Source organism: Strongylocentrotus purpuratus, unplaced genomic scaffold (assembly GCF_000002235.5).
Source record: "Strongylocentrotus purpuratus isolate Spur 01 unplaced genomic scaffold, Spur_5.0 spur5_scaffold_4, whole genome shotgun sequence".
NCBI lineage: Eukaryota > Metazoa > Echinodermata > Echinoidea > Camarodonta > Strongylocentrotidae > Strongylocentrotus > Strongylocentrotus purpuratus.
This window is the reverse complement of record NW_022145610.1, coordinates 25,343,426-25,404,373: the sequence shown is the minus strand read 5'-3', so window position 1 is coordinate 25,404,373 and position 60,948 is coordinate 25,343,426. Positions and strand designations below refer to the sequence as shown.

General features: G+C 36.7%; 2 protein-coding genes across 2 annotated transcripts; one reads left to right on the top strand and one right to left on the bottom strand.

Annotated features, from left to right (window-relative positions):
• Positions 1-6,251: 6,251 nt before the first annotated feature.
• LOC582575 (dopamine D2-like receptor) lies at positions 6,252-8,528 on the bottom strand. Its single transcript, XM_030997259.1, has one exon. The coding sequence runs from the start codon at positions 8,526-8,528 to the stop codon at positions 7,353-7,355; it is 1,176 nt and encodes a 391-aa protein (XP_030853119.1). The 3' UTR covers positions 6,252-7,352.
• A 16,386-nt stretch (positions 8,529-24,914) lies between these two features.
• LOC582546 (suppressor of SWI4 1 homolog) lies at positions 24,915-33,444 on the top strand. Its single transcript, XM_030998074.1, has 13 exons — positions 24,915-25,016; positions 25,634-25,801; positions 26,246-26,347; positions 26,761-26,811; positions 27,134-27,304; positions 27,609-27,685; positions 28,384-28,491; positions 28,994-29,117; positions 29,896-29,974; positions 30,706-30,760; positions 31,476-31,550; positions 32,225-32,370; positions 32,835-33,444. Exons 1-13 carry the CDS (start codon positions 25,002-25,004, stop codon positions 33,257-33,259), a joined length of 1,596 nt encoding a protein of 531 aa, XP_030853934.1. The 5' UTR covers positions 24,915-25,001; the 3' UTR covers positions 33,260-33,444.
• The last annotated feature ends 27,504 nt before the right edge of the window (positions 33,445-60,948 follow it).

Genomic DNA, 60,948 nt, shown 5'->3' with positions numbered 1-60,948 from the left:
TTTTCACTCATGTATTAGACTCTACAGTTTCATTGTGTAAATTATTTCTACAATTTTTACCATTTCGACCAGTTTATCTCTCAGTGTATTTTTTTTTTGTATTCGAAGGAAGGGGGCAAATGAAGAAGAAGAAGAAGAAGAAAGAAGACTGAAGGAGAACAAGAAGAAGAAGAAGAAGTAAAAGAAGAAGAAGAATAGAAGAAGAACAAGAAAAAGAAGGAAAAGGAGGAAAAAAGGCAAAGAAGAAGAAGACGACAAAAAAAAAAGAAGAAGAAGAAGAAACAAAGTGAGGGAGAGAGAGAGAGAGAGAGAGAAAGAGATATAGACAGAACGTGCGTGTCTGTGCGTGTGTTTTGCGCATGCGTGAGGATGTGTGCGTGTGTGTAGGTGGATGAGTGAGGTAAATAGAGAGTAAGTTTCAACGACAGAGCGAGAAAGAGAAGGGGAGAGAGGGGGAGAAAGAGAATAGGAGGAGAAGAACAAGAACAACAACAAAAACAACAACGAAAACAACAAGAACAAGAAGAAGAGGAGGAGGAGGAGGGCGTTTCGTAGATTTTAAATATTGCCTCATATCACTTTCCTTTTCTCAGTGTACATTTTGACAAATCTCTTGAGAAACCCTTCAGCGTTCCGAGCTACCGATGATACCGTATGAATTATTGCTTCCGTCCACAAATCCATACTCCGTGGAGATTTACAGGAGAAGAAAACAATACAACTTTTTTTCGTGAGAACAAAGCAGGTCAGGTACCCACATAAATGGTTTAATAATATATATGTTTATGCAACAAGGTCTCTGCACCCGCCTTGTGGAAAGATTTATGATAATATATCAAATTATCATCACCATCATCATCATCATTGTCATCATCATCATCATCATCATCATCATCATCATCATCATTATTATCTTCATCATCATCTTCATCATCATCATCATCCTCATCTGCATCACCATCATCGAAATTTTTATTTTCAATTACCCATCCGTTTCTGCTTAATAAATGTGTTGATATATTTCATGAGTTTTGTCTGGGGCTGTCGTATTATCAAGCGATCTGCTTACAATGACAGTCCTTCTTCCGCAAATAATTTTATAATGTTTTATAATGTTTTGAGGAAATTTAGTATTTATGACAGTTTAACATTTCGTTTTTGAAAAAAAATATTTATAGATATGTATTTGCTTATTTATGATTCATTGTCAGAAAAATACTTATTGTATTTTATATTATTATTGTTATCGAAAAAATGTATGTTTACATGAATGCAGAAGAAAATCAAATCAAATCAAATCTAATCAAACACACTGATTTGGTTATGCTGAGAAAAGCACAGAACTTCGCCCTTATTTCATAATTGTTAACGCTTTGATTAGTAAAATACGTCACTTTAAGCTAACCCTCGTCATATGCTTTTGTAAATACCTTATGTTTATTCAGAGATCCTAATTTATATACACAGTCATTAATTGGGACCTACATACTAAAAGCTTTGCGTTTTAGTAGATCCCCCACTTTATTTCGCTTTTTCAATGTATTTATCATATCTTTGATTGTATCTTTTGTCATAAATATTACCATGTACATTATGTTCTTCTATTGTATGTTTAGTTATCATTCATTATTACCATGTACATTATGTTCAATTACGTTATGTCGATGAAGTGGAAACAAATAAACTTAAACTTAAACTTAAACACTGAGAAATGTAGGTTAGGATTCTCACCCCGAACGATAATAGAGCAGCACCCCCATAATAAGTGCAAATTAGAATTTTATTAGATTAGATTGCACGCTTTGCTTGGATGGAGTCTGAAAAACAAGGGAGCAAAATGTCCATGAGCATGGTGAGTTGAACCCTAAAAACTTCAATTATGCAATTTTAGGGTCAGGGGTGCATGTTGCTGCATCATTTTCGAGGACGTTGCGAATTTGAACCTCAACTTTTAGGTGGTGACTATATAGATGTCCACCACCTCATACACATAAGCAGCACTCGTCGTGCAATCTTTGTTAAGATATTATAGTTCCGAAACTCTGCGTTGTTGTGCGAAATCCTACGATTTGCTTGCGCACATTATCTTTAAAAAAAAATATGGGAGAAGTTTTTAACCGAGGGAGGGAGGCGTTGATTTTGGCGTCATCTGACCCTCCCTATAGGGGATGGAAGCATGCATGACAGGTGTTTGATGAAAGGTGTGTCTTTGAACAACAGGAAGCTTTTGATCATTATAGTTTTTATTTTACCCTCGATGATTAAAAAGGTCATTATAATCACAGGCGCATGGGGGTGATTTCGCTAGTGTGCTTACGCCTAATTTTGCACGAATATCAATCAATTTTCAGGAGTATCAACTAATGCGAGAGAAACGAGGAAAATATTTATTTCTTCATCAAAGTTTACTTAAAAAAGATATGTATATTACAAATAATCCACCTCACAGTCCTAATATGAAGTGGCAAGTACCCAATTTCCGACGCAAAGTGTCATCAAGCTTCGCCTCGTATGCCTATGAGTGTGGTGTTAATCGATAAAATGAAATGGAAGTTATTCATTGTGGTTTAATTGATTCATTATTCTCGTATAAGGCCAGTGTATTATTTATATTTCTTCAAAATAACGATTTTCTTCCCCTGAAAAAAAGAAAAAATACTTTCTATATCTGTGGCTTTGCTAACTTTTTATTTTTTATTTCATTTTTCGGGGAGGGGGGGGGGGGTAGTCAACCCACCTTTAAACACATGAAGTCATTTACCACAACAAATTCAATATACATCAACGATATTCAGGATTATGACGCGGGGGCTGCATCCCACCCCAATAATTGTTCATATTATCTAGATTCTGTTTATGTTATTTGGTAAATTCAAATGACATTTCGAGGCCAATTATTCCTAGGGGGCTGATGTCTCTCAAAGATTTTCCAATTTTAAAATTTTGAGCGAGCAAAGCGATGGAGCAAAATTAAGGCATTTATCGCTGCGGAAATTAAACTTCTTCATTGAAATAAACTAAATATTAAAAAAAATGCACATATACATAATTATTGAAATGGTATGAAAGGCCTAATTCTGTAACAGTTGTTAGCTTGTGTAACTTGTCGTAACTTAAATAACTTGGCATATTTCTCAAACTGTCTATTTTTTTTGTTCCAAAAAGACATATGCACAAGGGCCCCGTTGCACAAAACTTACCATTGATGGTCACTTTGCCATAAATAGTAACTACCATGCAAGGGTGTATCCAGGATTTTTTTAAGGGGAGGTGTTTTTTTGCCCAATTCGTAAGAAAATATTTAGCGGCGAATCAGCCAGCCGGTGACCAGGCGGGGGGGGGGGGGGGGGGGGGGAGGGGGGGGGGTGTAAGGAGCACTTTTTTGGTAAAGGGGGGGGGGCATACTTAAAAGGTATCTTTAAAATGCTTAATGCAAATGGGGGTGTTTGAACACCTAAAACACCCCTCGATACGCCAATGCTACCAAGGAAACCTTGATTTGTATTTGCTGTTGAGCCCTGTTACCATGGTAGTTGCCTCATTCGAGTGACACTGGATCATTCTATAATAATGAAATTCCTTCCCAAATTTCTTATTATAGAAAGCCAATGTGGTCGAGATCAACACCATCACAGTCATCAATTACTTGACATCAAACATTATTATTATCTAATTGTGTTGAGAGTGGCGATAACATGACAAGTTTAACGTATTCACCATATTAGTGTTCATTGAAGTATTCGTTTTATCATTTGTATTTTTCTCCACCTACCAATTTTTTTGGGGGGAGGCCATTTTGATCATTGTTTACACCTTGTTTTCCATGAGCCTTCTTGTCGATGTATATGATTCCATTTGACGAATTTGTTTTAGTATAAAAAGATCCCTGTGGAATGGGAAAATTTTGAAGAAAAAAAAATGATCGAGTACTGTCGTCATCATTGAACACTATACATGTATACAGAAAAATTATCGCGACAAGCTAAGAATAGATGTACACAATACAGGAGGAAATTGCGCTCAAGCGAGTGTTATCCTTGGAGAGTCTTGGGCAATATACATTAGCTTTTTATAAAAATGCTAATTCTGTGGCATGCTTTTTGTCAGTATACTCCCATTATAGAATCCCCCTTTCACCATATAGCAACCAGGCATGCAGTCAGGTGGTATAGATTTCTTTGCCTATTATAAATATGTGATGCAAATGTTTTGTACTCATGCACTTTTGTGTCTGGCAATATACATTAGCTTTTTATAAAAATGCTAATTCTGTGGCATGCTTTTTGTCAGTATACTCCCATTATAGAATCCCCCTTTCACCATATAGCAACCAGGCATGCAGTCAGGTGGTATAGATTTCTTTGCCTATTATAAATATGTGATGCAAATGTTTTGTACTCATGCACTTTTGTGTCTGGCAATATACATTAGCTTTTTATAAAAATGCTAATTCTGTGGCATGCTTTTTGTCAGTATACTCCCATTATAGAATCCCCCTTTCACCATATAGCAACCAGGCATGCAGTCAGGTGGTATAGATTTCTTTGCCTATTATAAATATGTGATGCAAATGTTTTGTACTCATGCACTTTTGTGTCTGGCAATATACATTAGCTTTTTATAAAAATGCTAATTCTGTGGCATGCTTTTTGTCAGTATACTCCCATTATAGAATCCCCCTTTCACCATATAGCAACCAGGCATGCAGTCAGGTGGTATAGATTTCTTTGCCTATTATAAATATGTGATGCAAATGTTTTGTACTCATGCACTTATGTGTCTGGCTCGACACACCAGAAGAACGGATAAAAGGGCACGAGGCATATAGACTAGGGCATGTAGAGATGAGATGTATCCGAAGGGAGTGGGAAGATTCCCAATAGTCATTTAGACCAGCTGTTCTATTTTTGTTTGATATTTTGCCTCAACTTTAATAAAGCAGAAGGACTTTGAACCGTATACACTTGTTCCTGCGTTCTTATTTCCTGGTTTCACTACAAAACGTCTACAGGTCTAAGATGTAAAATGTAATTACCCAACGGACAAAATTTAATATCAAATCAAACACGTGATGTGAGCCTTGCAGAGGAAAACTCGATAAGTAAAAGCTCAAATCCTTTAACACAGGAGACGGGACTCAAAATTTCACGAATCAAAAATTCACAAAATTTAATTTAATTACTCATTCACACCAGCTACAAGATAATAGCTACCATTGATATGAACAAACAAGTAAACAACAACAAAGAGCATGACTTTTTTTAGATTTTCAATCCTTGCAAGTAGATATAGACATTGTTAATTATGTAAAACATTCAGAATAGAAACGCTCATTTCATGCTATGTTGCCTCCCACATAACTCTTATAAGATTTTATTTTACCATCATAACATATTATTGATTATTTTTAAAAGAGAGTTGCGTAGCGTGGGTTTATCCTTTTAGGAAACATTTGTATCATGGAAGAGGGCATCAAAGTTATATAGGTGGGTAGATTGCAAGAGAACAAAGCTTTCAAAGAAGAGGAAAGTGTGGAAAGACGTCATATCACATTCTTTTCACGTTGTTTCCCCCTCCCTTTTCTATTTCCCCCTTTTTATTTTTATTTTTAGGAGTACGTGCCGCCATCTTGTTTTTCACGTTGCGCCCCTTCCCTTTCCAATTTTTGTTTTGTTTCACAATTTTATTGGGGATACGTGCATCCAAGCGCCCCTCCACATAGTCACGCCACTGTTCACTAAAGTGTATTATGCTTGCCATTTTGTGTGAAGAGATTGGTATTAGACGGAATACGAGAAAATATCGCAAAATTTAACGAGCGATACAAAATGATACATGATTACACAAATATAATCTTTATGAAGGGGTCAGTCTTTCATTTTTATTCTTCTACTTCTTTCCGTTGTTGCCACTACTCCCCCATGAGTATAGCCTACTGTTTAAAGAAATAAGATAATCAACTGAAAATGTACCCGTTAGCTTAAAGATAAAGTTGAGTTCTGGTCATGCGATTGCATTGTGGAAGAAAAGGTGTGGAATGGATCAGAACAATTTGATCATGTAGCATGTAAAGTAACAAGCACTGTACACAGAAAGATATATATAGGACAACACAAATGGTGTCGGGCCAACTATAATTGATTTCCTTATCTTTCTAGCTCATTCCTCAGCCAGTATACATTTTCTACCAAAATTGTTTGGCAAATGACATTTATTTGTAATCTTGAACATTCAGTGTAAGTTTCGTTTGATTCTGTGAGCATTCATTTTCTTTTTTTTACCAGAATTCAAGTTTATCTTTAGCGATCTTATTAATATCTGCAAATCTTCGATCATGCTACATCTGTATTCACTGCTATTTTTCAACTGAAAATGTATTTTCTTGAAATATGTTGTCAAACGTTTTCAGAAGAACCGTGAAACTGGTGTAACTGTGCAAACGTGTATCATACAGTGATGAACAATCGCATTTGATTTCAAACTTCAAGCAAAAAAATAATTTAAGCGTTGTCGTTCACAGCAATGAAATGGAATTTTACCTCCGGTCTTTCAATCTGTTTGCTTTCGAAACGGATAGATTTCTGGCCATAAGTTTACAAAGATTGCGGGTCTTTATACGCAGACAGATTGATTGATACTCCTGCCCTACACAGATTTCCTTTTGCGAGAACATTTCCCAACCATGCAGACTTAGATTTTCTTGAAGATCGTATGAATGATACCTCAGTCATACCGATTCCGAACCATATTCAAAACGACTAATTTTTTGCCATTCCAGACAATATCATGTTTTGTTCTGTTTGTTTTGGTCTGTTATCGGCCTCATCGGTTTTAATGGGGTATATTCAAAAGATATGGCAATAGTTGAACGTCTCATTGTCACACACTTCCTTAATACTTACTGGTGAAGACAAGGCATACACTGACAAATATATCATATTTTGATACAGCAATAATTACAAACAATAACTACACCACAATGAGACTGGACCCCAACCGAAAACAGACCGAACAAATCATTATATTACCCCCAAGTGGCTAAGAATCGGTTGGTTAAGAGTTGGGTTGGCAGTGTGACTGAAGTATTAGCCTATGTCGGTCAGTCATGTCGGTGTTACTACTGAAATATCAGTCTGGCTCAGTCTGCTAATTCATTTTGAATATAATCATCGTTTCGTACAAATTGCCAGTTTCATACAGCGTCTGCTCAGAGGAAAAATGGACGTTTAATCTACTTTCAATCGGGGAGATAAGAGTCTCACTCCCAATTCCTCGGCTAAATATTTATTATTCTTTGGTTAATGTCCTTTAAGTTCGAAAATTTAAAGCAATTGTGTTTTAGACAAGAAAGATTAATTTCCCCGTCGCCAAAAAGAAAATTGAAGCGATTGTTTGAACGATTTGCGGAAGTCCTTGTAGCGAAAGGCATAAATGACAGGGTTAGCTACAGAACTAATGAAGGGAAGGAGATTGGACATAGCTTGCAGGAGACCAATCGTTGGGTTATGGAGCGGTTCTGGCCGGTTACTGTTGATGAATGTGAACGATATATGGATGCAGTATGCGGGCAACCAACATACAAGGAACGTACCTAGCACTATGGCTGATGTCTTTGTGGCCTTCAACTCGGCCGTTGTTGGCCCGCGACGGATCCTGACGGCAGGGGCTTGCGATTCACAAGAATGGCTGTTGCTCTCGACGTCGGCAGAAATAATGGATAACTGCCCATTCGCCTCGCTTCTATTGAAGGCGAATTCCTGTTGCGCGTCGACTCGACGCGCTTGATGACGCGCAGCTCCAATTATCCGTGCGTAGATACCAATCATGATGCAGAGAGGGGCTACGACTGTGAGACCAAACTGAAAACATGCAAATGATGGTGTCCAGAACTGGTCCGTGAAGCAATACTGCATGACGAAGTTTGGATCGGAATTTGTCTTCCTCCACCCCACAAACGGGAAAGAGTGGAGTACAAGTGCAAATGCCCATATTACAGCTATGGTGATGAAAATTCTCCGTTTTGTGACCAGGCGTATATACTCCAAGGAATAGAAAACGGCGATGTACCGATCGGCAGCGATGATGAGAACATGCAGTATTGATATGGTGCTTGGTATCATCACGATGCTTATCATAGTCATGCAGCCGTAAAGACTCTCCTTCACTGTTTGAACAAAGATAGCTGCGTAATATAAGGGTATGATGGAAAAGCCGACAAGTAAATCGGTGACTGCCATGCTTCCTACGACGTAATAGAAAACTCGCTCCCGAAGGTAGAAGCTATTGTACACAGCGATGATCACTAGAATATTCCCGACGAGAACGCATATCGACAGCGGCAGTAGTACGACAAATATCAAAACAACATAAATCGTGAGATCGGGGTTTTCTTGAGAAGCGGACGATTCGATCGATGAGTTGATAAGAGACACGGATGTAAACAGTATTTCAGTGCTAAGCTCGAGGCTTTCATTCAGCATCCAAACCGACAACGGAGGCGTTGATGACGCCTGCGATGTAAACTGCATAATAACATCGGATGCTGTTTACTGCATTGAATCCAGACGCTCGATAATTTAATCAATTTCCTGTCCTTTCTCCTAACAAAGTTAGTATGATATCAGTGAAAGATAGCCTTGATTAATTGTGCTTGATTGAACCATTGAAATACATTATTTTAATTACAATGTCGAACTGTTTGTTTGCTTTCAAGAGCTAAGATGGCAACGCAATAAGGAAGTATTCATAAAAGCAAGCACAAATGCTGACAATAATCTAAACCTTTCAAGTTTCAGTTTCACATCTATAGGCGATGCAAAAGTTGGTGGCTTATGTCTGATTTGAGCAGCTATCCAGTATATTTCTAGTACAGCGTGGTATAAGTTTCTTCACTTCATACAATCTTGTCAAACAATTGTTTCCCGAGCTCGAAGAATACTGACGGAGTGAAGACATGCGCATACATTCTTTCTATCTGTCTCTTTTATCTGTCGCTTCCACAAGGGGAAGATATGCAGCAAAATCAATATATTCCCAAAACAGCCGGGTGACATTATGAGACTGAAATAACGATTTTGCAGAAGAAAGCGGATACGGTTGTAATTCATACGTTAGAATAGGTGAATGTGAAGGATAGTCCTATATTTTAGCTGGTAGAAAGATTCGAGATCCTCATTAGGGAATACGTTAAAATACTCTTCTTCGGTCAAATAACCTTCCGGTGTATCCACAATGGGTTCATTTTTATTTCTCGAGTTTTTTTTTTAATGCTTGACACAATCGAAGAAAAAGAACGATTTTTTTTTATGAGTATCGCAACTGGTTTGTGATTGGACGATTGTCCCATTGACTGACGTAACCGATGCATACGAGAAGTCCGGATTCCTATATGAATATTTCAAGTTAATACGTAAGCGAGAACAAACGACCGCCTGCTGGAGGGGGGGGGGGGGATTCTGTGAAATAAGTTAACACCTTTCCTCTGAAACGGTGCACAGTTATGGTATATTTTGTGCTAGGCCCATTGCAAATTGCAACTTGAAAGGCCAATTCACATTAGCGCGAATTCTATAACCATCCACGAATACATCAAATTATTTATTTGTATAAATTCAATAAGAAAACTACTGATACATCACAGTATTCACGCCAGACGTGCCTAATTGTCAAGATATAATTATCATTTCACAATGTGCTAATGCCCTTCTGCGACGAGTGTAGAACTATCAATTATGAGGAAACATCTTTCTCTTCGTGCCGCAACAATTCAGACTCGCCGGTGGAACACTTTATAGTACAATATTATTACTCACGACAATTCAAGCAAATATAATTTTAGAAAATCTATTCGCGTAAAATTGCCAATCGTATAGAATCTTTGATTGTCCACCCTGGGAACACATTATCTTATTGAGTATATACTTGACAAATAGAATCAACTGTAGATCTATAAATAATTTGGTTTAAAAATGCCACCATGTCAAGCAATAGAAAATACGCTCAAACATTTACACACGTCAAAATCAATACACGTTTAATTGAATTTCGTGCGTTGTGAGAACATTGTTACCCTCTGTTTCACTTGAATGTGTCAAATATAAGCTATGATTTCAAAATATTCGAATTAGATGAACAATTAGAAGTATAAAATGATATGATTCATTAAAAAATCTACATTTATAAAGTGTACATTATTTTCATGACTACATCTAAGACACATTAAAAAAGGAAATATGGGTTTCGTTAATATAATAATACTACAAAAAATTTGGATATGGGTTTTGTGTAATCGAAAGTAATTATCATTCATAGTTGGATAATATTTTGTCGTTGGAAAGTATTAAGTAGTAGGATAGTGATGGTTATTTTACCTGACAGCTAAGAAAGCAATAAATGCTTGTTAGTAAGGCAACCAGAAGACCGACGGCTTAAGGTCCTCTCTGAGGGACCTGGTAATAGGGTAATGAGGATTAATGCCTTACCAAAGGGTACTAGCGCATCGACTTGCTTTCGAACCCATGTCACCGGATAACGAGACCAATGCTCTACCGACTGAGCCATCGCGCCTCCATAATAGTCTTCGGTCGTCGGATTGTACCATGTCGTTGAATGGTTACATAATTTATTATGGCTGGATATAATTTAATTATTGGATAGTATTCTGTCTTTGGAAAGTACCTTGTCGTTCGATATTGCCCTGTCGCTGGACAGTAATAAACCGTTGGATAGTATTATGTCGTTAGATAGTACCCTGTCGTCGAATAGTCGCCTATCGCTGGATAGTAAGCAAATAACTACCGTTGGTGAAGGTGATGGGACAAACTATCACTTCCGAGGCGATCAGGATGTAGCTATCTTTCCGAAGCGAAGCTGAGGAAAGATAGCGTATACATTCTGATCGACGAGGAAGTGATAGTTTGCCATCGCCTGAAACCAAAAGGTGACTTATTTGCTTTATATTCCACATCTAAAAACAATATAACTACAACAAGAAAAGGACGTGTAGGCATCTACATGAAAGACACCAGGCCCAAATTCACACCAAAAAGGTTAAAAGTTTAACCCAACCCCTTGAGGTTACGGTGCGCGCATGTGTTTGCTTTAATTGCGCTCATTGGTAATGCGCGCTTAATTACGCCTATTTTAGTGCGCTTTTGGATAATCTTCAGTGAAAGTGCGTTGCCCTTTGTAGATAGTACCTCTATCTTTAGTAAAAGTGCGTTGCCCTTTGTAGATAGTAGTACTATCTACAAAGGGCAACGAACTTTTTGCTTCTTCCACCAATGATGGGCGAACTATCTTTGATCACGTGATTTACTTATGACCAATCGTAGTACAAGATTCTTAGTATGTGGAATATAATATATATTAAATCATTGGATAGTACGCTGCAGTTGGATTTCGTAGTACCGAGACGTTGGATAGTAGCCTGTCGTTGGGTAGTACCCAGTCGTTAGATAGTACCATGTCGTTGGATAGTCCCCTTTCGGTTAGTATAACCCAGTCATTGGATAGTACCCTGTCGTTGAATAGTAATCTGTCGTTGAATAGTACCCTGTCGTTAGATAGTTCCCCGTCGTTTAGTAGTATCCTGTCGATGGATAGTACGCTGCGGTTGGATAAACACGTAGTACCCAGTCGTAGGACAGTAGCCTGTCGTTGGATAGTACCCAGTCGTTAGATAGTACTATGTCGTTGGATAGTCCCCTTTCGATTAATATAACCTAGTCATTGGATAGTACCCTATCGTTGGATAGTAATCTGTCGTTGAATACTACCCTGCAGTTGGATAATTCCCTGTCGTTTGGTAGTATCCTGCCGTTGGATAGTACACTGCGGTTGGATATACATTTAGTACCCAGTCGTAGGATAGTAGCCTGTCGTTGGATAGTACCCAATCGCTAAATAGCATTCTGTCGTTGGATAGTTCCCTGTCGTTTGGTAGTATCCTGTCGTTGCAGTAGTACATTGTGGTTGGATATAGTACCCAGTCGTTGGATAGTAGCCTGTCGTTGGATAGTACCTATTCGTTAGATAGTACTATGTCGTTGGATAGTCCCCTTTCAATGGATATAACCCAGTCATTGGATAGTGCCCTGTCGCTAAATAGCATTCTGTCGTTGGATAGTTCCCTGACGTTTGGTAGTATCCTGTCGTTGCAGTAGTACATTGTGGTTGGATATAGTACAGTCGTTGGATAGTAGCCTGCAGATAGTACCCAATCGTTAGATAGTACTTTGTCGTTGGATAGTCCCATTTCGATGGATAGAACCCAGTCATCGGATGTAGTACCCAGTCATTGGGTAGTATAATGTTGTTGGATAATATCATGCAGTTAGATAGTATCCTCTCGATGGATATCTTTGATAATACCATGTTGGCAATCGTTGTCTCCTTTTCTTATGAAAAAGCTTCATCAAGCCAAATGAATCTTCCCTGTACGAAGCTATTTTATACAAAGGGTGAATAGAACCAAACGTAACAGCGGTGAGCACGGGACTGCGATTGGGTATGTTTAATGACTGAACCGTATTTATCCTGTTGCACCTGAGTTTTTCCCAACATACTGAATTATATCGTTCGACAAATAAAATGGAGGTTTGTTGTTTCAGCACATATTGACAATAATATTTCTGTGTATACTTCAACATCCTTTGAGGAACAGCAGTGGTCTCTTGAGTTTTCAAACGAGTGAAAACAGCTTGAAGACGCGCAGCACTTATAATGCGCGAGTTAAAAGAAAGTTAAATTTGAAGAAGGAAAAAATAAGTGATTTTCGTAGTCCAGATTATTCTCGTTGTCAAAATGAAATCTTGAGGGATTTTTTGAAAGATCTGCGAAATTCCTGATAGCGAAAGGCATAAATGACTGGGTTAGCAGCTGAACTTATGAATGGTAGCATATTGGACGCAGCTTGCAGAATGGCGATTGTGGGGCTATGAAGCGGTTCAGTCCGACTGCTGTTGATGAATGTAAATGTTATGTGCACGCTGTACGCAGGTAGCCAAAAGACAAGGAACGTACCCAGCACTATGGCAGATGTTTTTGTGGCCTTCAACTCGGCTATGGTTGGCCCGCGACGAATCCTGGCAACAGGCGCTCGTAGTTCCTGAGGTCGGTTGATGCCGTCGTGCATCGAACCGACGGATAATTGTCCAGCCGCGTTGGCATCGCCACCACTTGCGATGAATTCTTGCGGCATCGCGTCGACTCGACTTGCTTGAAGACGCGCAGCACTTATGATGCGCGTGTAGATACCAATCATGATGCATAGAGGGGCTATGACGCACAGACCAAACTGAAAACAAAGCAATGATGGTGTCCAGACCTGGTCGGTAAAGCAGTAAGGTAAAGGAATATTAGGATGTTTTCTCCTCCATCCAATGTAAGGGAGGGTATTGAATGAAAGAACGAACACCCATATTACGGCAATAGTGGCAAATATCCTGCGTTGAGTTACGATCTGAGGATACTGTAAAGAATAGAAAACGGCGATGTACTGGTCCGTGGCGATGACAAGAACATGGAGTATTGACGTCATTGAAGGTACCAACAGGATAGTAATCATGGACAAACAGTAATAGAGGCTTTCCTTCAGAGAATCAACAAAAATAGCCGTGTAATAGACGGGTGTCATAGAAAACCCCACAAGCATATCCGTAGCTGCCATGCTACCTACCACGTAGTAGAAGACTCGTTCTCGGAGCTGAAAACTTGTGTAGACAGCGACGATCACCAAGGTGTTTCCGATGATCACGAATAACGACAACGGAAGAAGTACGACGAATATTAGAATGAAGAATAACGTAAGGTCAGGTGTTTCTTGAGAAAAAGCCGTTTCGGCTGTTGAGTTGATAGCGTCCAAGAGGACGTTCTTCGTTTCTTCATCCCGCAACGAAACCGTCGACGGATACGGCGTTGAAAGCGACTGCGACATAAACGCCATGATCACTAGATGCTCTGACGCTTCAGTGAATTCTTAAACCGAGCTAAAAAAAATGTATATGGCTCGCTTTTTTTAATGTACAGAATGTCACATACAAGGAATAGTAAGACACTGTGATCTTGATGAATGAATCCTTAGTCCTTACTCAGATCAACTGGTAGGAATGACAAATCTATCATTGCAAATCTTGCGACCCGTTTTTATTGAAAGCTACATTCTCCAAAAGAACCTAGTTTATGATGACTGTTACAGTCTTATTGTATTTCACATCCAAACGTAGTTAAAACTGAAAACTCATTACCATTAGAGCAGTCGCAATCCAATCTGTTTTCCAAGGCTTGAAGAATCTAAAAGAATTCGGAATACAGCAAAGGAGAATCTCGTTATAATCACTGTTGTAATTAGTGACCTCGCCGCAGAAAAGTTAATGGAAAAGCCAACATTCCTATTGTGATACCATGTTTTTGGAAGAAAAGAGGAATTACTTCGCTCGGATGCAAAATATAATGATCAACCTTGTGTGTAGCCGCAAACCTATTAGTATAAAGAAGTTTATTTTGGTCGTTTAATTTACAAGCTATGAAAGAAAACAAAATATCAGAATTCAATTTTAAGTTATTACACAACTTATTACCAAATAGGTATAATTTATTTAAATGGAAATTGTGTAACAATCCCTTATGTTTATATGATGATCAGTTACACGACAATCTCCATTTATTTGTAAAGTGCAAGCACACAAGATTGTTTTGGTTAAAATTTGGAGACATAATTCGAAAACTTTACAATGTCAATTTTTCTTTTGACAAGTTCGTTTTAATTGAAGGTTATAAATTGAAAAACAAAATATTTAATAGTTTAAATTTTCTTATCATATATGCAAAATACGCAGTTTATTTAACATTTATGCAAGCAGAAAATCGCAAACTCATGTTTCATGAAGTCTCTATTCTTTGTATTTTCAAAAGACTAATCCACAATCGATTAAAGATCGAAAGGAACTGTAAAACAAAAAAGATATGCATTTTTGAAAACACTGTTATTCAAGAAAACGAATCATGTTTTATTTGAACTATGCTAAGATGCTACGATGTTATTTCAATTGATTGTGTATGATTGTTTGTTTTGTTCAAATGCATATATTTATCAATAAATTCATTTTACAAAAAAAAAAAGAAAAAAAGAAGTTTATTTTTCTTCTATTTTTGATAAAAAAAGATGCGAGATTCTTTCGAGAACAAAAAAAATACTTGATTTTCTGTTTTTAATTGTGAACGCCAAATGATGATGAATTATGATGAATATGATGATGATGAAAATGATGATAATAATGATGATTATAATAATGAATAACTAATAATGATAATAATGAATAAATAATAATGATATGACTGATTATAATAATATGACTGATAATAATGATATGACTGATAATAATGATACTCCTACTACTACTTCAACTACTTCTACAACTACTACTACTAATTACTACTCCTACTCAGGCGCGTACGCAGGGGGGTGTTTGGGGGGTTAAATCCCCCCTTCGGTATTGTTATGTGTGTAAACCCCCCTAAAAAAAATCCTAAAACCCCCCCCCCCCCCCCCCCTTTGATTTTTAAATTTTTTTTTTTTTTAATTATTTAAAAAAAAAAAAAAAAAAAAAAAAAAAAATCACCCCCATGGCTGACCTAAGAAAGGTGACCTTACCCCCCCCCCAACAGAGCAAAATGTCAATTTTTCAAATTTTTAGACAAAAAAAGTGTCCTCTTACCCCCCCCCCCCTCCCCCCCCCCCCCCGCTTATTCAGCGGTCGGTTGAGTCGTTGCGAATTTTTTGAGACCAAAAAAAAAAAAAGTGTCCGTTAACCCCCCCCCCCCCCCCCCACTGAGCGACTTTTCGGCTGGCTGAGTCGTTGCGATTTTTTTTGGGCTCCCCCCAAAAAAGAAAAAAAAGTGTCCGCTTACCCCCCCCCCCCCCCCCACCCCCCCCCCCCCCCCCCCCCCCCCACTGAGCGACTTTTTGGCCGGCGCGATTTTCAAATTTTCCTGAGTCGTTGCGAAATTTTGGACCCGATTTTAAAACCCCCCCTTGAAAAAATCCTGCGTACGCCACTGCTCCTACTACTACTACTACTTCTACTACTACTACTGCTGCTGCTGCTGTTGCTGCTACTCCTATACTACTTCTACTGCTACTACTACTACTACTACTTCTACTACTACTACTACTGCTGCTGCTGCTGCTGCTGTTGCTGCTACTCCTATACTACTTCTACTGCTACTACTACTACTACTTCTCCTACTACTTCTACTTCTATTTCTGCTACTTCTACTAAGCCTACTTCTTCTGCTTCTATTACTTCTACTACTTCTAATACTACTACTTCATAGCGCGCAGGATTGTGTGATAAAGGGAGCTGAAACCAGGCGCGACCTAACCGTCCCATTTTTTCCCCCATTTTTTTTCTTCATTCCCCCCCCCCCCCATTTTTTTTGGGGGGGGGGGGGGCGGGGGGGAACACTCTAGGGGCCATCTAAAAAGATTTTCGACAACTTAGGCTTTGAAAAGTAGCTACGCTTCCTACCTTCATATGCCCCCCCCCCCGAAGCATACACTATTTCTCCTTTAATTCATGCAATTCAATTCAAATGTTATTGATTAAAATCCAAACAAATAGGATCATTCTCAACATTTAGTTTATAAAATTGGATAACAGATTTCAAAATTATAGTGTAACATAGATAATTGAGTGTCGACGTAAAGATGACAATAACCAGGAATGAAAACAAATTAAATTACTACTGAATCCCTCTTGTGGAATATAATACAGGGATAAAACTACGTGATATTTCTTGACATGTCAATATCACAGAAAGAGGAATGCAAATTTTCATTTTTAGAAATATTCGAAACAGTCTTCTTTGGAAATATCAAGAATTTAGCTTTGTTTTAGCATATTTTAAGTACAGAAGCAAATTTAAGCATAAGCCTATTTAGAGTTATTATTTTACATAGACATAACGTAGGCCTTACCAATATAATAGAGTTTATATAATATTAGGGATCATTATCAATCGAAAGCAAGTTTAATTATCCGAGGGAGCGTAGCGACCGAGCGAAAAAAATTACCTATGTGAAATTGAAATATGTGATCAAATATAGTGTGACACACAACGAACAATCACAGTCTAAATATTTTTCGTTATTATTGACTCTAACTCTAAGTATCTAGGCAGGCTAAATAATACCGCGCTGGTTAACGGATGTTATACCATTTTCTTTGATGACACGACTTATTATGTCTGGAAGGGCATTGCGCTAGCTACTCACAATTTTGTTTTTAAATCTTTGGTCTCTAAGGAGCATTCCTCTTTCTATTTATTTTCTTTCTTTTGTTACTACTGACTGATATGGCCTTATTAACCCAGAGTAGCAACATCGTAATACTGTTCTCCCTGAGGACCCTGCATTCGTGTTATTTTCCCTGCTTTCGCACGGCTACCGTGAAAAGACGCTCAGCATTCAAGGAATAATCTCATTATCTTATTACTTCACATACGTGGAACGTGGCATAATTATGTAGATTGATGTCTTGCTAAAGGGATTCGAACCCCGGATCGTGTGCTACAAAGTCCGATTGACTGATCAGTTATAGTCCACAACACCTCTTCACATATCTCTTTCATCACTAACAAAAAACAACAGCAACAACGACAACGAAAGTAACAATATTTCGTCACGTTTTCGAATTCGGGCTGAATTTTCAATCTGAAATACTATCAATAACGAATAGAACAAGGTTGAAGCCACAATGATGGAGGTGTGTTAATTTTTCGGATTAAGGACGTCTTCCCTGGAAGATATCATTTTGTATGAATCCTGAATGTGTGATTTGATGACTTAGGTTCCTCCCATCTCCCTGGTATTTTATTTGTTGATCTTGCTTGTGCACCACTAAAGGGAATTCTTTAAAGAGATACGTAATCATCTTCTTCTTAAAGACATATCGCATTGCAATGACCTTCGCTCCTTTCCATCCCACCCTTTCACTGTTCTCTCTCTCTCTCTCTCTCTCCCTCTCTCTCTCTCTTTCTCTCTTTTTTTCTCTTCTATATTATTATTAGTATCTCCTTTGTCCATGTCATCACATCTCCCCCTCTTCCTTTGCACTGTACACTCCCTTTCGTATTATTAAAGGTAAAGACCAGTATTGGAAACGCCCCAATTTCAAAAAATGAAATGGAAGCTCTCATTACCAATCATGTGAAAGAATATATTTTGACTAATACATGATGATAAAAAACTTGCCGGGAAACCGCCTACTAATTCATATATTTGGTAAATTTGTTTCTCTCATGGTCTGCGAGAGATATAGGGTAGTCCCATATACATCTTTCTGTGTATAGTGCTTGTAACTTTACGAAGAATGGGCCAAATTTCTTAGCATTTTGATGATTCCAGAACCTTGCAGATGCTAGATGCTAGATGATCAACCTTTTCTGATCGATTCCACAACGTTTCTTTCACAATGCAATCGCGTGACCATAACTGGTCTTTACCTTTAATGAGCACAATCTTTCTTCATAATATTGTTCTACTGCAAATTCCTTTTTAATATCATGTTTCTGTATATTAAAATGTTCTCTTCTCAGATTTGTTATACATTTCCGTTTTTATCCTCTCCATTGCTGTTGACTTTTTCATCTCGCATCCATGACTAGCATGTGACCGGTCTTACATTATACTACTATTCTCCTTCGCGTTACCTCTCCCTTTATCTCTCCTACCCCTCCCCCCTCTCTCTCTCTCTTTCTCTCTCTTTCTCGGCTCTCCATCTACCCACCTATCCATCTATCTGTCTATCTGTCTAGCCTTAGTCGTAACATTTTAGTATTTTGTTTAATATCACTTTTGTCTCAGTCTAGTGTACGTGAATTCTGTGGTTGATTTTTCTCCTTCTGTATGATTAAGTTAGTATATGTAGTTTGATTCAGTGAGCCTACATACATAAAGTCTAGCTGTAATTAAAGTAGGTTCACTTTTCGTTTCCGTATTTAGTTATTTACAGAACATCCCTTCATATCAGTAATGATTCAGGATTATTACTTCCATATTACTTAAAGAAATGTTAGCGTTTAGTAAAATGAATTATGCTTTGTTAATTTTGAATGGAATATGAATAAAACAACCAACCAACCAATCAATCAATCAATCAATCAATCGATTTATCAGCGTTTATGGCACTGGGTATTGATGCTAATGCGTTTGTATACACATTTCCTTATTCCATTGTGTTTTAAATTCCACCCTCTAAATTACGTCTTTTCTATAATTATGTACTGCTACGGTTTTTAGTTTTTTATATCTACAAAGTCTATTTAACCAGGGATATATACAAGCACTGCTTTTCAATAGGATCCCCATATTCTGCTAAATCTATCATATGAAATGAGTGTCATAGAAACTTACTCATACTATGTATATACATGTTTATATATATATATAATTTCTATTTGATATGTTTGTCTATATTTTTGTAAAATTTGGAACAAATAAACTTGAAACTTGAAACTTGAAGGATATTGTACCACTACCCGTGTCCGCTACGATTCTGCCCTATTGTTATTGATTTTTAGGTGCTTCTCATTGAACTTACAGATTTGTCTTCCTTCTCAAGCCCTCTAATCAATATAATCAACTGCTCAAAAGTAACGCGTCATCGGTCAATTCTGTTGCCCTGCACTTGTGGGAAATTCACTCATATTTTGCTTCTCCAGATTGAATCCGATAAAAAGCACTTATTATCACTGGACAAGGGTAAGTCCAGATATCTAGAGACATTGGCATGAGGGTGGGGGTATCCGGCTTACTGAGACTATGTAATGCAAATCAAAGAAATCCCTAATTTAGCGGGGGAGGGGGTCTGTCATCTCTTTTTGGTTCCCTTCGCCCCTCTCCCTGTCTCTTCTCCTTCTCCTTTTCTGTTTCTGCCCTTTTATCATTCTTTTAGGGGTCGGCAGGTGCCCCCTTTGCCCTTATATCTACGCCTCTACTTACTATCCAAAGCTACGGGCTAATGCCTGTCCACCATATTCATTTGCCTCTTTATCATTTCTTGACAGACTAATATAATTATAGGAAATAAATTGAAAGACGTGTTTTGTGCATGCTTTTGAATTAGCCTTTGCACGAACTCCGGGCTACTTTAAGTTGAGTGAATATCAACATAATGAGAAACAAATCGCGACAGAATTGTTGATCTATCAAAGGTGTTTATTGCGATGAATAATGTAATTATTGACATTAAAATCAAGTTTCTGGACGCTCGCACAAGAAGGGATCGGTGGAATTTTGACATCACCGATTGGGATAAGACTCTATAGTGAGTAGTTATATGGCGCATAAGAAGTGAAAATGCCCTTAACAAGGTCATGTTGGTATATTATTCAATTAAAAAAAAATACCATTTCGCACTTTCAAATTCTCATGTTCAATTTCTATATCCTATATCTGAAATAGCTGGTGAAGAAGACGCTTTTAATTGTTTGAAAAGTGGCTATCTACAGTTATATCCCATATGGATGAGACTTTTTCTTTTTGTTACCCCCCCCCCTCTACCAGATTTGTTTTTTTTTTCCTTTTTTATAATCCTCCCAAGTTTGTAAGTTTCTGTGAAATGTTTATAGGAGTAGGCTTTATTGAAAAACTTTTTCAGCACAAGGAAGTCTGCCATAAGGTCCAATACCAAAATTGAAAAAAATACATTATCAGATACAAAAATGAAACTTAATGAAAATAAAAATTTAATGAAAACATCCGGTCAATGTACATTTTGACGGTCACAGTATAATAACCTAAATATCAAGACGAGGAAAAACATATAGTTGTCAGTTTCACTGTGCATCTTTCTTACAAATAATTTCAGAAGGAATTAATAAGTATAGTAATTATACTTTTGCTTCATTACTTTACTTCTTTAGATCTTTTTTTTTCTTTCTTCTTAATCCCCGAAGTTGGATGGAAGTATAGCCCGGAGCCCGAACCTTCATATTTCCATTTCGTGATAATGGGATCATAAATAATTATGTGAAGCCGTCTGGCGATGCGAAGGGACTTTAAGGTCAGTAAAGGCCGAAAGAAGATGCAAGAAGTGCAAAATGGAGGCCATCCTCTTCTCTGGCCATACTTACTGCCTAAAGGTTTTTATTCTAATTATGGTCCCCAGCGAAATAGAGATGGATATAATTGAAATGGAAATGAGACAATTTTGTAGAGCATGCGCTACGAGCGATCACCTGAGGCGGGTGCCGGTGCTATTATACAATGAGCAAGCAACTTCGTCTGGGGCCGCGTACATGGCGAAACTCCAATCAATAATCGGTAATTATTTAAATAATCTCGCCATTATGGAAGTTAATTGGATCAATAATAATCTCGCAATTATGGAAGTTAATTGGATCAATAATAATCCCCCATGTATGTCAGCGTTAAAGTCGTTTCGCCCGCTTCAAAATCATTAAAATATAAATGAAATTAAAAAAAAATGCAAATAAATAAGTATCAATCTATCAATTGAATCTCTTTATTGGCAAATAAAAATGATAATGATGCTTGTCGACCGTTAAACTATATTATAGGGACATAATGATAACCAAATAACTGCTGAATAACTCTGAACCAATTTTTTCTCTCCACATCTAAGGAGTACTGTAGGTTTTTTTAATATATATTTTCTGTTTGCGTTTCGTACTATTTAACGAAAGTCCCGAAGTCGCCTTCAATATTGGAAACTTATTTTTGCTGTTTGCCGTAATATCGTTTTTTTTATATATGGATATAAATTAGCACTTTCTATTATAAGTTCAGTCTTTAATTACATTGTGTACGTGCATGTACTTACTCTAGGTCAACCGGACCATTGTGGAAAGCAGTTTTGTAACTGGCAATGCTACCCGGTACAAATAAAACTACTAATAAATATATGATATTATGGAATAGATTTGTGTTAGATTACATATTCCATTACAACTGACAATGTACACCTTTTTGTTACAGCGAGTTGGCCTCTGATATCCATTCATTATGCAAAGACGGGTAATGCGGGAGGGGGAGGGAGATCATAAAAAGAAAGCTTCTGAAGAATAACAAATTGAGATGAGTAATCTTGTTTACTGGACAAAGAAGTATTTTTCATGAAAAGTATATCTTCGTTGTATCCCTCAGCGAGGGGGTGCTACTACTAAATCAGTTTATGATTTATGATTATGGAAATAGGATCAGTGTTCAACGAGAGAAAGAGAAAGGGGAATCAAAATCTTCGAAAGCAATAATAGATAGAACTAGGTACCATCATGACCCGTTCATTATGCATGGATAATTTAAAGGGGGAGAGAAAGAGAGGAAGAAAGAGACTATCAAGATGAGGTAACCAGGAACAACAAAACAGAGGTGATTTATTGCCTAAAACGAATTATTCGAGAAATAATAGTTTTGTTACTTAATGGCCAATTTTTTTCCCTCTAATCCATGCAGCATTATAACGTGATTTTGTGTAGATTGAGAAAGGGAGAAAGAGAGAGAGAAAGAGAGAGGGGAAAAAGGGGGCGGGGGGGGGGGGGGTAATAGAGAGAGGAGTGGTGATACATAATAAGAAAGAGAGAGAAAGGGAGAGAGTAATAGAGAGAGAGAGAGAGAGAGAGAGAGAGAGAGAGGGGGGGGGGCAAAATAGTAACCTACTCTTTCGTGTTTTTGTTTGTTTGTTGTTTGATTGTTTGTTTTCCACTCTCCACTCAGGTGTAAATGGGTACCCGATATGACATAGCGCTACATAATTATGGTTAACAACGTTAGAGCCTTAGGAATTACGTTACAGCATGACGGAGATGTGCGCTATACAAGAAGAGTCTTTTAAGTTTTCTCGATAATTTTCAGCTAAAGTCCAAAACTCTTAATATGAGAGTGTTTAATACAGGGTTTACGGCATAAAAAAAACTTTCAAATGCTTGAATTAATTGAGGTGGGAATTACATTGAGGAAACGCCCTAATTTTGCCTCCCAGCAGATAATATTCCACAAGAAGTCAAATTTTTTGTGTTTCTCATATTGGTAAATTACAACAAGAAGCAGTAAAAACTGACCCAATTCAAACAAACACGCACACACGCTCCGAACGGCACACGCACTCACGCAGATTATATATTAAAAGTGTGACATTATGAACGATTCAACATCTTTACCAGATAGGGTAAATCACTATTTCTATAGCGTTCTGTCTTGATTTCACCTGGGGGATTCACAAACTTATTATTGTGTCTCAGGCTTCTTCGAGAAGACTGTCTTTCAGGAAACCACTCACGAAAGTTACATTTGCGATTAAAGTTGCGACAGAGCTATACTCCTTTGTATAGAGAGGCAGTGGCGGATCCAGGGGGACCGGGGGGCCCGCCCCCCGGGAAAAAACGTGTAAAAACACGTGAATTCTATCTTTTGGGGGAGATGCCCCCCCCTGGCGCAATTTTCACATTATCGAGGGCCCCCAAAATGAGCTCACTACCCCCCCCCCCCACCCCACTGAGCGAATTTCCGGCTGGCGCGATTTTCAAATTTTCGGGAGAAAAAAATAAAAATAAAATAGTGCTCACTACCCCCCCCCCCCCATAGAGCGCATTTTCGGCCGGCGCGATTTTCGGAGGCAAAAAAGAAAAAGCCCCTACCCCTAAGAAATCCTGGATCCGCGCCTGTAGAGAGGACACGTACGTTACACAATGTATGTGCCTGGATTTAGTTATCAGGTATAAGCGTTCGTAACACTTTTGTAGAATATAGATTAATACTAGTGAGCCAGAGTTTGACCCCACCCCCTAAAAAAGAGAGGGGGAGGGGGGGGGGGGGCTTTTAAAAATGTTCAGTCAACAAACTCACATTCAGCAGGCGATTCTATACTGAATTTACTCTCTTTAAAAAGATTCGAGTGATCGATCATGAAATGTATGGCAAATGTGAGTGAAAGCCTAATGAAAATAGAGGGAAAATTCTTCCTTTTCTTTTTTTGATAGCTACAATAACTCGATATGCACTCTTAACCACAAGTGATTCCTGACGTGATCCCCGAGTGAAAATTCAATTTTTTTTTAGAGAGTACATCTGCAAACTAGTTGTCTTTGTTCTTTTAACGATTGGAGTAATGCGTTTTAAAACATAATTTTTAAATAAATCAATGCTTTTCGAGTTAATAAATTCTCATTTAAATAATTGTCACTGTAATGTGCGTTAATGTGCGCTTTCCCTGTTTATAAGCGCAGGCTGTGGTACAGTGGAAAACACTCCGTCCCTCGGATAGGACACTAAATGGAGGCCCCGTGTAGAGTGTGAGGGGAGGGGGGCAGTTCCCCCACCACTTTTTAAATTATCCAAATATCCTCTTTCTTTTTTTTTTTTTTAACATGAGCCCCATTTCTTCCCTCATAAGTCCCTCTTTTTACTTCTTGATAAGAACCCCTTCCCCTCCTCATAATATATACCCCTATTAAAATCTGATAAGTGCCCCTTTTCTTTCGACAAGTGACACATTTCTGTGTAATGTGTGCCCCTAGCCCTTATTACCTGGTTAGACAAGTTACCATCTGAAAACGATTTCTTTTAATATAAAGATAAAATGTATGTAACACCCTATAAGATACAGTCAAATCTTTCTATTATGGCCACCCAAGGGAAACAGCGAAAGTGGCCATTGTGAACAGAGATGGCCTTTCTATTATAGGCAGGTTCTACAACAAATATTTGTCTCTCGAAGGAGACAATAATATATTGGCACTATAGACAGGTGGAATTTATAGGGAGGTGAACACTATTCTAACTTTCTAAGACAAGTTTGACTACCTATATATTTAGCATTTTTGTCTTGATTGTTCAGATAAAATGAAAAATTACACAAAATTTGGCTCGGGCCCTCTATCGGCAATTCTGAGAGATTTCGATTAAAAAACATGTGTGACTTGTCGTGTGAACACCGAGTCCTCGTTTAGAACTTTAAAAATCACCAATTGAGAAGGCTATTATGGCTCGTAAAAAGGTATGAGAGATTTGAAATTGAATAAATATAAGTTTATGAAATATGCTGATCATTCTCATTGTTTTCATATCAAAATCTGTGGATGAATTATTGTGAAAGTGTGTGTTGCTTACTGTAACCCAGTCCCATGTGTAGTAAATTGTGTATGTAGCTAGTTTGAGAGGGAGGTGCTCAGGTCTCCTGCGCGCGCGATCGCGACTTAAATAAAGCCAAGATAGGTCTGAAAAAATGCTGATGGCGCTCAAGATTGAACAAAAAAAAGTTAAGTTGAATATATTTGAATATGAGCTTGTGTGCAATGTCATTGTTTGACAGAAGAAAAAGGAGGAAAAAGCTGAAGGCGAAAGGCAAAGCCTTCTCTCTCTCTTGCGTTTGCTTCGCCTTTGCCTTCAGCTTGCCTTTGCCTTCAGCTTGCCTTTGCCATTGGCATTGCGATTGCTGTTACGTTACTTAGTATTCTAAGTCTTTTTGCTTTAAACATAATGTGATGTATGGGTGCAATGATTTATTGCCTCATACTGCATGGTTTCGAAAAATGGATTATTTGAATATTCCTGATTTGAAATCAATGAAGAACTTTGATAATTCTTTGATGATGTTTCTTTCCTGACCCACAGAGCAAGTCTAAAAAGGCAGCCCAGAGGAAACAAAACCTTGCAGAGAATGACTATGGGAAAGCTCCACATACGTTTGTCTTCAATAGGGGCAGGGTCGGAAAGAACGGCCTGCAGCTTATGCTTGATACCAGGCAAATGATGGAGCCTTACACCGCATCAAGTCTTCGAGTAAGTATTAATCCAGGCCCTTGTCTACTGGGGCCATTTCATTCCACATCACAACATATAACTCTTGGTTGTTGTTAATTAAAGCTTTAAAAAGAGCTCTGGAAAAGCTGAAAAATTGGACACTGTTAACTATGAATAAGGATATGAGGAAATACTTGTTCATTGTATCACTTACCCCTGTAAATATTTTTGCTTACTCTTTCAGAATAATCGGTAAACTGCCTTGCAAGTACAAACCCAAACAACTTCTATTTCCCTTTCATGTTTTAAAAGGGGAAAATTGTTATTTTTATAGCATCTTACTTAAATTACTTGTGTATAAAGAATAAGTCTACATCGAAGTCTGATATTACATAAAATTAGTTTTGCTGACATCTTAGGTCATAGGTAAATTCTTATTTTTTGATTTTCCTATTCTGCCATCTTGTGTTTTCTTTTGTATAGGCCCGTAAGAAGAACACTCTGAAGGACTTTGTTGGAGTAGCCGGTCCTCTTGGTGTTTCTCACTTTCTTTCCTACACAAAGACAGACTCTGCCATACATATGGTGAGTATTATATTGTCATACATGTACAGGTATCTCTCATCATCATCATCAGCTTGCCATCCAGATTTATTTTCACAACTGATATTACTTATGTCTCATGCTGTGTAATGAAAAAAAAATTTAACCCACACTTTTGCAATTGGTTCATGCAGCAAAGTGATGACATTACAACACTAAAACTATGCAATTTAGGAAAGATTCTTATCTCAAAAATTGTAGCCATTAGCTTTATGCAAACGTTTCTAGATCCAGTAATTGAATAAACTTGATTTACCGTAGTGCCACCATATAAAAATAATAAATTTCATTTGCTCTTTTTTTTTCAAAGGGTAAAGCAGTATTTTGTGCAATGGTAGTAATTATTAATGTTATATTTTTTTTTTCACCTTTAATTTGTTTGGTTTGTATTACAGAGAATAATGAGGCTACCCAGAGGCCCAACCTTGACCTTCAAAGTTCACAAGGTGAGTAAGAATTATTGGAAATAGCAAAGCTGAAAGAAGGATGAACACCCCCCCCCCCCCAAAAAAAAAAAAAAAAAAAAAAAGCATTTCAGGTCACCCAAAATTTTATAATGCATATTATATTTTTGGACAAATAAAGCTTGTCTTTCTGTTTGAAAGTCAACCTAATATTAGGAGTTACTAAGTAAGATATACATGTTTTTAATAGTGATGATGAACAGAGAATAGAAGGATCATGATTGAAAACTTGGTGTCACCATATAGGAGATAAATAAATCGGTTAACAAAACCAGTGCCCTGACTTTTTTCTTAACACCTGCAGTACACTTTAGCTAAGGATGTTGTATCGTCGCTACGGAAACCCAGCATGTATGCATCTCAGTTCCTTCATCATCCTCTTCTCATCCTCAACAACTTCAACGGGAATGAACTCCGCTTCAAGCTCATGACCACCATGTTCCAGAATATGTTTCCATCTATCAATGTCAACAAGGTGTGTCATTTGTCTTGGAAGGCTCTTAAGTATTTTAAATTTTGTATTTGTTGTTTCATTTTGACAGGGTAGCCATTTTAGTTATATAAAACTGCTCGACCAAGGGGCCCTGTAGTATGCATGACATTGTAGCTAGGCTCTAGTCAAATGTCTGGATTAGTTCTCAATAACAAGTGTCACCATCCGTTTCGAACCTGCTTCCTCGGCTGAATCAGTTTGTAACTTCAAATGGTAGCTGGATTACAGGTGCACGCCACAACAGGAGTGTAATGCTTGTCTGTTCTGGTTTTAATCCTTTTGTTAGATTCATCTGAATGACATCAGAAGGTGTGTTCTGCTCAACTACAATGCCGAGACCGAGCGGATAGAGTTCAGACACTAGTAAGTTAAATCTCATATCGTAGAATAAATAATTTTTTGAGACTTCATCCAGTGAAGGAGTAGATCTTTCAATGAATATGAAATAAAGTATTTTCTTGTTGCATATTTTGCGTAAAGGAAAATCCGACCTTTATAAACGATCAATCTTAGAGAATGCACAAAAATCAGAGAAGTAGACTGGTAAAAGTTTTAATACTAAGTAGAATCGGACAAAAGTAAAGTTCTAATCACTGTACATGCGGGAACTTCAAATTGGCTGAATCGATAATGTCACTGTAGTGACGTAGTGTCTGACAACTTTCCCATTTGTTTCAAATAAAAAAAAGACTAAAATTTCGATTTTGTCAAAATGTACGACTCAGGAGGGGCTTTTAGAGGACATATAATATGCTATTCATATAATTTTTTGAGAAGTGCCCCAGGGGAGAAAGCATGTAGGGGTAAAACAGAAATTAATGATATTTGTTTGTACATAAAAAATTACCAATTCAAGATTTGAATAATGGAGCAGTGTTATTGCACAGTGACCTGCATCCTAGGTCCAAACGAAGTACAAGGGTACTAGGCAGAACAGTATCTTTTACATGCATTATCAGCTATGTGCTGCCAGAAAAAATAAACCCTTTGCTACATGACATGTCACAAACCCTATGTGACATGTATAATTTATTGTGATTATGTTTTTTTCTTCTTCACAGTTCCATCAAGGCTGTTCCAATGGGGATGAGCCGAAGCACCAAGAAACTTCTCCAGAGTAAAGTTCCCAATCTAGGACGTTACCAGGACGTCAGTGACTTCTTCCTCAAGTGAGTATACTCAGCCCCTCTTTTCCGTTCTTTCCTCAGCTTCCCCTCATTCCTATATATATTCCTATATATAAGAGGGCCTGCGGTCCTGAAAAGCGCTATATAAGAAGTAGCTACAGTCAAACCTGTCTACAGCGACTGCCCAAAGGAAACGCTAAAAGTGGTCTTTGTAGATATATATATATCTATATTTGTAAAGCGCTTTAAGAGGGCCTGCGGTCCTGAAAAGCGCTATATAAGAAGTAGCTACAGTCAAACCTGTCTACAGCGACTGCCCAAAGGAAACGCTAAAAGTGGTCTTTGTAGACAGGATCCTTTAGTACATGTTTCAATGAAAAACCATTTTCAAGGGAAACAAAAAAAAGTGGTCTTTGTAGACAGGTGGTCACTAAAGCAGGTTTTACTGTATATCTAATGTAGTAGCCATCACTCCATGTCCAGAAAATTTTCTATGAGTGATATAATGATCATCATTCATCCCCATCTTTCTTTCTTTCCCAAGCACTGGTCAGTTGTCCGAGAGCGAGGCAGAGCTGGACGGAGAACACAATGAAGTGACCCTGCCTCAGAGGTTAGCTAGCCGAGGCAACCTGGACAACCAGAAGAGCGCCATCAGGTTAATAGAGGTGAGACAATGACATCGAAGAACATCTCATTACCTCAGTCACACCGGCAGACTGACAGAGTTTTGGTCATAATAATAATAATGATAAAAACTGTGCTTATAAAGCGCTCACCACCGAAATCTCTAAGCGTCATTGGGGTAGTGTAATTGTTTAATCGGTCCGTTTTCAGTCTGGTGTCGGGCTTCTTGGTGTGACTCGGGTATATATCAGTGCTCAAAAACAATAATACAAAAAATTGGACTGTCAAGTGATTCTGTTATGACATAAGAATTTATTATGATTGCGTACTTTGTAAGGAGGTCACACTAGTAGATTACCTGACTATAGTTTAGTCTTTACTTTACCTCTCATACTAGCATTGTAGAGGTGTTGTGGTCTAGTGGATATTTCACTGGACTATGGATGTCCTTTGGCAAGCCATCAATCTACATTTTCCACTCTCCACCCAAGTGTTAATTGGGTATCCGGTAGGATTCCAACATTATTGTGGTTGGATTGGCATGTGTGCATTTGTAAATGGAATACTCCACAAGATCGGGGCATGTAAAGTGCTTGGAATTTTTTAAAGCACCCAACTACTGTAAGTCAATTTTCAAATATAAAGCAGCACATTATCCTCGAAATTCGCAGTAAAAAAACCCCAAAACATATTAATTTTGATAATAATTATGTAATGTAGTACTCTGTGCACTTTGCAGATAGAATATAGCATAAAGTTTAATGCAAGTATTTCTCTACTCGTATCCAACTTGCAATGATTATGTCTTGCTCTACTCAGATTGGACCACGGCTACAGCTTGGCCTCATAAAGATAGAGGAAGGTCTAGGTGAAGGGGAGGTACTCTATCATGAATCTAGTGAGTAAATCATTGTTTTAAGGTTTTTATGGTACCATTGTGCAGGCTCAGTTTTTTTGTTTTTTTTTGTTGTTGGTTTATTTCAATAACACATCAAACAAGCAGCTCACAGGCTGAAAACGTTTAATTTACAAACAAATTTAGAATATAGAGAGATATAAACATATACAAAACTAAATTACATAGTGTAAATCAACTTTTGCAGAAATTATTTAGCATTGGTAAGATGAAATCGACATTGCAAAATAAAGTTATTTGTTTAATGTAGTTATACACTTTTATGTTAAAGTCTTAGAAGGTGAAAAGGAGAGAATGGAGAAAAAAAATGGACATTGTCTGAGCGAAAGAGTTCAGAAAGTATTTAACAACTGCTATAAAAACATTTCTATTATAAAAATTGAAATCAAGCATAAACATATGTATTGGAAGACAAGAAATTAAGCCGTAAAATAAAAATGACAGTCTCTATTCCGTTTTTCCCTCATAAATGTAATGACAGCATTCATCTAAATCAAGAAAGTAAATTTTCAAGTTGTAATGCCCTGTTTATTTCTAGGGTAGGAGTATGATGTTTCCTGTGATATGAATATTATTGTGAATAATGTAATGTAATGCACACAAAGCCATCAAATGAATCTGCTAATGTTTTATTGTTGTCAACACACCTCCTTTTATTTCTCGTCACGTGAATGATGATATTAATAAATCTTCTCTTATACTTCATTTTATAGTAACAAAAACAAAGGAGGAAATTTCTGCAGCTAGAGAGGTGAAATTCAGGAAGAAGTAAGTCATTTTTTTTCTCTTTAAAGAAGAAGACATAGTGAAAGAGAATTTTAAATTACAGTTCAATATATTGCATTTGTTTGTTGCTAGTCATGAAGAAAGTAATGAACTTTTTTCCTCCACAGCTGTTCTTCTAATACAGCAGGAGAGAACATTAGCACATCCATGAACAAGTGGGGATTATGTAATTGAATCGATGTGCGTAATTGTGAAAGATATGGCATAAATAAATCATGGGACAATATACTAGAAAGGCACAATGTCCAAGTGGGGATTATGTAATGGAGTTGATGTGCGTAATTCGAAAGATATGGCATAAATAAATCCATGACAATATACTAAAGAGACATCATTTTTTGCATGCATGAACTTTGCATGAATTATACAGGTGATTCATATTTGCGAAGATTTTTCCTCTTGAAATATTTTTGTGAAAGACTCTTCCTGATACTCATTTTTGTTCTCCCGTTCTTGTTTTCCCTCTCTTTCTATCCTTTATTTACCTCCTTTGTCACCTCTCTTTTTATCTCTCTCTCTCTCGCTCTCCCTATCTCTCTTTTTTTCTCCCTATCTCTCTGTCTCTCACTCTCCCTATCTCTCTTTTTCTCTCCCCATCTATCTCTCTCACTCTCCCTATCTCTCTCACTCTCTCTCTCCCTATATCTCTCTCTTTCTCCCTATCTCTCTCTCTCTCTCAATACATTCCCGAATTTAGGATTGCAAAGATCAAGAGGAAAAAGCAGCAAGAGGCAAACGTAGCAAAGAAACAGCAGGAGAATGAAGAAAACAAGTGAGTATGAAAACAAAATCCACATTCTATTTGAAATGTTTACAAAAGTTTTGATGCCAAAAGGGCTATACCTATAGATGGACTATGCTAAAAATACCTCTTTGTTTGGTGTTTATGTCTTATTGTTGCAGTGTGTTAAGCCTCAGCCACACGTAACAGGCACTTCAGAACACCTTTTTACTGCAATTGTCATTGAACACTCCACCCCAAGAAAAAACAATTCCACCTTTAAGTCTATTTTGAAACCGACCTGCAGCATTTCTTGCTTTTTATAACTCTTTAAAAAAAAAATTGAATTATTCATCAACACCTCACCAATGTATAATTGAAAGTAACGTTTATTTTTCACTTGTTGCATTTTGAGGTCATTGAACTTTCTCCTGCACTTCTTGATTTTTATAACTTATTTTTTAATATTGAATTATTCGTCACCACGTCACCCCAAGGTTCAATTGAAATATACCTTTATTTTCCCCTTGAAATCAACTTGTTGCATTGTGAGGTCAATGAAATTTATCCTGCTTTATTTGCTTTTTATAACTCTTTTTAAAAATTGAATTATTCATCAACACCTCACCTCAAGATTCATTTGAAATATACCTTAAATTTTATTTTCACTTGTAATCAACTTGTTGCATTGTGAGGTCATTGAACTTTCTCCTTCATGCCACCAGGACACGTTCCATTCAAGGGATGAAGAGGAAGTATGGGAAGGAGGGCGGCGATGGAAAGAACGAAGGAGAAGAGGAGGAGAAGAAGGTGGAGGAGGATGACGATATGCAGTATTACAGAGACGCAGTGGGAGAGGAACCTGATGCAGGTGAGAGAATAATTCTACGCCAGAATGAAACCAGACATACAATTTTATTTACCTGTCACTAACTACGGAATTCTGTCACTCTAGGTTTAAGTGTAAATAGAAGGTTTGGGTTCTGGTCAAGATGAAAAGTAATGTGTGCACTTTCTTGTTCTTTTTATCCCACTTTGGAAGAATATCATGGTAGACATGGCATGTTTCTTATGATTTTGATGATTCTAAAACTTCATAGTGTACACAAATACTATTTATATTTATCAATATTTTCTTTGAAAGCAGTTGTCCTGTGCAGATCCACTAGGGGCTTTCCCTAAAAAGAGAATCCATACTAATTTTATTAATCCACTGCCTACAGAAACCAGGTAGATCTTGTATTAAACCCTGGGGGACTGAAATAACTCAGTAGTCTATGGGTCGATTGATTGAAACATCTTGGAAGATTATTTTATTTGTATTTTATTCCTCAGGTCTGTTTCCGAAAAAGAGATCAAAATCTTCTGAGGGCACCAGAGGCAGAGGCAGGGGCACCAGAGGCAGGGGCGACAGAGGCAGGGGCGAGAGCAGAGGCAGGGGCGACAACAAGCGGCAGAAATTTGGATCTCAAGATCGTAGCAGAGGAGGATCAGGGGAACGAGGAGGGGGAGGAGGAAGAGGAAGAGGAGGAGGAGGAGGAAGAATGGAAGATAGAAGAGGAGGTGGAAGAGGAAGGGGCGGAGGAAGAGGCGGAGGAAGAGGAAGGGGAAGAGGAGGAGGAAGAGGAGGTCGTCATGAAGATGGATCCAGTAGTGGAAGCCAATCCTTCAAGCCCAAATTTAGTTCTAGAACTCAAGCCGGCAGATCCAGAGGTGGAAGAGGAGGAAGAGGGCAGAAAAGGCCATTCTCCAAGCACTAAATTTGGACCAACGCAGATCAAGAAAATGAAGCCTAGGAACTCTTTAGACTGGACCTGGTCTAGGCTTTGGGCCTAAGTACTAATGTCTTCCTCCAAGAGAGACATGTATGTTGTGTGGGCTCATAGAGAAAGATGGGTTCTGGTAAAGGCAAAAAATAATTTGCAAGCTTTTTTCATTCTGTTAATTATACCAGGGATGCCAGTTTTAAGGCAATAGCCTGCATTCAGGCCCTGGTAAGTTACAATGGAAATGAGCTATTTTGTACACAGTAGCCCATTTCCAGGTGATTTTCAGGCCCTCCGATAAATTTTAATTGGCATCCCTGTTATAATGCTAACAAAGAATAATGGAAAACAATCTTAATTTGTTAACTCTGACTAAGAACATTGAATACATGTATGTGACACATTGTATAGCAATGGTCATGAGCACCCAATAGAGGCGGACTCCGGAGCTATACAAGAAGCCATCATATGTTTTTTCCAGCTTTGAAAAAAGTCCCCTGAAAAGAGGATTGCCCTTCAAATGCCCTCATTTTCAAAGTATGACAAGAATTAACTTTTAAGCCATATATAGTTTGAAACCATTTTTACTCATTTCTGTTCTCAGGGCATGTACCGAGTTGGTTTCTCATTAATTTCATGATTCTGAAATTTCTCGGTATTCACCAGCCCCTGTGTACTACATAAAGCATCTTTACAAATCTTAATCTATGACATCTTTAACATGTTGAATACTTCACATATGTGCAGGACAACTCGGGATTGGGCCTATGGAAAATACATGTGCGTGATTTAAAATATCTAGATGGTTAAATAATAATCGAGTTACATTGACTGATTAAGGCTACATCAAGAAGTCAGGCAGTACATGTATTCCATTTCTTCATGCATTGTAAGAGTGCATTTAGATGACATAAAGGTAAAGACCAGTTATGGTCATGCGATTGCATTGTGAAAGAAACGTTGTGGAATCGATCAGAAAAGGTTGATCATCTAGCATCTAGCATCTGCAAGGTTCTGGAATCATCAAAATGATAAGAAATTTGGCCCATTCTTCGTAAAGTTACAAGCACTATACACAGAAAGATGTATATGGGACTACCCTATATCTCTCACAGACCATGAGAGAAACAAATTTACCAAATATATGAATTAGTAGGCGGTTTCCCGGCAAATTTTTTATCATTATGTATTAGTCAAAACATATTCTTTCACATGATTGGTAATGAGAGCTTCCATTTCATTTTTTGAAATTGGGCGTTTCCAATACTGGTCTTTACCTTTAATGAGTTGAATTCTCTTTTCCTTTATTATTTTGTCTGACACACATTGGTGTTGTGCCTTCGTTAAAACCTCATTTGTATATTCCCGTTCTAATTAATGGATCACATAATGAATATTTGTAAACTTCATTGTAAATTGTATTGTTATGTATCATTCTGTTGTGAAATGTCCCTCCTTATTCTTTAACTAGCGTAAGAATAAGTTTTGTAAAAATGATTAATGAGATCATGAGTCCACAAATTCAATTTAATTCAAACGACCTGATTCCACAGCAAATTTGCCAAGATTCTAAACCACTTTAGGTCTCAACTAGTCAACTGCAGAGATTTCAGTAGCTTCTAACAGTTATTGTAACTTAGTATTAAGAACAAGTTTCATGAATCGATGCCCAGATCTGAGAGAGAGGTACATTTACAACTGTTTCAGAGTCTAAACTGCTAGTATTGTCATCGTCTCTGCCTGCACCATCGGGCCGCTATCCGTCAGAGCCATTTAAAGACAGAGTTTGGCCAAAATTTTTTATTTTATGACCTTTCTTTTAGTCGGTGCCAATGATGAGGAGTTTGGAAGAAAAAACGCTAGGTTGAGTCGGGCATAATATTATGAATACCGTTCTTTTGGGCAAGCACATAACAAAAGAATATATGCCATGTTGTGCCCTACTCGAAACGGATTGGCCAAACTCTCCTTATAATGGTACTGCTTTCAGTATGAGTATAGCGCCCTCTTTAGACCACTTTGAGTTGTATAGCCTGTACGTCTATATCCATGTAACCAACCATGTAGAGTTATGTCTACTAGTATTTGGTGTCATCTGTGCCTGGGAGGCGAAGCACGAACTGAATCACTGTAACCCTCGGGTCTCTCCTCCCGGTATAACTGATTGGGGGTGTGCAGGTGGACCACTACACTGGCGTTTCCCCCTACTCTTATACGAATAGTGCAGTTTGTTCTTAACATGCAAAGGTGCTGATTTCCCCCTACACGTTGCCTCCATCCTACATTGGTTATTGATTGTATTTATGATTTACGTTTGGCCTTAAAATGATTTGTCATATTCAATTTTTTTTCTTCTATATTTTTTGTGCACCTTCCTCTTAAAATTTGCAAAATTTCAGAATTCAGTGTCTCATATTTGCTCAAGTCGAGACTATTGTTGAAGTATCATATTTTAATAAAGATTATTAAAGAAAACAAGTAAGATGTGTTCTTTAATTCATTTTGTTAAATACCTAAATTGAAGGAAAAAAGAAAAATCAGAATTGCTACCAAATTTATTCAATAGTATATCATGGGCAGTGGAATGGGAATGAGGAGGGGGTTAGGCTGTTGAGAGAGAGAGAGAGAGAGATATGACTCCAATTCATATTAGTCATTCATTGAACTATTGAGATATATTACTGACGAATTATTTTTCTCTGAATAAAATATTGTGCTGAAACTGCTTCCATGTAAACAAAATGGGGGGAAAATGAAAAATTAACATGTGCATCTGTATGATATTCTTGTTCAACGATGAAGACGAAGAATGGGGAACAATAAGGATTGAGCTCTGGTTGTCAACTGTTGTCTCAACAGTAAAATATATATCACATCAATGAAAAAATGAATACTCTACCAACATCAATAGAACATTTTCGTAATGTAATCAAATTTAATGCACAAATCTTTGTTACAGGTAATATGTCCCATTTGCAGGCCAAACAAGATGAAAAGGTTAAATTCCAACGGCATTTGAAAAATAATACTAATTTAAAACTACCCTCACAACAAAAGGGTTTAACATTTTTTTTTTTTTTTTTTGGGGGGGGGGGGGGGGGATAACGACCGTTATTTGTCGAATCGAATTTAGCGATCACGATCGTTTATTAAAATAGATTTTCAGACCATACCGAATGGTCGTATTCTTCATGTTCAGTTTAATTTTGGCCATTACAAGAAGTGAGTTATCGATGTAGACAAATGCTCGTGTGCCCGTTACAGCTCATTTTTTTGTATGTTATTACTGAAGAAAAAAGAAGCCAGTCAGTCACTCAATAGTGTCTGACGGTGCAATCCAGAAAGTAAACGGGTTTCCTTGTATAATTTGAATACTACGATACTGTAAAAGTTTATAGGACATACGTGACATATTCATAATTCCTGCAAAGTTCTACAGACTTTGATGTTGGCTGCAAAAGGGATACACCACCTTTATTCACCTGTTATGAATAATTGTATTTCAATAGTCAGCATGCGAATTGCATACATAAATTGTTGCTAGGTAGGACAAACATAATGGCTGGTTCTATCCAGGGACGTGATAGAGAAGGACTGGAATCAAGCCGCTCTCCTTTGACCCCATGCTCCAAGCCGCCGAAAAGTTATGCGCTAATCTGCAACTGCTGACCAGGTGGTGAGATAAAAGAGCGCATGAATGTCAGGATTTAGAATTCCTACATCAGAAAATGGTATCACAGCAACTGTTCGCTGTCCCTTTCAATGATTTCTCATCCATTGTTGAATGTGTAAAGAGTAGAACAAGCGAACACAAACTTGTGTAATTTCATCCTTTATTTAACTTTAAAAATACAAAAAACACGCAAAAACAGGCATTAGCAAACTTAATGTTATTGAAGATTGTAAAACATGGATCAAATAACGGGACATTATAACATGCACAAATTAGCGCATTATCCTAAACTATTGAGTTTTTGTAAGGATGTAATTTTTCTTTTACCAACTCTGGCACACATATTATAGAAAGGACGGAGTTCTAAATTTGGAAATGTGTTTGATGCACTATTCCCAATACAATCCCCATATAAAGTTTTTGATTTACACAGAAATTTTGCCGGTAATTTAATATTTTGTAATAAATGTAAAACTGGTGCCTGGCTTCCGAAAGTCCCCGCAGTGGAAGCGCGGTTCGGAGCATGGAACTTCAAAGCCAAGTGGAATGTTACACATCCCATTGTTACGCTTTAGAACTCACGAATGCGTTGAATAAATTACAAGAGTTTCGCCGGCTTGATTCCAGTCCTTCTCTATCAAGTCCCTGTTCTATCCCACAATACGGAATTCCGTATATGCAATTCGCACAGTACGGACTATTTAATTTAATTTTATTTTATTTCTGCATTTTTTTCCAAATATGATAACTGAATAACAAAGAACATATCAACGTGTCGTACATATATCAATAACGAAACTTAATATTTCTATAACGTATTATAAATGTAAAGTATCATCCGAACTATTTGTGGAAAAAGTGCAGGAGACCGCAACAACAAGCGATGATTTACTAGGATGGCAGCCTCAAAAGAAAAATCTTAAGGTGAAACTTAAAATTAAAATGTGCTTAAACAATCTTTGTGTATAAGTTTGTCAGAGTGTTGTGTGAATCAGTGGCGGATCCAGGGGGGCGGGGCCCAGCCCTCCCCCCCCCTGGCAAAAAAGAAGGGGGAAAAAAGGGGGAAAATGGGGAAAAAGAGGGGAAAGATATCAAAGGTATGAAATATGCCCATCTGACCGTTATTTATTGCCCAAAACCCCTGAGCTTCCGGGGTTCCGCCCCGCTGGACCCCACGCCAATTCGTGACCTGCCAGTGTCACAATCCTCACAATCATATAAGGTGGCGGATCCTGGGGGGGGGGGGGACCCCTGGCGAAAAACGTGTAAAAACACGTTAATTTTACCTTTTGGGGGAGATGCCCCCCCTTGCGCTCAAGGGAGGGGGGGGGGGTGCGAACAATTAGTGCTCACTAGCCCCCCCCCCCTCCCACCCCCGCCCCACTGAGCGAATTATTGGCCGACACGATTTTCAAATTTCAGCACACTAAATTTCAAATCGATTTCAAATTTGGGCCCCCACCCCTTAGAAATCTTGGATCCGCGCCTGGTGTGAATGTAGGCTATATTGTGTGTGCGTAATTTTGTGTGTGTGTGCGCGCGAGTGTAAAATATTAGTATACAGATATTCACAGCACGTGAATGAAATAATTTGTAACGAGGCACTTAAAAAGATTTGTGCATCAACTTTGACTACATTACGAAAATGGCCTGTTAACTGACGCTACGATGGGCACATTCATTTAATCGATAGGTCTGATTAAGAAAATTGCAAAAATAGAGCAAGAAGCAATTCACATGTAAATTAACATGTGCATCTGTAAGATATTCTTGTTCAACAATGAAAACAAAGAATAAGAAACAATTTAGTTTCAGGACTGAATGATGTTTGATGCATGGTCAAGATACCTTTGACGAATGCAGTTATAAAATAAACTTAAGAAGGATTTGTGCGTTACAAAACTTCAGATATTTACGTTTTGTGAGTAACCTGTAGTTTAAGCCCGCGTAAATAGTTGAGGCTAAACTTATATTTTCAATTCCTTTGGGTTCTTGCTAACATAGAAAGAAAAGCATAAGTATGGGTTTAAGCTGCTGATCAGCATTTTCTCCGAAAACAGATCATATCGGCATTTATAAATACGAAAAGGAAAGGTAAACATGAGTTGTATTTTTGATTGATTATCTCCTGTATTTATTTGCCATTTTGAGCAATTGCCTCCTCTCGAAAAAAAGAACTTTGAAAGTGCGTTAAATGGAACAACAGATACTTTTTGTTTTAATGGACAAGTTGTGTTTCTTTTTCTCCCAGAGGTTTCGATGCAGAGCTTTTCCATTCTTTCCAATAAGCAACTACGGAGATAGCACTTGTACAAATGACCCCCAATTACCCCAAGATCTTTCACACATGGAGACGTCCCACTTTGTGCATTTAAGAATAATAATCACTGCCAAAGTGATGGACGTGCTTCATGAATAAATTTTGTTTTTCCCGTCTTGAAAAGAATTTTGTTACCTATGTATGGTAGAATGTATACCGCCCGTGCAATAATGATTACATGATTTTCGTGAACACGTATCCAGCAATCGTCTCGACGGGTTTTTAGAGTTTTGTACAAAATGTTATCTCTGAAGATAATGTCATAATCATGGTGTCCTGGAAAATCGTAAATAGACTGGTTTACTATTAATAAACCTTTCAAACAAAAGCTTGCCCAAGTCTTGCCCGACATGGCAACAAGTATGCAGAATGGATCCCAAGTATAGTAGTTTTTTTCATTAATAACCGGTTAATGAAATAACTCGTCACTAGGTTCCACAGAAAGAAACACCCATATATTTGAATATTGTATTTATGTATTAAACCGGTCTACCACGTGCAAACATGTACATGCATGTCGTGTCTGAGAGAGAAATCAATTGCATGTGGAATTCCATGTTGTATTTTCTACCACCTAAAAAGAAAGACCCTCACCGGCATAACAATCAATTATCTGATGAACACCTAAATGCAGTTCAATTCTATTAGGTTCATGGTCTGATATGGATCGGGTAGGTGGGCATATGTTGTTACTTTAACGACATTACACGAATCCACATCATGGTTTATTGATCCCCGGCACAAAAATAAAATGGAAACAAAAGAAAAGACAAACAAACAGGTGTTGTAACAGGTGTTGTTTTCTACTAATATCATAAATGTGAACATGAGTACACTATTCTAAATATAGGCCGATGCTTTTATATTATCGTTTAGAGTGCAATTTACAATACATACAGTAATATATATTTACATGCCTGTATACTGCAAAGAGAGGTCTTTGTAATTCAATTCATCATAAGCAAATTGCTATGATGCCAATACACCCCTATCCTCCAGGGCCTTGTAAGGGTTTAATGGGGATATACTTTTTTTTCTTTCAAGATAGTAATTATTCCTTTCGCAATATCGTATATGGGATTGATGTTATTACCCTTTTTATGTTGATGTCAGGAGAATCTGGATGCGAATCATTTTGAATTTCCTCTTTATCTTTCATCTATGAAAGATGACAGATGCTTTACATCATCCAGCCATTTTGTTCTCATTATCTGGGCGTCAGTGACATTTTGAATAGTTTTCAAGCTGGGGAATCATTTGTGAGAATAGACCGTTTTATAAAACATTAAACACTGAAACATACCAGATGACTTGCAGATTGTATTCTAATTATCTTTCCAGAAAGGCATGTTGCCCCTTCCTTTCCTTCCCACTAAAATAACAATCATAATCCTTCTCTCTCAAACGCGATCAAGTTTTTGTCACTTTAATTATCCCTCTTCCCAGAAACATCGTTTCTGAATCCAACCATGTTTCAAAGTTCTCCTTAAATCAAATCCTTTTCATACGATGATGATGGATTGTGTCAAAAGTCAAGTGCTGGCGGCTTTGTCTCAATCCACCGGATCAAAGAAAGAATAACGAACTAAACCATGTGCGATAAAATGTGTAAGTATGGTATTGCTATTTCCGCCATTTGTGGCCACTTGATCTTTTGCACATTTTATGTAGTGTGATATGAAACGTGAATAGCGAACTCTTTCGACAGTTGAATGACAATAGATCAAGCGCCCCAACAAAATTATTATAATAATAATAATAATAATAATAGCTCACATTTATAATGCGCCTAATACTACGTTTCTAGGCGCGGAACATATTATTACCCCGGTCATCGGATTCAGGCTTACCCGCACACAAGGTATGCACATTCTCCACTCCCTGGTAATAATTGAAAATCGATTGGTTTTTGTTCTGGGTTCATACAACCTTTATAAAACACCGACGATGTCTCAAAGCGCTTTACAAATGTATTATTACCCCGGCCATCGGATTCAGGCTTACCCCCGTCCGCAATGTAGTATCTCCATTCTCCACTCCCTAAGGAGCATTCTTCCCTCCCATCCAGGCGCCATTTTACAGGCGCTCACAACGCTGAGCAAACTAAAAATGACTTTCGCATCCCATACCCATTTAGCACCTGCATTGGTGGAGTGTTAATGCCGGGCTGGGATTCGAACCCTCAAACCTTGGATTGAGAGTCAAGTGAATGAACCACCAAACCACGACACCTTCAGTCAGCAGCAGTAGTTCAGCACCGACCATAAGCAAGGATAATGGTTGAATCACTCATTTCTTTCACAGAGAAATAGTAATACAAATTGTTGCACATACTTGATGATGAGAATCGTAATTTGGTCCATGACCATGTTCGTTTTGTTTTTGTTTTTGATTTGTTTTTGCTTTTGTGATAAAACTTTCTGAAGATATGTCAGCATTTAAGTTTTTAGTTTAAGTTAGTCTTCAACTAGGCCTTTAACTTAGTAGACAACTCGCTGCCATATTGTCGTTAATCCGAATTGGAGGTTTCGCTTGCCCGAACTTAGTAGTCGTTTGTGGGATATCGAAGTCCCCCCCCCCCCCACGCCCCTACCTTCCGGTGACTCGCATGGGATTATTCGGAGAGGAGAATATACTTTTGCATTTAAAATAAGTATATTAATGGATATTAACGTAGGTCTACCTATATCACGTAAAGATTGGTGAACCATTTCGTCGCCAGGGAGTGGGTGGTTTTTGTTTCAGGTTTCTTCTTTTTTTGTGTGTGTTCGTGCTTGGGTGTCTTTGTTTGTTGTGTGGTGTTTTTTTTCTTTATTCCATTAATATGGAAGAAGAATATGTGACTCATTGATAAAATGTTTTCAAGCTACCTCACTTACCGGTGACCATCCATCACGTACTAGTCGGATCACTACTTCTGTGATAACACTTAAACAATTTAGAAATAACAATTTAGACATTGAGAGAGAAAGAGAGACCCGTGCATATAACAAGAGCTCTCGATCGTCCTTACCCTTGCGAACTTGAACCAGGTTACTTCGAAAAAGAACAAAAACAATAAAATGACCAAAAGTGCAGAAAGCAACCATTTCGGGTTCCTTACAAATATTTGCACAGCTATTCATAGAACGTCAAGATACGTAGGCGTGATTGAATTCGTTTGTTCAATGGCCTTATTACTTAGCTGTCTGTAAATTACTATTCACCCTCAGAGATCCCGATATTGGATAATAATTATGGTGTGGATTGCACTTACAATTTCCTAATCAAAGCGAAGTTGCTAGATAATGTATTATTTCGAATCACCATCACCATCGTCATATCATCATCATCATCATCATCAACATCAGCATCATCCTCACCTGCATTGCCAATATCATCATCCTTATAATTTGTATTTTCAATTACTTATTCATTCTGCTTAATAAATGTGTTAATCTGTTTCATGAGTTTTGTCTGGTGCTGTCATATTTTCAAGCAATCTGCTTACAGGGTTTCTCATCTCTCTTCTCATAATAGTTCTAGAAACCGTTTCCTTTTCATGGAGAAAGAACAAAAACAAACCATCAATACATCGATCATGAAGCCCGTACATATTATAAAACTCTCTCACGGGCATAATAATATTTGTTCAACGGGTCTTGATGAGCAGACTAATTTGACCTGGATAAGTACGTGCTATATTCTTTCATACGTGACCGGTGCATCTCTCAATGAATTCTTAAATGAGGTCTGCTATGGCAGCCTAACGTGGCCTGGAAAAGTACGTGGCAAATTTCCCTTTCTTACGTGCCTGTAGCCTCTCTCACGGTCTCCTAAATCTATTCGTCATTTTGGCATTGACGATTTAGTCAGTGCCTGGGGTATCTCGCAGTTCGTTCTCCCTACCGAACCTCCATAATAGGATGCAGTTCGTACGTACCATGGAGTACAACACCAGGTTACAATAAATGAAGAGTGAAAAGTAGCTGTATTGAGGAAAGACTACGTGGTGATTTGTTTGTCCGAGCCTTGCATATGATCGTCGGAGTTCGAGTGACTTCCACACGCAGGCACAGATAGTAGCGTAACAGCTAGGGTTGCCAATCAGAGCTAGCTAGTAGTAATAGCAGGAACACCCGCGGTGGATGAGAGCCTAAGGTAAGTCAAAAATTTTTCTATCGTCGTTTGTTTATTTCTACTGTAAAATATCTAAAAAAATTGCACTGAATAACTATTTAAAAAAAATAAATTAGCTTTACTTCACGTATACACGCCCCACGTACGGGACATTTAGATGAAGTCTTCATCCCCGGATGTTGATAACGACGATGACCGACCTCAGACAATGACCGTCATCCTTTGCGAACCTTATGTTTAAACATTCGACCCCTGTTCGGCCTTTCGGGTCGTATTCACAACAAATATATTTTAATATTCAAAAGTGACTTTTTTACAGAGTTGTGCCAGATTAAACGCAAAAACGTTTTCCTTGGACAATTCATCCAGTGTATATAGCGCACAGCTCAAAGATCATATTTTGTATTAAAGAAAGAGTGGCAATTAAAGATATAGTAATCTACATTGCATGCACTTCATTAATTTTGGAACATTATATAAATAAGTATCTACATTTTGCATTACCACTATTGTTATTAAGCACTTCATCAACGATTTCTTCGATTGGAAATCCCCGATGATTTATTTTTCTCGGAGGCCGGGGTCCAAAGTTGAACACATTTCCAAATGATATACGAGATCGAGCTTTCGAGAATGAATTGTGGTGGGAAACATGCTATGTGATCGACTCAAATCCGTCCACATTCAACATCTTAAATGCATTTTCTATCTATAATTAATTGGGCGTCATTACTGTCCTTCTGACTGTACAGGGCAATGTGTGTTCTTAAGTCGTCTTTGAATTACTCTTTTGAAAGTGGATGTCACTATTTTGGATTTCTGTTCTTATACATTTAGATAATAGGCCTATTATGAAAGGAACGTTGTGCCATATTTAGGCCTACCTCATCCCCCGAAATGGATAATTATATTTACATCTTCACTCATTCATCCATTCATTTATTTGTTCTTTCGTGGGATGGAAAACTCTAACAGCGAAAGCTGATTTCCATAGAAGTCCAGCCGGTCCATCATCATAAAAATATATATATCACAGATGAAAATGCATTTTAAATATTAATTTCACATTAGTAATTTAAAGTTGATGTACAAAATAATTTTAATGAATCAAAATATTATAATCATTACAGGTAAAAATGCACAATTATTATAGCGGGCACATTATAATAATGAAATTGCAAAATGAAATGTCAGAAAATAAGATTCAAACGAAAGACACGAGGCTTTGTTATACACTTAAAACAATTACCACTGTAAAACAATTCAAAGGACATAAATACATAAATGCATTTATATATATTATGTATAAGACAAACAAAATAACACGTACAGAAATATCATAGGATGATATTTCGTTTTACTCCAAATATCTGTTTAAGATATTTTTTAGTATAAGATAATAAATAGGATTCTGTATCTGAAGATGAAAATAGTGGGTGATGATAAATGTTCGTGTTGTAAAAGAGAGCTGGAAGATATTGTAAATTTCTTTTATAATTGTGAAATCAGTAAATTAATCTGGAATGAAACGGTGAGAATGATGAATGAAGGTTCTCGAGTACAAATAGAGTTTAAATTAGAAAATGTAATTTTGGGTTTTGAAGCCCAAAGAAACGATGCTTTAAATGGCATGGTGACTTTGATTAAGCATCAACATTCGTACAAAAGCTTAAAAACAAAATTCCAAAGTTTAGTTCTTTGAAGAAAAAATTATTCAATATTATGAAGACGAGAGATATATTCATTTTATATCTGGTATGTATAACAATTTTTTAAAAACTAAATGGCAGTCACTTCAACATTTGCTTGTATGAACAACAAGGAGAAAATTGTTGAAGTATTCTGTTTTATTTGAGTTAAAGTAAGACTTCATTTCATAAGTTGAATTATAAAATGTTTTGTTTGACTCAATAAAAAAGCATGTGGAGGGCTAAAACGTTATGTAAAAAAAACTAACACGTACATACACAAAGACAAGAGGAAATATAGTATGCAAGTAGAATGAGAGTATAGAGAATAAGGGTGTTGTCAATCATTCAGTTGGTCATATTTAAGCTTTGTCCTTTTATATACTAATGATAAAAATCGGCCGCTAGTTAATATCATATCTTTGATATATAAACATACTTTATCAAACAATGTAAAGAAATAAGTTTGTGATTACAAAATGCATTATGCAACAATCTAATATTTAAGATTTACACATAGCAAAGTTATTACATTTTAAAAATCCATATGTGCATACCATGAACAGAGAAAAAGGGGAAAGCTACGGAAATATTTTCTATTAAACTTATCTTCTTCGTTGTTTCAAGTGTTAATGGAATCAGATGTTTGGTGACATTTCACACTTTCAATGAAAAAAATTAAAGTATTTTTGTGTGCTTGAGAGAATTATTATTCAATTTTTGTTCCCTCAAAGATTTGCTTTGTATAACCTCGATTTCGGAACATCTTACGTTGGGTAACAAATTATCCAACATATTAAATAATTTTTAGATGTATGACTCAAACAGTGAATTTGTTTATGGTTAGCTTGAAGCATATCATTAATTATTTGAAATCTCTTCACAGACAACTGTCCCACTTATATCCATATTGTATTACTATTATAATCAGTCGCAAACAAGCATAGCGATATCACTTTACTCAATTCCAGGTAAATTCAAATTAATGTTTGTTGATAATTACCTACGTTTTTCAGTAAAATTCGTTCAAATAAAAATATGTATTACCTAACCTGGATATATTTATTATTATTATTATTATTATTATTATCATTATTATAATCATTTTAATTATTATAATTATTATTATTACAACTGGGCCTATTACTAATACTACTACTACGATTTTTTTTAAAATATCACTATGATTATTATCATTATTGATAAAACTAAACTTCAAACATTCAAATTAATGTTTGTTGAGTATTTACCCGCGTTTTTCAATAAATGCGTATTATATCTACTATTAAACCTGTTTCTTCTGCTTCTTCGTTTTTAATATCACTATCATTATTATTACTACTACTACTTCTACTACTACTACTACTACTACTACTACTACTACTATTATTACTAAAATTATAATTATTGACAAAAACTGAAAGACTTCCTGCCTTATCTGATCTACCATGGATCACGTGACTGTATAGGTATGATGAGATACAGGGCAAACATGCACAAGTAGGGATACATTAAAAGTACTTCAGCAGATTTTTTTTGAGAGTGGACAGGGCCCTCAGAAGTTTTTGAAGTTTGAAGTTTATTTATTCCACATATTACATCGAAAAACAGTTGGTTTTTTTTGTTATATATATACAAGCGTATAGATTTCACACACACACACACACACACACACACAGAACAAACAAAAAAAGATTTCAAATTAAGTATAATGTACGGAAAATAAGTACGAAGTTTCGAAATTTAAAGAAATTACAGACAAGGTTAAAAAAACAATTACATGGATCATGTACTGAACTATGACATACTGCCTAACACATGCACTGGGAGGGACTTGGCAGAGGCCAACCACGTAGTGCCCTTACTTTTGCAAGATATTGAAAGCTGTTGTGTGATGACTTCAGATGAATTCAATTCAATTTAATTCAATTCAATTTTATTTCGCAAAATAACAGTTAAAGTATACAAGGTAACAGTAAATTTTGACTATATTTACAAAGGTTGTTGAAAGCGGGGCTTTCCATGAAGGTTGCGAAAACCTGTAAAGTTGGATCGCCCATTACAGAAATACAAAATATTATAAGCACACAACATTAAATTAAGTAAAATAAGCAAAGTACATTGAATAAATTGATATTATCATCATTATTATTATTATTATTATTATTGTTATTGCGCATAACAGGATCAAATCCATACATTTTCCTGGAAAGACTTTGTTTCAACAAAGAGCACCAACTGTTTTCAAGTACAACTTTATCAGTTATCAGTGTGGTTGTGTCGAGGATAGCTGTCTTCTGAAGATCGTACATTGCGAAGAAGAGGATAGATCTTGGTGACGTAGGCTTCCATTTCCTTTTCTTGACCATTCCTGTGTGTCCGATAATGATTGGGATGACCTCAGCTTTCACTTTCCACATCCTCTCTGTCTCGATCTCGAGGTCTTGATACTTTCCTTGATAGAGAGATGTTAATGTCACAAGGAACGGAAATCTTGATGATATTTACTGTGTTTCTGTCGCTTTCGACGATGTCTGGCATGTTGCAATAATAGTTATATGTCCTTCATTACAGGGCATATGCTGCATTTCCAGTATACGTTGCTTTCATTCACTAGAGTAATTATTATTATCATTATCTTATCATCATCATCATCATCATCATCATCATTGGGGCTCAGTCTTTCGGAATCAAGTCGTATGGTAACATGAAAATAGTTTTTTTTTGGTGAAAAAAGGTTAGCATATGAATGGATACAAACGCTAGAAAATCATTCTTCAATAGAGAATGTTGACGAAATGAAGAATAAGCGTAATCGCTGGGTCGCCAAAATTAAGTTTATCAAATCTGCATAGATGGGAAATTATAAAAACATAAAAAGTTTGGATAAATAGGATTACAAGTGCAAGATAAAAATGTAAAGCGGTACAAATTACATATCATGTATGTTAGAAATGTGTAGCGGACAGTACATTGGCTGCTTCAATATTTTACTCTCGTATCCGCTGTACATTTCTAGAATGTTTTTTGTAGAATTAATGATTCAGTTCAAACTAAAACAAAGTGGTTAACTGAATTAGTTCAAGTTGTATAATTCTGTGTATTAATGATAATCTAAAGAGAGCGTTGAAGTTTGGTTGGGGTAACAAAATGATGTGAGCTATCTCATTCTTTTTGTGTTATTCCAATGTTTATATAGTTTATAACCTGTAGCGTTATTTATACAGGGTAAAGTATTAGAATAATTAGCAACAGAACTATTTTCTACATTTCCCATGTGGGTTAAACGAAATTAGATTGAAATCACGGGAAAAAAGTATTGGATTGTTAAGTTCACATAAACCTTTTTTTCACTGAATAAACTATATACCATGTTTCGTGTATGTATATGGCGAGAGATAGATTCTGTTACCCTAATTTACTCTTCGTACACACAAACACACACACGCTCACATCCTCTCACACGCACACCCTCATACACTGTACATCTATATACATCGTTATTTTTTTTCTCCTTATATATAATTAATATTAGTTTATTATATGAGTTTGAGTTTGAGTTTATTCTATCTATACATGGTAAAAGCCCGAAACAGTTCGCAGACTGGTTCCAATCAGGGCCGTGTTGATAGAAAAGCAACATAATCATGACATATAAACAAAATTAATATAACACTGACAAATTTACAACCATATTACAACAATATATAGAAAATAAGCTAAAAAAAACTTAAGTATTTAAAACTATGTTGATAGGCCTGAAAGATAAAGAATTAAGATACGTTATGAACATCAAAATCTGTTGGTATGTAGTAAAAACAAAACGAAGGATAAGTTAAGAACATATTTATGTATTTATGTTGAATATTGAATAAGTGAAACTTTAAAACAAAAACAGAAGTAAACACACATACATGTAACAGTTAAATAGGCTATTACAAATATTATATTCTCTAAAAAAAATCGAGTGATCACGGACGTCATTCCTCTGGAGAGTTAAAATGTAGTGAAAATAGAGTGAACATTCACCCTTTTCTTCTTAGAGAACACTCTAAAATCAATCGATTTTCACTCCTAAACAAGTGATCACGGACGTCACTCCCAAGAAAGTGAAAATAGAGTGAAAATTCACTTTTTTTTTTTAAGAGAGTACTTTTCAAATTAGGACAAATGCGTATTCCATATTGTGTAGAAGTAAAATGAAATGTGGAATAATAATAAATACTTAAGAAAAAATATGGATCAGTGGAATATTACATAAATAAAACTTTTTTTTTTAAAGGAAGTGATTATCAAACTAGAATCAATGATCCTGATCTATTATGTTAGTATGCTTTACAGCTTTTGGTGAGTGTATATATTGCTTCTTTGACTGGTAGTGTCAGTTGTGTTGATGATTTATGGGTGTGTTATGTTTTGTTTCCCATAAGTGTGCGGTGAGATTCTGGGAGACAGATAAATGTAATTCTCATAACACTAAAAAGCTTTGTGAAGGAATAGCAGAAACCGCAAAGTTAAAACATCACATGAGCAACCAACATGATCAAAACACAATGAAATGTTGATATACCGTATGGAGCGGTTTTAAATAATAATTGGATACAATTGTTTGTGCATACGGGAACATGAATTGACTGTATGTTTTATTTCAATTTATAAGATATCTATTGTTTGCAAGTGTAGTTAATTTGCACTTTCGCATTCAAAAGATCACTATATAATGAAATTTATATAAGTAATTTTTGTATCATGCATTTCTCGTTTTAATACTGCAACACGTTGACCAGTTATATACAGAATAAAAATAGTCCTGCGTCGGTTGAAGAAAAAGTAGACCAGTAAACATGATAATATATCAAAAGAACTGAAGATACACAAAATTGTATTTTTGTAAAAGTGGTAGGACTATAAATCTTCATCTTTCAAAACGACTTTGCATTGCTGCCATGGCTAGTAATAATAATAATAATAATAAATTTATATAGCGCAGCTTTTATACAAAATATATTCAGCTGCGCTGGTTAACAGCTCCTTTTTACTAAATTCTACAAAAATAAGATCTCTCAGTTGAACAAATAAGTTTTTAATTGGATTCGAAAACATTGAGAGACGGAGTGCTTCGTATTTTTATTGGCAAGCTATTCCATAGTTTGGGGGCAGCAATAGCAAAAGCACGATCCCCAAGAGTTACTTTAGTTTTGCCATGGGGAATCTGAAACAATAATTTATCTGTGGAACTGCGCAGGCTACGACTGTGTGACTGGACTTTGAGTTGAAGTAATTCTGTAATGTAATTAGGAGCTTGACCACTCAATGATTGAGGAACAATTAACAATATTTTGAATGAGATTCTTTGACGGACTAGCAACCAGTGGAGTTCTCTTAGAAGAAGTGCGGTTGAAGTGAATTTCGACCGACGATAGACAAGTCTTGCAGATGCATTTTGGACTCTATGTAACTTAGCTAACAGAGAATCAGGCATTCCAAACAGCAACCCGTTACAATAATGTATAGTAGGAAAATGATTTGACTTTAGGTTGAGTGTGCCGTTCGCTCTGGAATTATTCAGTTCCAGACTGCCCCTGTCGACGGGGGATACTGCAGTTCGGGTGTTAATGTCTCGTAATTATCAAAAATAATGGTAAATTACAAGATCTATCTGTGACTTCTTTTCAAATTCGGTAAAAATCCTTCACTTTATTTTCAGTATTTTGATGATTTCGTTTCAACGTTTTCCCGTTCATGCCTATGCGCTTAAAGTAGTACTAACCATTTATTGTTGATTATGATTATATTTAAAGGTAAAGACCAGTATTGGAAACGCCCCAATTTCAAAAAATGAAATGGAAGCTCTCATTACCAATCATGTGAAAGAATATGTTTTGACTAATACATGATGATAAAAAATTTGCCGAGAAACTGCCTACTAATTCATATATTTGGTAAATTTGTTTCTCTCATGGTCTGTGAGAGATATAGGGTAGTCCCATATACATCTTTCTGTGTATAGTGCTTGTAACCTTACGAAGAATAGGCCAAATTTCTTATCATTTTGATGATTCCAGAATCTTGCAGATGCTAGATGCTAGATGATCAACCTTTTCTGATCGATTCCACAACGTTTCTTTCACAATGCAATCGCATGACCATAACTGGTCTTTACCTTTAAGGAATTAGCAATGCTCATCATTTATATCTATCAGTAGAATTAGTCAAACTTTTTAAATGTTTCCATCGCATGTGACAAGATATCTAATGCAATTATTATTTATTCACAGAAGATTCATCTGTCTTCTTTTGATTGTGCTTTTTATTCATATTAGTATTAACTAGAAAAGAAAGCGATAGTAACGGTATAACGTTCCCCTGGGTTGATATGAAGCCATGATAATATGTACCACTAAATTTCAGAATTGTATTAATCATATGTTATTGCTCGTAATGCCCTACGAGAAAGCTTTTTCTGTAAAAATTGCCCCGAACGTTCCGGCGGCATTCTATCTTGAGAACCGCACGTGCTTTTAATTCCCAGCGGCTTTACGACCATCATTATGTTCATACGAATAAAAAAAATTTTTAGGCCTAAATGATTGTAATTTTCAATAGTTGTTTCAATAAGAATCCGAACAGAAAGCGTTATTAACTGTTTCCATACTGGTTGATATTGCAGCCATAATGACATTCACCACTAAAATTAAGGCTTTTATTAATTAGTTTATTTTTGTTCATACATTAATACATGAATTCAAGTATTTACGAGGTTCTCCCGTACAGCGTTGTCTGTAAAAGATTTGCCCCGAACGTTCGGGAGACATTCGTGGGGGAGACCACACATGCTTTTAACTTCCAGTGGATTCGTGATCTTTAGTTGAAGAACACGAATACACAGTTTTTAGTCCTATTTGAATAAGTTTCATGATCGACCCATGGACAAACGTATATTTAATTACCTAGATTGTAAATATGCAAAACGAATAATTACTTACTTTTAAAAATCTTAAGCAGAAAATGCATTTTGGCATGTAAACAGTAGGCCTACACATGAATTTTGAACCGGGGGCTTTTTGTCTATGCACGTCCAACCTTCCCTCCCAGGGGTTTAGGCGGGATTTGAATGCTGTATGTCGGTTGAACACGACTGTAATGTATTTGTCAGGAGCCATTTTCTGAAACTTTCTTCTGTTCGAAAATAATATTAAATACTTACACTTTTTGTAATTGTATAACATCTCATGTATATTAGTATAATTTACTGTTATTTTTCTGTATAGTTAGTGTGATATTAAACCATTATCTTGTCCACATGGTTTGTCGACATCGTGAAATTATCAAAAATGGAACGAACGGTAATAATTATGATCATTTCCAGCTATTCACTTTTGTTGTCAAGTTAATTGTCTTAGTATTTCTTCTATTACAAATATTTAATTTCATTATGAGGAAAAAGATTTTGAAGTGTCTATCTTGAGGAAGATATGTATCCATATTTCCCTTCAAAATAACTGGTGTCTGAGTGATCGGCTGTGCTAATGTAATATAATATAAATTTTAAACTCGTCGCAATAAACATTTTTTTTTTGCATCATTCTTGTCCACCCGTAGTTTGACAGAAGTTTTTATATGATAAAGACTGTGCATTAACTACCTAGTGAAATTTATATTTCAAGTCAGAGTTTTATCTATCCTCCCTTCCAGTGGCGGATCCAGGGGGGGGGGCCGGGGGGCCCGGGCCCCCCCCCCCCTTGAGAAAAAAATCATGTAAAATCACGTGATTTTTACCTTTTTGGGGGGTTGGGCCCCCCCCCCTGGCGCTCAAGGGGGGGGGGGGGGTGCAAATTGAAAATTTTTCTAGGACCAAAAAAAAAAAGTGCTCACTACCCCCCCCCCCCCCCCCCCCACTGAGCGACTTTTCGGCCGGCGTGATTTTCAAATTTTCGGGAGCAAAAAAAAAAAAAAAAAAAAATTGTGCTCACTACCCCCCCCCCCCCCCCCCCCCCCCCCATTGAGCGACTTTTCGGCCGGCGCGATTTTCAAATTTTCGAGAGCAAACAAAAATGAAGAATGTTGGGCCCCCTCCCCTAAGAAATCCTGGATCCGCGCCTGCTCCCTTCCATTTATAATGATTGAAACATGAATTTAGCAGAATGTCATGTTGCTAATATGAGAATGAAAACAGTACGTCGCCGCTAACATGGCTAATGCCTCACTTGCTGTTAGTTCGTTCCCTGCAAGTTTGGGGGAGAGCAGCGACTCTGTTTTGGTGCGATGACATGGGGCTGCTTTGTTGCTGCTTATAAACGGGGAGTCTATACGTGTATGAAAGATGAAATACAACACAGTTGTTTAAACAAAACTGATGTATTATTATTTGATTATGTTTATTTGACGAAAATATATGAAAAGGAAATAAGGAGTTCTTGTATGTAGTCAGTGTTAAATATATTCAAGTTACAAAGTAGCGACAGTATGAGTTTGATGTACTGTATATAGGTATGTATTCAACTCAGTCTTGTTTGAATTGTTCAACTGTTAATGTTAGTGATTATTTCAGTAGACGATGGAGTCTGATCCAGAGTTTGGGAGCAGCAGAGGAGAAGGCAATCACATGTTTTTTTTTGTTTAAATTGTTATTACAATTTGAATAGTACATATTTGAAGATAAAATGACACTGAAATAAAAATAATACTTTCCTCTAAATTACTTAGTGCAGCCAAATCAATAGTAATACTGCCCCTCCTGTGGCCCTTTCATTTATATTACCCCAGCTATTCCATTTACACCTGGGTGGAGAGTGGCGAATGTGGTTTAATGTCTTGCCGAAGGACGTGTAACTAAAACCCTCACCCCTTGGATTAAAAGTCAAGTGAATGCGCCACTACACCACGACACTTCCATAGATTCGTACTTTCGTTTGTTTCAGTTAATGTTTTCTTGTAGATTTTTCTATCGTTTAAAATATTCACTGTATTAAAAGAGTGGAGATGGTGCAAAATTGTATACTCGCATTAGATCCAGGGATAAGGGTAATAAACTAATATTGAAAATCTCACTGAATTTCTCTTGAAACGCTCCAGTAATTTCAAATATACTATTTAAAATAATATTTTTTGTTTCTCATCCTTTCATGAATGATATCGATAACTTTATGTTTAGGAGTAGAATTATTGTTCTCATTGGTCGATGTTGTCGCCTATGCTCAGTATGAAAAAGTTATTACTCCATGAATTGCGATTGATTATTTGTTAGTGATTCATCCACTGTACTCGCAGACGATTTTTGCAAAAAAAAGGTCTCTTAGTCGCCTGATTTTTTTCTGTTATTTTCTTCATTGATAGAGCCGGCGATAGATCTTTTTCCACAAGAACTTTAGATAAAGGCTTGTAACCTAAGCATGACGATTTGTCTACTTGTAGCCCTCAGATTTTAAAAGATCAAAATTGTTCATTTCCGAATGAGTATTCTTTAGCTAGAAAAGCATGACGACCCCCCCCCCCTTTTTTACACACAAACCAGTAGATTTTATGTTGTAACATGTATTTCACACTTTTTTTAATACATAATATTCAATATTTTTCTCCTCCACAGGGTTTTTATTGATTTTCATTTCCAACAAATTAACAAATATATATTCAAGGTAATTTACATTTATAACATAAATAAAATGGACTTCTCAAGATACCAGTATTGTTGAACTGTTGGGTTAACAGAAAACTCACACATTTTCAATAAGGTATTTCTGATATTCATGGAAAGAAAAAAAAATACAGAAAAACATCATTTTATGTAAACAAATTCCTGAATTGAAACCACTTTTTAACTTTACCGTGCGCGTTTATAAATACATATAAATAATATTATGTATACCTTAAGAAAGCCAGATCCAGGAAGAAGAAGATCATCTCCCAGCTTGGTCCTCACCAGTCTCTCGGTACGGCATTAACTTTGTTTTATGTTCCTTTCCTTCTTCCCTACCCCCCCCCCCTTACCATTTTTTTTCTCTCCTCGTTCTTACTTCCTTCCCTCTTTCGTTCTTTTTTTTCTCTCTCTTTTCTGTGGCTTTTCTTTCTCTCTCTTTCTGTCCCTTTTCTTTTTCATCCTTTCATTTAATATTTAATCTCTTCACATTTCATTTTCTTCCTCTTTTATCTAATCTGTTCTCTCCTGATTTTTTTAAAATTTCCATCCGTTACCCCCCCCCCCCCGGTCCATGTTTCTCTCTCTCTCTCTTTCTCTCTTCTCGTCTCTCTCTCGTCTCTCTCTCTCTCTCTCTCTCTCTCTCCATTCTCCTTTCCCCCTTTTCCTATATATATGTAAACTCTTCTCTCGATCTCCCACTTGATCTCTGTCTTTCCATTTCTTTCTCTCCCCTTTTCTCTTCCCCTCCGCCATTGGCTTTTTGGCAACTCTATTATTCTGTGCATGTTCCCTTGACAACATGCCCGTACTGGTACTTTGCATTATCATAACTTGAAAAAAAACCTATGGGCATGCAGAATATTTTTATTTCTATATAACTACATACCAGTCAACTTAGTCTTTTTCACTAGTTTTGGGGCTATTTAAAATAATTATCTCCTCCGTGGCGGAAAAATTATCTCATGTTTATAACATACCTTTTTGTATGTAAGTTGCAAAACGTGAACAATAGCATCACACCAAACATCTTACAAAACTTGTTTTCCACTGCTGAGAGGGCCAATCAAGTGATTCACTGGATCTCAGAATGAACAAAATTAATTATTACAAAACAGGTGAGATAAAGGAAGAAACTCATACAAGCACGATATAAAAAGCAACAACAATATTACGTCACATCAACGAGGTATCCATGTATTTTCAATTCAATATTGCTTACATATTCTTAATATTTGTACATACTTATATAATATAGATTCATTGTTTATATATATATATATATATAATTTAAGTCCTTGCTGAAAACGCACCTTTTTAATTCATGAATGATATTCTGCAGTTGTGAGTCGGTCAAAGGAGGTGCACACCGTCTTATTTCTTGTTTGTTCGATCTTATGTTTGACCCTATGTTTTACCTTATGTATGTTTGATCTCGCTCTTATTCTTATTATTATATAACGATTTATTGAATAAAGAACAGATGTATACTGTTGTGTGTTTATTATAGATTTTGGTGAATAATTTTTAGTCAGACTATGGTGCGCTTAGAGACACCCGTATTAAGCGCCTTATAAATATTGTGTATTATCTATCAGACGATGAGGTGAATAAGACGGAGAGAAAGATAACAACATTGAGCAAGTCGTTCACGTGCTTAACGCATGATCTTTAACATGCACGACATGCGTGTACATAAATGTCATTTTCATTATTTGCCAACAAGGTCTCACTCCTTTGAAGTCTATACAGATCAAAACAGAATGATATTGATTCAGTTTGTTTCTCTCGAAATAGAATGACTTTTAAAGATATCATAGATTCGCTACAGCTTGGTTCAGCAACAGTATAATGTTTTAGTTTATTTTTAGAATGGTGGTATATGTAAGAGTGGAAAGCAAGAACTAGTATGCAGTGTACACCACATCTTGATCCTCAAACGAGTAAATTTTTATCTTATTTTTTAACTCTGTAAAAAGAATTCCCCGAAATTCTATTTAGAATGAAATTCAGGGGCGGATCCACGTAGCGATTTTTCCGGCCCAGGCCCCCCCCTTGCCCCCCAAAACGATAAAAACAAAATATAAAACAAAAAACAAAAGCGCCCCCCCCCCCGCTTATTCGCCGGCCGGCTGAGTCGGCACTAAATTTTGTATTAAGATTTGGCTCCCCCCTTTGTCGCCGGCTGGAGCCTCTGCAGGCGCGGATCCACGGGGGGGGGGGGGGGGGGGGGGGTGGGTGGCTGACTGTTAACCCAAAAAAAAATAATTTTTAAATAAAAAAAATTCTCACGAATTAGGCCCAAAAAAAATAGTGGTCTCCCCCTCCCCCCCCCCCCCCCCCCCCGCTTACTCATCGGCTGACTGAGTCGGCGAAAAATATTTCCTGAAAAAATTGGACAAAAAAAGTGCCTCCTACCCCCCCCCCCCCCCCCCCCCCGCGCTTATTCACCGGTGGCTGAGTCGCAATTAATATTTTCTCACGGATTGGGCCCCCCTCTTCCCGCTGGCTGGATCAGCCACTAATGACATTTATGTCTATAGACTGCTTTGGAAAATGACCAATGAGACAACGTTTGGCTATATATTCAGTGATATGAACCTGTAGTAAAAGAATTGCGCAAAACAGCTTAATTTCCTTTTTATTTGTCGCAATGTAAAGTCAAGTTTTCTTGGACGGAAAACAGATTATTGATTTGATTTGCTTTATTGGTTTCTGCATCTGTTTTCCTTTTTTTCATCATAAATTTGTATAAACATAATATGGTTTGATACAATATTTCATATGTATATATACAGAAAATATACGAAGTTAAACAAATATATTGAATGCATAATTAACATTGGATCGATACAATCATATGTATATAATTTTATACAGAAAATATCAGAACATTAGATTTAAAACAAGCACGTAAATGTAAACAAATTTTAATGATATTTTGTAGGTATGAATTTATTCTCATAATGTAGGTCTTTTCTAGCTTTCTTCCTTCGCAGATACAAATACATAACTTTTTAGAATGAAAGTGTGTCGTTTTTTTTTAAACAGTATCTGATGTTCAATTATTGATTGTACCTATAGTTTGCATTTCAGTTTCTAGCTCGTACGTTTGTTAGGTAGTAATAATGCATTACTTAATTTATCATAATTCAGTTTTCTGTTCAGGCAGGCGCTTCGATTAAAGATAAACTTTAGTACTGGTAATGCGATTGCATTGTGAAAGAAAAGGTGTGGAAAGGATCAGAAACAGTTGATCATGTAGCATGTAAGTATTGGTGTGTACTGCAAGGTTCTGGAGTCATCAAAATCATAATAAATTTGACCGAGTCTTGGTAAAGTAACAAGCACTCACATAGAAAGCTATATATGGGACAACACACATGGTGTCGGGGCTAGTACTTCCTTGATTTCCTTGTCTTTCTATGCTCATTACTCAGCCAGTATACATTTCCTTCCAAAATTGTTTGGCACATGTCATTTATTTGTAATCTTGAACATTCAGTGTAAGTTTCCTTTGATTCTGTGAGAATTTTTTTTTTTTTTACCAGTACTGGAGTTTATCTTTAACATGATTAAGATGACTATATTACTGCGAAACACAAACGTATAATATGTCTAGTGTTAACTTGAATTTTCTTTGACTTTGATATGTCTCTTATATCAAATTGCTACCGAGATTCCAAGAAAGGGTAACATTCTGCTTTCTCTGTTTCTTAAACTGGCAGGTATGTTGACGATGTTTAAAAAAAAACTCTTTTTATATCATGAACAGAAAATAGATTTTGATGAATTTGACTGTACTATGAAGTTTACTGCATTATCAGAGTATTAAAACGGGGTTGGAATATGCCAACAGCAGAAATACCTTCCTGATTTGCAGGGAGGCTTTCTGATTTTTCAATTTTGTTGTACTTACTCCACACACATATTAATGCCTCCCTTATTTTTTCGAAAGATTTATTCCAATTATGCTGTATGCAATTGATAGAAATATCCCTGATTTCTGAATGAATCCTCCCTGAAAGCTGAATTTAAAGGTTGGCATATACTGCATTATACAATGGAACATTGGCGCTATGTATAATGGCTGGCATCTACCAGCTTTGTCCTTTTATTTATTGCAGTCCACTGCACTTTAAATGAATTTCCCCGAAAAACTATTTAGAATGATACTTATGTCTAAAGACTGATTTGGTAAATACATTCTGATGAATTTTACCGCACTATGAATTGTACTGCATTATCAGAGTATTAGATGGGGGGGGGGGGGGGGGGGAGGGTTGGTGGAATAGGACAATGGAGAATTGGTGCTATGTATGAGGGCCGGTATCTAACAGCTTTATTTTTGATATTGCAGTCCACTGCGCTTTAAATTTGTTTTTTGAAAAATATTTTTGGTCTTTTCGGAATTTGGTCACAAAAACAAAACAGACAAAAAATATAAAGAAAAGGAAATATAATGTGATTTAAGAACTATCAACATCGTATTATCCTTTGTATTTCGAATCTTACGAATGATATTCATATTAAATAACATAAACAACATGTTAATGTTGGCCCCGCAAAGAGAGGCAGTCTGATCTGAGAAAATTGTCATTCCACCATGTAAAATTATCTTGTTATGATTTCTGAATACACTGGAGTCTTCCTTAGGGGTAGGTTAGTCACATTCTATCTATCTTGGCTCTTAAACTTGACTCTTTTGACAGACTTCCACCTTAAAGGTACTATGTCCCATTTGCAGGCCCAAAAAAATGAAAAAGTTCAATTCCAACTGCATTTGAAAGATAATACTAATTTAGAACTTCCCTAAAAAAGGTGGGGCTTGAAAACGTCTTCAAGTGGGAAAATAACTACTATTAGTTGTCAAATCGACTTTAGGGCTATAGAGCCCAAAAGTAATAGTCTTGATTTTCAGACAATAATGTACCGAATGGTCATACGTTTTATGCTGCGCAAAGATTCAATCAGTTTAATCTTGGCCATCACAAGAAGTGGGTTATTGATGTAGACAAATGCTCATGTACCCTTTACAACTCTTTTCATGTACATGTATGTTATTACCAAAGAAGAAAAAAGCCAGTCAGTCACTCAATAGTGTCTGACAGTGAGGTCTAGGAAGTAAATGGGTTTCCTTGCATAATTTGAATATGAGGACACTGCTAACGTTTAAATTTCACAGATAGGACATACATGACATATTCATAATTCCTGCAAAGTTCTACAGCATTTGAGATTGGCTGCAAAAGGGACATAGTACCTTTAACAAGTAGGCTAAATAGTTATTTTTTGCAAAGATTGCGTCGATACCAGAAAAATAGAGTGGGATACAGTAATAATATTCGTCCTTGTTTTCACGAAGTGACGGTAGTGAGGAAAAACGTGACGCAAAGTGAATGCAAATTTTTTCACTACCGTCACTTCGTGAAAACAGCGAATATTATGATGTAGAAGAATTTACGAATAGAGAATAAGAAGTTTGTCTTACTTAGCCACACAGACGCGCGCACGCACACTTACACATACATACACAATATATCTTTATCTACAGGTACATCAATATCTTCTCTTCTAAAGTATATCTTATAAGCATCGTATACACAAAAGTTTGCATGTACTCTTTGTTTTGCTATACAACATTACTTGAAACATTACTGGTATACATAATTGTCAATTTATCTGACTTCTGTAAAAGACGAAAGCAGGAGTTGTTTATAGTTTATAGTAACTCAACTGTAGTTTTTGAAGTGCTATTATCATTGTTTGAGCGGCCCTTCGATATAAGTGGTCATTGAAAATGAAATTACATCAGATGACAGAATATTTTGATTTATTACAAAATGTGCTGTTTAATCGAACGACGTATAAAGGGCAATATCTTTAATATTTGAGCCTCGAACGGTATTCAGAAGACCACCGTTTAAAGTGTTAATTTCATGGCACATAACGCAATATCTTAATCTCCACTTCTTCATGAATGGAATGCATTCCATATCTTTATCACATTGCTCTACTTGAATTATATTGTTGTTAATGTAATCTTTCGAGACATGTGTGTTATTTTTTTATTATTATGATACACCAAGCGTCATATTAAATGTTATTACTTTTGTCATTCGCACGTGAACTGGCTTAATTCAGCAGGTCTTTATTTAAAATAAAAAAATTTATTACAAAATGTGCTGTTTAATCGAACGACGTATAAAGGGCAATATCTTTAATATTTGAGCCTCGAACGGTATTCAG

Bases quoted from the DNA above. Each gene is read 5' to 3' on its own strand.
- LOC582575 (XM_030997259.1), bottom strand. From the start codon at position 8,528: ATGCAGTTTACATCGCAGGCGTCATCAACGCCTCCGTTGTCGGTTTGG.
- LOC582546 (XM_030998074.1), top strand. The intron at 29,118-29,895 runs GTGAGACAATGA...TGCTCTACTCAG, and splicing joins GCGCCATCAGGTTAATAGAG to ATTGGACCACGGCTACAGCT. The intron at 31,551-32,224 runs GTGAGTATGAAA...TCATGCCACCAG, and splicing joins CAGGAGAATGAAGAAAACAA to GACACGTTCCATTCAAGGGA.